The following is a 72,089-nucleotide window of genomic DNA, read 5'->3' as shown; positions in this document are numbered from 1 at the left end:
TTTATAAAAATAACCCAAAAAATAGCCAATTAGCAAAGATTAACCCCTGTTCTTTTCTTTGGTTGGTCTTTACATCAGATGGATGTAAAGAATGTTGCTTTCGTCCATGATGATTCACAAGAAGAAATATACATGATGCAACCACCAAAACAGGTTATGAGAGAGTGATGCACACCGGATTTTGTGTGTAGATTATGTAAAGCCTTATATACCTTGAAGAAATCACCCAGAGCATAGTTCAAAAAGATCAGGGAGTATCTTGTTACCATTGGATTTTAGATATCCAATACAAATTTTTCACTTTTGTGTGAAAAAGACAAACAGAGGGATCATGCTTGTAAGATCCCTGTTCCCACCGAGCAACGGATTCAGGGTACTGGCAGCGGAAGTAGCGCTTCTTGCGCGGGACAGGGGTCCCACACTCGGGGCCTCGCCCACCACGGATATCTGGATAAGAGACTAATCCGTCGGTTGTTCCAAAACCGAACCCGGAAAAACTCCCTCTACCGGAAAGCACGGGCGATTCCACCAGGATAACTTTTTACTCTAACGTAGTCAAGATCATTTCTGATCGAGATGATCCGATTACATCTATAAGATACTTAGTCAGTTCAAGGAAGAAACTTGCACTTGGATCATTGGGATCAACGCTTTTTTCCCCATTCAAGAGGCACAGCCGTTGATTCCTATCCATAGAACAGTTTCTGTCCGGGATTTATTTTTTTTTATTTTTTATTTTTTTCTATCGTAAAAACAAAAGTTTGAGTCTCGATTTACAGATCCATCAGTCCAGCCTAACCCCATCCAATCCCATGGGTTAGCCAACCGCCCAACCACTGTAGTGATGGGATCCAATTTTTAATTTGGTTAGGTTTTGTCCCGGGTACCAAGGAAAAGAGTTCCAAGGCCCCCTAGCAGGATGTTCATGCAAAATAAAACTAGTCACACCACTCACACACCCAATATGAAATTGCCTTTTTCAACCAGATTCAACCAGTTTAAAACAATCCTTTAATAAAACCATAGTATCATTGATCACCATCTTCCAATTTATCCAATTGATTCTTAATTTCCCATCATTCCTTCATCAGAGTATCTATGGCATCATTGGCAACTAGAACGCTCAGGAGCCGTTTCGATAGTTCCTAGCCCATAATACTTGGCAATATAATCACTTAACATGATGGACTCTCGTTGAAGATCAGCAAGATCAACCAACAGATCCATATAAGGAGCCATGGACTCATCCATTGAAGACCAGCAAGGTCAATCAACCAGATCCATGCTCGATTTCAGAAAACAACTCCAACTCTGTTCCAATATCTTCCTCGACGCACGTGTGGGTATCCTAGGCGACCCAGAGCCCGAGCACCGTATGGCCAGCACCCTCTAGGATCCTTCGCAGGTAACCTAGCGCTTCACGCATAGGCCGCTTCCTTGGCCCCTCATCCACCGTACCGGAAGCTCACCATTTTAATCGCACCGAGGCTGGTCAAGACCTCGGCCGACCTTGCTACGCGAGACGTCCTTCATTGACTCCCCGTCAGCAGTTGCAACTTTCTCATCACGACCTTAATCACAAGACGGTCAAAATGCTCCCCCCAGCATTCTTGACATAAAACAATCATTTACAGACAGCATTTACAAACAGCATTTACAAACAGTTTACAATACAATTTCTATTTTAACTTTCATTTTTCCACATTATCCCTCCTCAATCTACATTACTTATTCCATATTCCATTTATATGTATACTCATCCCATCACATCATTTCCATCTCATCACTTCAGATTCCCTCACATCACAATCGTATATTCACATCCATACATCCACAACTATATGCGTACATTCACATCTACATGCATACATCTGCATCCCTATGCATACATCCACATCCACATTCACATTCACCTCCATACATCTACATCTACATGCATACATCCACTCCACATTCACATCCACATCTATACATCTACATTTACATGCATACATCCACCTCTACATCCACATCTACGTCAATACACCTACATCTACATGCATACATCCCCATCCACATCCACATCTACATCTATACATCTACATCTACATGTATACATATACATCTCCATTCACAACTACATCTACATGTATACATATACATCTCCATTCACAACTACATCTACATGCATACATCCATATCTCCATTCCCATCTACATCTATACATCTACATCTACATGCATCCATCCACCTCCACATCCACATCTACATCTATACATCTACATCTACATGTATACATCCACATCTCCATTCACATCTACATCTATACCTCTACATCTACATGCATCCATCCACATCCTCATCTACACATCTATTTCTACATGCATACATCCACGTCCCATGCATACATCCACCTCCACATTCACACTCACATCCATACATCTACATCTACATGCAACATCCACATCTCCATGCATAATAAAATTCTTTTAATTAATCTAGGATGATAGTTCCTAGAATATGGTAGGAATTCCTCTTTTTATACTTTGAATGAATTTATTTTATGCGTAATTTCTATAAAAATTTTGCCATAGCTCCGCTACTATGACTGATAAATCTCAATTTTTTTCTAAGGGATAAAGCTCATTATTAAAGAAATAATTAGAATGGTCTCTAATTGGATCATCAATCCATAATGGTCTCTAATTGGATAATTAAGAAAACAATTAGAATGGTCTCTAATTGGGTCATCAATCCATAATGGATTGAATCATCAATGTGCATAAACTAAAAGAATGTGGTTCTTAGCTTCTTTGGGATGATGGGTTAGATTTTAGTTCCTAGTTTGGATTGCTAGGGAGGTTGCATGTTGTTTCATCTTTTGTTTCTCGTTGGATCACCAAGTTACTTTTTTTCTTTCCCTTATGATGCGAAAAATTTTTTTCAACTCTTGCAAAACAAGTATTACACTTGGGCTTTTTGGTTTTATTATAGTAACTTTTAAGGTGGATGCTTCAAAATTGTTTTTGGCCTTCAACTCTTTTGTCTTGAGGCCCTAACCTCATCAGTATGTGTATCCTTAGTTCTTTTGAATTTAGGAGCCTTGACCTTGTAATATGTGTATCTTTAGTTCGTTTGGAGTTGGGTCTTCCATATGCCTATTTTTCCTATCATGAAGTATCTTAATCTTGTTACTATGTGTATCTTTAGTTCTTTTGGGTTTAGCAGCATGTGAATCATTTTTGGGTTTCTATTTTAAGACATTCTCCTCCACCCATTGTGGGAAATATCTTAATCTTGTTACTATGTGTATCTTTACTTATTTTGGGTGAATCATTTTTGGGTTTCTATTTTAAGACATTCTCCTCCACTCATTGTGGGTAGTCATTCATTGTAGGCCCTAACCTCATATGTATGTGTATCTTTAGTTCTTTTGAATTCAGGAGCCTTTACCTTAATATGTGTATCTTTAGTTCGTTTGGAGTTGGGTCTTTCACATGCCTATGTTTCATATCATGAAGTATCTTAATCTTGTTACTATGTGTATCTTTAGTTCTTTTGGGTTTAGGAGCATGTGAATCATTTTTGGGTTTCTATTTTAAGACATTCTCCTCCACCCATTGTGGGTAGTCATTCATTGTAGGATTTTTGGCTTTTGTCTGCATCTTGGCTTGCAAACAAGTAACCATATTCAATGGGACCATAGACAATATCCATTCTACACAATTGAGATTGAGATAATAAGTGTTGAGTATTATGAGGTATCTTGCAATGAACTAGGTCTCCTCAGGTAGTGTCTATGAGAATGTGATCGATGGCACAATGTTCACATAAGGGTTGTAAGGTTGTTAGGAAGGTTGTTGGGAACTATAAGTTGTAAGGTTGTTAGGAATTACAAAGTGCTAAAGAACTCCAAGTAGGTAGTCTATCAAGTTGTGTGGTCTCCATGACAATAACTATAATGTTTGTCTAATTGCTTCCTTAGCAGTTTCTACCCCTTGGGTTGTTTCTGTTTGGGGAAAGGAAACCTGACTTGTATAGTTGTTGCACATGAATGGAGACATTGTGATGTGTCATGACCCATAATTTCACAATAATTATAATATAAACATATTGTCTTACGACCGGCATGAACACTGTGAGTTTTCAGTGCTAGTGTTTGCAATGTGTGCATGGGGTTCCTTGGATTTGAGACGACATTTATGTAGTTATTGCAAACAAATGGAGACACTATGATGTGTTATGGCTCATAATTTTTTCATGATTATAGTATAACATACTAGCTTAGAGCATGGACAATCTGAATTAATGCTGGCAATGTATGTAGATAATCTACACATCACACATAGGTCCAGGGTTTTAGAGATGTTGCTGCTTGATCGAATTCATTCCCTTTTAGAATTTATTTCTAAACATTTATTGTGGTTGAAATACCAAAGATCAATGTCTCTTTTGACCTTGTCAGAGATCGATTTCTCCTTAGATCTTGTTAGATATCGATTTCTCTTTAGACCTTGCCAGAGATCAATTTCTCTTGAGACCTTGTCTCTATTGGTTTAGACAAGGACCATCATGTTATCATATAAATGGATTGCCTTTCTTTGCAACCTTGATCAAAAGGATCTGGATTTAAGACTTTGATGAGGTTGTGATAAATCCATGAGGAAGCATTGTGAATTCAGGGTTTTCATACACAAGATGTAATCCCTTACAATTTTATTGGGATTTCACTCTATTATGTAGAGTTCTATTGTTGCACTCCACCTAGGGATGTCTCTAGAATCCATAGATGAAGGCTATCTTTATAGTTTTGAAATTTTACTTAATCATAAGTATCAAAGTGATGAACCATCGACTGGCCTTTCCCATTAAGCATCAATTCAATGCATACTTTGGTGGGGTAATTTTGATTTCCAAAATCTTCACCTCACTACTCAAACAATTGCATAAAAGGAATAGGATGAGTAGATCCTATTCATATTTGCCATGATCTTGGAGATCTCTATAGACACAATTCTTGATGACTTTCTTTGGCCATGTGTATCTCTTGTTGAATTTAGAGCACCGTTCATTCCTTGTGTAATCCCCATTCTTAAACAATTGAATATTGCTAAATTTTGGGCATTATTACAAGGGTTGTTGAGTGTTGAGTCCAAGCATCTATAGGAGATTGGGACTCATTATGGTGGTGGCAAAGTGGATGAATAGGAATCACCCTGGATTTGAATGTTGGGGCACACTTGAAGACACGTGATGGGTCTAATATGTGATTGGGAGTGGTACTTCAGGCATGGAACTTAAGAGTTGGTAGATTTGAACTAGAGAATCAATTCTATCTTAAGGGAACATTTAATCCCCTTGGGTTATCAATGGGTTGAATTATGTTGAATCCTCCTTGATAAGTTGTTTCATAATTCTCAAGTAGACACTATTTTGGGGTTTATTTAAAAAATGTTTGAATTTTTGTAATTATATAATTTATGTGGATGTTTTTTGGGTTTTGTAATTTGTTTTCTTTTTTTGTTCCAAAAGTTTTTGGTTTTTTTTTTTTTTTTTTGCATAAGCTTAGTAAGATAAGAGAGACTACTTTGCATGCAAATAGTCTCTTAATAAGTGAAGTGCAAATGTTTATCCAATTTAGATCTCGAAGATGCCCCTAAAAAGTAAGAATGCACACGGCTTGAATTTGAGACAATTTGTCTCTCTTTGTTTCCACACATGTATACACTCATGTGCATGCATTATGGAGTCCCTAAGTTAGGTCAAAGTGTGGCCAAGTAGTATAGCTTCCCTTGCTCAACAAATTTAGTTATGTGTCTAGCTGATCACCTTAGGCTTAGTGTCTTTAATAGCCCTTGATTTGGAACCCCTTGATCCATTTAGTCACATTGCCTTTTTAGCTTCTCTAAAGTCAAATTCATGCCCCTCTGACCATCGATGATGGCTTAATCAAGATTATGGACCATATTTAATGGCTAATGGAGACGTACTCAAGCATGTGGGCCATTGACCTCACCTTGTCGAAAATCCATGCCAAAATTAGAGTCCCATTACTTGAAAGCCAAATAAAGAAAGACATAATTATGCCCAAACCTAGAGAAAAAATACCTCAAAAAGTGCAAAAAAAAGGAAAAACAAATGTGGCACGTGACAAGATCAAAGGCTATGACATTGTAACTATCAAGGTAGCTCTAAGAAGAGTTTCAAATCATCCTCCCAAGGTGAGTTTGGTATCCCTTGTAAAAAAAAAAGAAGAAAATCCCCAATGGAACCAACTCAAGCCCCTAATGAAACCAGCTCAAGTCCCTAAGGCATTGAGAGTAATCCCAACCTTGTGCTTTCTGAAAAGGTTTAAGCCAGTGTTTGTTGGGAATTAACTTTCATTAAGCCATATGACAATCCTTTTCACCATGGATTGAAGAGAAATTGTAATTTTGAACAAGTAGTTTCTTTATAATTTAATCCAATTAAACTAATTCTTATAAATTTTGAAGAGATTTTTTTACTTTTCCCATCAATTTGAGAGGCTTTTGAAAAAATTGAACAAGTTCTAGGCCAAGCTGAACCTATCTTTTCCCAAACCCTAGTTCAAGCTAAATTAGCGTTGAACCTTGAGCAACTAGCCATTAACACCGCTTGAGCGTACCCCAGAGTGAGTGCCATGTACAGGGAAACTCCAAGTGAACCCATTGCTTAAGTTGGTGATTCCTTTAAAAGAGAATCTAGTAAGGGCCCGTGGCTTTAGCCTAGGTTTTGAGGGAAAATTTGCAGTTGGCCTTTTACGAGCTTGGGATCAGGCTAACCCTCAAATAGTCTATTCCGTAGCCTCTAATTAGTGTCTTTAACAGCGATTTGGAACCCCTTGATCCGTTTAGTCACATTACCTTTCTAGCTTCTCTAAAGTCAAATTCATGCCCCTCTGACCATCGATGATGGCTTAATCAAGATTATGGACCATATTTAATGGCTAATGGAGAGGTACTCAAGCATGTGGGCTATTGACCTGACCTTGTCAAAAATCAATGCCAAAATTAGAGTCCCATTACTTGAAAGCCAAATAAAGAAAGACATAATTATGCCTAAACCTAGAGAAAGAATACCTCAAAAAGTGCAAAAAAAAGGAAAAACAAATGTGGCACGTGACAAGTTATCAAAGGCTATGACATTGTAACTATCAAGGTAGCTCTAAGAAGAGTTTCAAATCATCCTTCCAAGGTGAGTTTGGTATCCCTTGTTAAAAAAAAAAAGAAAATCCCCATTGGAACCAACTCAAGCCCCTACTAATGGAACTAGCTCAAGTCCCTAAGGCATTGAGAGTAATCCCAACCTTGTGCTTTTTGAAAAGGTTTAAGCCAGTGTTTGGGAATTAATTTTCATTGAGCCATATGACAATCCTTTTCACCACGGATTGAAGAGAAATTGTAATTTAGAACAAGTAGTTCCTTTATAATTTAATCCAATTAAACTAATTCCTATAAATTTTGAAGAGATTTATTTACTTTTCCCATCAATTTGAGAGGCTTTTGAAAAAATTGAACAAGTTCTATCTTTTACCAAATCCTAGTTCAAGCTAAATTAGAGTTGATCATTGAGCAACTAGCCATTAACACCACTTAAGCATATTCTAGACCAAGTGCCATGTCTGTCCAAGGAAACTCCAAGTGAACCCATTGCTTAAGTTAGTGATTCCTTTAAAAGAGAATCTAGTAGAAGAATGGATCCGAGAAGAAAGGCCCTTGAGCTACAAAAATCAAACCAAGCATTACACTCCATTATAGAAGACTTTGATAGGAAGATTAGATATATTCCTAATGGAGTATCATACCTTGTTTTTTGAGGTGATTAGTGAAAACCTTATTGCTCCACCACTAGAGAAATCCCTCTAAGGGAAAAACTCGTGCACATACCATACAATTGTTGGTCCCCAACACTCATTCATGAATACATATATCATCGTAATTGTATTTCCATCTTCTAAAGTTAGAGCTTCTATAAGATCTCTCTCACAATGAAACTCGTAAATTTGGAGAGACTTATCCAACTAGATGAATGGAAACCTACGAGTCCAAGTTGAAGACCTAGGTCTAGTGAAAGCTATTTGTCTGAGCCTTAGACCAAATAAGGATTACCCAATGGCCATGGAAAAATATAGGACACTAATTTTTGAAGAGAAATGTGTGACCTATTTAGTATAAAGGAATACACGTAAACACAATCTTGGATGGTGGTGCTAGAGTCAACATAATCTCACACCAAGGGTTGCTAGGACTCTTTGGAAAGCCCTTCACTTCTAGAAACAAGCTCACTTGAGAGAAGCTAGTTAATGGAAACATAGAAAAACCTATAGGAGTCCTTAGGGGCTACATGTGTTTTTTTTAAAGCCTAGAATGTGCCTTGCTTCTCGTGCCAGAGACTACATTCCCCTAATCTTTTCTAGATTTGAGTGCCATGTCCCTTGAACTAAGCATCCATTTGGCATCCTTTCCCACATCTTTTAGGTGCCTACTTTTGGCCTTCACATGGTCTGGCCGTTCCATCATTTGGGCTCCCTTTGAGCCTTTGAACCATATTCTATGCCTTATGCAACTCTTACAAATGTTTGAGGGTCACATACCTTTACTCTACCTCTATACCTGACAAGGCAACAATTGGCTGCTTCTTGCTGCTCCAAGTAACAGCACCACTCCCCAAAGGAAAACATAAATCCACGAGTAGATCTTCTATCCAAGATTCTACCAGCCATTGTATGCGCATCAATGTATCCATACACTTGCAACTCTATACTAGCCTCATAGAAGAGACCATAATCCACTATGAACCTCATGTAGCATAGTGTGTCCCATACAAATGCAATTTCCAAGGAACCTGTATAAACTAGCTCTCCAACCCAATTGTGTAGTTCAAGTCTAGCCTAGTGATCGTCATGTAGATCAGGCTACCCACTATCTTCCTATACATAGTGGAATTCTCCAACATCTCACATGTATTTGCACCCAGCTTGCCATTCTAATCCAATGGTATAGAAATGGGCTTGCAATTAGCCATACCATATCTAGACAACATATCCAATGCATACTGTCGTTGTCAAAACCAAATGTCCTCAAGCAAATTGATGACCTCAATGCCAAGAAAGTATCTCAGGTCAGCCAATTCCTTCATGTTAAACTTCTTTTTGATGAGGAGGCACTTCACATGCTCAACTTCCTGCTCCATGTCACCCCCATCCACATAAATGGTAATGATGACAATCCCCTTATTACTCTTTCACACATAGAATGAATGATCTGCATTTGCATCTACATATGAAAGCCAATGGTGAAAGGATACTCTATGATTTTACCATGCCATGCTCTCAGTGTCTATTTTAGACTATACAAGGTTTTATGCAACCTCCACACACAACCTAGGTTACTCAAATCCTCATAAAACCAGGTTGACACCTCTAGCTAAAGTTTAAAAAATGAGAGGCAAGGATAAAGTTGCTTTATATACACCGAAAAGAGGCAAGGATACTGAAATGGATGAGGATAAGGGTGAAGATGAAGTGGTCCATCCACTCAAATAGAAGCCACCAGCATACCATCTAACCCTAGGAGAAGACCTAATCTTGGCAAGCCTAAAAATCCTATTACACAGCATGAAGTGTCTTCTCAAGAGAAACTCAAAAAAAAAAGAAGATTCTTGAAATTGGGTACCCTCTCCACCCCAAAGTTCCAATGTTAGAGAATAGGTCTTCTCCCTTCTCATCATAATAGTGATTAAGAAAATCACTATTGTCACTTATCACACTTAAGGTCTTACCCACTCCTCAAGAGCTAGGATTATCTCATCCTTGATGAAATAGATCAACTTGACACCTGACTTCATTACTCTATGCAACAAAGAATTAAAAATTGGTGGCTTGGCTCTTCTCCTCTCTATTAAGAAGAACTACCTTTGGTTTCACACTAATCACTGTGATAGAAAGGGTGGTGCTACTTTGGGCATCCACCATCTTAAAAGGAAAGATTCCCCTCAACTCAAGATTTACATCTAGAGTTGATTATTGTATGTAGAAATGGATTAGAATGAGCATCTTAGCATGCTAGAAAGCATGAAAGAGATTAACAATAAAGCTAGATTTTCATGGAGATGAGGGCATGTGCTAGGGGCTTGTGGCTCAAGGGCCTTTTCCTCACGGAGCTGAGGGCCTGTGACTTTAGCCTAGCTTTTAAGGACAGATTTGCAGCTAGCCTTTTACGAGCTTGGGACCCCAGGGTGGCCCTCCAATAAACCATTCCGGTAACCTCTAATTAGTGTATTTGACAGCCCTTGATTTGAAACCCCCTGATCTGTTTAGTTACATTGCATTTCTAGCTTCTCCACAGTCAAATGCATGCCCCTATGACCACTAGTGATGGCTTAATCAAGGGCTGTCTTTGACAGCCCTTGATTTGAAACCCCCTGATCTGTTTAGTTACATTGCATTTCTAGCTTCTCCAAAGTCAAATGCATGCCCCTATGACCACCAGTGATGGCTTAATCAAGTTTATGTACCATATTTCATGGCTAATGGAGAGGTACTCAGGCGTATGGGCCATTGACCTCACTCGGCCGAAAATCAATGCCAAAATTAGATTCCCATTACTTGAAAGCCAAAGAGAGAAAGACATAACGATGCCCAAACCTAGAGAAAAAAAACCACTAGTGATGGCTTAATCAAGTTTATGTACCATATTTCATGGCTAATGGAGAGGTACTCAGGCCTCACCTTGCCGAAAATCAATGCCAAAATTAGATTCCCATTACTTGAAAGCCAAAGAGAGAAAGACATAACAATGCCCAAACCTAGAGAAAAAAAACCACTAGTGATGGCTTAATCAAGTTTATGTACCATATTTCATGGCTAATGGTTGGAGAGGTACTCAGGCGTATGGGACATTGACATGACGATGACCACTAGTGATGGCTTAATCAAGTTTATGTACCATATTTCATGGCTAATGGAGAGGTACTCATGCGTATGGGCCATTGACCTCACCTGGCCGAAAATCCTGGCCCAAAATCAATGCCAAAATTAGATTCCCATTACTTGAAAGCCAAAGAGAGAAAGACATAACGATGCCCAAACCTAGAGAAAAAAAACCTCAAAAAGTGCAAAAAAATGTGGCACGTGGCGAGTTATCAAAAGCTATGACATTGTCACTAAGAAGATTTTCAAAGCATCCTCCCAAGGTGAGTTTGGTAGCCCTCGTAAAAAAAAGGAAAATCCCTAATGGAACCAACTTTAAGCCAGTGTTTGGGAAATAATTTTCATTGAGCTATATGAAAATACTTATCACCATGGATTGAAGAGAAATTGTAATTTTGAACAAGTAGTTTCTTTATAATTTAATCCAATTAAACTAATTCTCATAAATTTTGAAGAGTTGTTTTTCCTTCTCCTTTGAGAGAATTTTTAAAAAATTGAACAAGTTCTAGGCCAAGACAAACCTATATTTTCCCAAACCCTAGCTCAAGATAAATTAAAGTTGATCTTTGAGCAAGTGGCCACCAGTAACACCGCTTGAGTGTGTCCCAAACCGAGTGCTATTTCTAGGAAAACCTCAAAGTTAACCCATTGCTTAAGTTGGTGATTCATTTAAAGGAGAATCTAGTAGAAGAATGGATCCAAGAAGAAAAGGCCCTTGAGCTACAAAAATCAAACCGAGCATTACGCTCCATTATAGAAGACTTTGATAGGAAGATTAAATATGTTCCTAATGGAGTAGCATACCTTGTTTTTTGAGGTGATTGGTGACACCTTTATTGCTCCACCACTAGAGAAATCCCTCTGGGAATCTAGTAGAAGAATGGATCCAAGAAGAAAAGGCCCTTGAGCTACAAAAATCAAACCGAGCATTACGCTCCATTATAGAAGACTTTGATAGGAAGATTAAATATGTTCCTAATGGAGTAGCATACCTTATTTTTTGAGGTGATTGGTGACACCTTTATTGCTCCACCACTAGAGAAATCCCTCTGAGGGAAAAACTTGTGCACATACCATACAATTGTAGGTCCAAGCCCACCACCAATTGATGAATACATGTATCACCGTAATTATAGGCCTAACTACCATTCTCTCTTCTAACGTAGAGTTTCTATAAGATCTCTCTTGCAATGAAGCTCGTAAATTTGGAGAGACTTATCCAACTAGATGAATGGAAACCTAAGAGCCCAAGTTGAAGACCTAGGTGAGGAGAACCTAGTGAAAACTATTTGTCTAAGCCTTAGACCAAATAAGGATTACCCAAAGCGGCCATGGACAAAATATAAGACACTAATTTTTGGAGAGCAACATGTGACCTATTTAGTATAAAAATACAAGTAAACATGATTTTGGATGGTGGTGCTAGAATCAACATAATCTCACACCAAGAGTTGCTAGGACTCTTTGGGAAGCCCATCATTTGTAGAAACAAGCTTACTTGATGGTGAAGCTAGTTAATGGAAACATAGCAAAACCTATAGGAGTCCTTAGGGGCTACATGTGTTGTTTTTTTTGCCTAGGATGTGCCTTGCTTCTCATGCTCGGGACTCCTGCACCATGTTTCCAAGGTTGATCTCCACTAATCTTTTCTACGTTTGAGTGCCATCTCTCTTGAAGTGAGCACCCATATGGCATCCTTTCCCACGTCTTTTAGGTGCCTACTTTTGGCCTTCACATGGGCTGGCCATTCTATCCTTTGGGCTCCCTTTGAGCCTTTGAACCATATTCTATGCCGTAAACTCTTACAAATATTTGAGGGTCACATACCACTTTGAGCCTTTGAACCATAGTCTATGATGTATGCAACTCTTACAAATGTTTGAGGGTCACATACAAACTCTTCATACTTTGGGCTCCCTTTGAGCCTTTGACCCATAGTGTATGACTTACGAAACTCTTACAAATGTTTGAGGGTCACATACCACTCTCCCTTGCTCTAAACATTTACCCCAAATACAACACTCCTTCTCAAGTGGTGAAATACTACCACCATACATACACTAGACCTACACTCTTAGTCATTTGCTAGAGTGGCCTCACAAGTGCCTCATAGGCTACAATAATGGCTTATAGTTTGCAATTTTACATAATGGTAGTAATACAATGAGTAGGTATAAACACAAGGTAAGAGGGGTGCCCATCAACTAGAAGAGTATTTCCAATGATCGTCCTCCTTCTTGGGAAGCCCCTTCATTTGGCTCTTCTTTCATCGTGATATTTTCTTAATTTTTGTTCAGAGTCTTCTTCTTGCTCCAACAATCTTTTTATATGAGGTCTGGCTTGCCAAAAAAGTTGCACTCTCACATCTTATCTCATCACATCTATTCGCCTCATATTCTCATCACTTTTATTCACAGAATCTAAACATAGAATTTAAGAGGATTCTAATTTTTTATATAAAGATTCTTTACGCATCTATTTATGCATAATTCAAATTTAATGAAAATAACACTTTTGAAATAAAATTAACTCCTTTATGCATCTTTCTATGCATAAATTCAATTTTAATGAGAATGAGAATAACACTTTTGAAATAAAAATAAATCTTTTATGCATTCTTCTATGCATAAATTCAATTTTAATGAGAATAACACTTTTGAAATAAAAATAAATCTTTTATGCATCCTTCTATGCATATTCTCATCACTTCTATTCACATCACATCCATCCATCATCTACCTGATTCACATCTTATCTCATCACATCTATTAACCTCACATCTCATCACCTCTATTCACATCACACCCATCCATCCAATCATCTATTTGATTCACACCCATCCATCCAATCATCTATCTGATTCACATCTTATCTCATCACCTCTATTCACATCACACCCATCCATCCAATCATCTATCTGATTCACATCTTATCTCATCACATCTATTTGTCTCATATTCTCATCACTTTTATTCATAGAATTTAAGAGGATTCTAATTTTTGATATAAAGATTCTTTACACATCTATTTATGCATAATTCAAATTTAATGAAAATAACACTTTTGAAATAAAATTAACTCCTTTATGCATCTTTTTATGCATAAATTTAATTTTAATGAGACTAACACTTTTGAAATAAAAATAAATCTTTTATGCATCCTCCTATGCATAAATTCAATTTTAATGAGAATAACACTTTTGAAATAAAAATAAATTTTTTATGCATCCTCCTATGCAAAAATTCAATTTTAATGAGAATAACACTTTTGAAATAAAAATAAATCTTTTATGTATCTTTCTATCCATATATTCAATTTTAATGAGAATAACACTTTTGAAATAAAAATAAATCTTTTATGCATCTTTCTATCCATATATTCAATTTTATTTATGCATCCTTCTATGCATAAATTTAATTTTAATGAGAATAACACTTTTGAAATAAAAATAAATCTTTTATACATCCTCCTATGCATAAGTTCAATTTTAATGAGAATAACACTTTTGAAATAAAAATAAATCTTTTATGCATCCTCTTATGCATAAATTTAATTTTAATGAGAATAACACTTTTGAAATAAAAATAAATCTTTTATGCATCCTTCTCTTCATAAATTCAATTTTAATGAGAATAACACTTTTGAAATAAAAATAAATCTTTTATGCATCTTTCTATGCATATATTCAATTTTAATGAGAATAACACTTTTGAAATAAAAATAAATCTTTTATGCATCCTCCTATGCATAAATTCAATTTTAATGAGAATAACACTTTTGAAATAAAAATAAATCTTTTATGCATCCTTCTATACATAAATTCAATTTTAATAAAAATAACACTTTTGAAATAAAAATAAATCTTTTAGAATGCACAAACGAAAGGAATTACTCTTTTAGAATAACCTAATGATAAACTTTAGTTCCACAAAATTTAAGAAAATTTTGCACAAAATTTTAGAATGCACAAACGGAAGGAATTACTCTTTTAGAATAACCTAATGATAAACTTTAGTTCCACAAAATTTAAGAAAATTTTGCATTAACCTCCTTTGTATAGCTGACTATTTCTCAATGTTAACATTCAATTTATGACTTGAACTAATCCAATTTGAATTCTAATATCTCTAATCTACTCCATTTTCTAAAAATCAAGAGAGTAAACAATGAAAAGAGTTTAATCAATCTTTTAATTAAACCTTTTAGGATTAAGAAGGGCTGAATTGTAAAGAAGAGAAGGGGGTGGCCTTTCCATCAAGGCATAGTATCAGATTTTAATTCAAACATTTACAAAGCATAAAATTTAAGAAAACCATAGAATAGAATTTAAAAAAAATAGAATTATTAACTTACATAGAGTTTTGTGAGCTTTCCTTTGGCTTGAGGGATTGAGGGTTCTACTCTTGTTTGCAGCAAGAGTGGCCACCAAATTCACTTGGAGAGGATTAGGCCAAAAACAATTGAATTATCAAGAAATTCAATATGGCTCAGGAGGATAGGAGCAGAGTAACAGTGCATAAACACCATTAAGCTTTTGGGAAAAATGAGCCTCTAACCATAAACACCATTAAGCTTTTACAAAGGGGGAAGCTTCTATTTATAGGGAAAAATGAGCCTCTAACCAAGCAAACTGATTCTAGAATTTTCCAGATAACTTTGGTCAATTTTTGACCATTTTTAGGTCAGTTTAGCTTACTTTTTGGATCTAGTTGAAACATGAGAGAGGAGAGATGAAAATATCTCATTATTTATGAGTTTAAAACTCCTCCACACATGTGAAATAGTCCCCTTCTTCATGAGGGAAATTCCTCACACTAAGGTGTCAAAAATGCATCATTTCCTCTAAACATCTCTTCTTTTTTAACTAATAACCTTGTCCATAGTCAACTCTTCATCTTATGTGAGTATTTACTCATTTTTTGGGGGATTTTCTTTCATTCTTCAATTTATCTTCACCCTACATTTGGATTAATCTTATTGGTCCATATGATCCTTAATTGGAGCATAATTCAAATTTTTTTGAAAATTTGGACCCTTAGGCTAAGGTCCTTTTTAACTATTCCAATTGCACATTGGAAAATTCTTTTTGAATTTCAGTTTCAGGGAAAACCACTTTAGACACTAGAAGGATTTTTATATCCAAAAATATCTCAATTTTGGATTACCTCTCTCTAGACATTTTCTCTCTCTAGGCCAAAACAGGATATTTCTTTTATTTCAGAGAAGGGAATAGTTATAAGATCAAAAGGGGAGGTTCTTACACCTGCACACCTCAAAAGTTGGAGGGAGGAATCTTACATCCTATCCCACTTAAAAAATGCGAGATGTCCTCATCTCGCAAAATTAGAGGATAACTCTTTTCCTTAAGATCCAACTGATTCTGGGGCTCCTTATAGCCTGGTGAACCCAACAGAATCCTGGGATAAAGATCCTTTATATAGAACTCATCATTAGATAACTATTCACTCAGATCATAACATTCAAATCCTTATCACAATAATGGTTCATTAGACTAAACTTTCTATCTAAACAGTCCTCCATGGGAATTTTCAATTATGCAGATTTTTAATTTGACATCCCTTAACCTGATCCACTGGGTCAAGTATTAACAGCAACAATCTGTCAGCATAATCCACTAATCTCATAGTGATTTGTTGGTCATTAACGTCATTCCAGTTATGAACATCATCGCAGGGACTTGTCCCATTCATCCTCATTGAGGTTTTGCTTAGCTTATTACATTTCAACCAAAATTCAGGAATCATCATTTTTCAATCAGAATCCAAATCAACTCATCATCAGTTCTCAACCAGAATTTAAAAATCATATCAACCACATTTGAATTCATCATCTAGATAGCATTTGTGCTTATAATTTCAAGTCTTAGATTTACTCGTATATACTGCCAGTAAAGAGCTGCAGTTATACCCTCGGTATATACGGGTAGTCACGGTCCTTGGAACTATAAGGTAAATACCATCATGTCTAGGTCTCAAGCAAGTCAGGGATTCTATGCAATTGCAGTACTTCCATCTGAAGACCCAATTACTAATTTATGAATTTAAATCTAAATAACAATTTGTATGAATTTTCTCACACAATTACAACCTTTTACTGCTTCTTCATAAATTTTTGACATTTTTGGCTTCTCGATTGATCCACATTAGCTAATTTTGCTCTAATACCACAGCTGTAAGATCCCTATCCCCACCGTGCAACGAATTCAGGGGTGCTAGCAGCAAAAGTAGCACTTCTTGCATGGGCCAGGGTCCCACACTCGGGGCCTCACCCACGGATATCCGGACAAGAGACTAATCCATCAGTTCTTCCAAAACTGACCCGGAAAAAACTTCCCTTGCCCGGAAAGAACGGGCGATTCCTTCAGGATAACTTTTCTCTAACGTAGTCAAAAGCCTTAACTAACTGAACTGATCTGACCGAACCCGTAAGTCCCATAGCCAAATCAGGGAAAAGATTACACTTGGATCATAGAGACCAACGCTTTTTTCCTCATTGAGAGGCACAGTCGTTGATTCTTTTCCATAGAACAATTTTTGTCTGGAATTTACTTCATCTATTGTACCATAACAGAATTGAGTCTCAATTTAGGGATCCATCAGTCTAGCCTACAATCCCGTGGGTTAGCCAACTACCCAACCACTGTAGTGATGGAATCCAATTAAGAATTTGGTTAGGTTTTGTTCCGAGTACCAGGGAAAAGAGTTCTCAAGCCCCCTAGTCGGATATTCATGCAAACTTAAAACTAGTCACACCACTTACACACCCAATATGAAATTGCCTTTTTCACAGAATTAGCTATCTTTTAAAAAAAAAATATTTAGTGAAACCATTGTGTCACTGATCATAATCCTCAAAATCTTCGGGTGAATCCTTATTTCCAATCATTCCTTCATCGGTGTACCTATGGCATCATTGGCAACCAGAACGCTCACCACTTGTCCACTCAGGGGCCTTTTCGATAGTTCCTAGCTCATAGTAACTGGCAATACATTCACATAACACAATGGAATCTCCATTGAAGATCAGCAAGATCAACCAACAGATCCATATAAAAGAGCCATGGACTTATCCGTCGCTGAGGACCAGCAACCAGGTCAATCAGCCAGATCCATGCCCGAATTCAGAAAACAACTCTTACTCCTTGTTCTAATATCTTCCACGATGCACGTGTGGGTATTGTCGACGACCCAGAGCCCGAGCACTGTATGGTCAGCACCCTCTAGGATCCTTCGCAGGTAACCTAGCGCTTCACTCATAGGCCGCTTCCTTGGTCCCTCATCCACCGTACTGGAAGCTCACCATTTTAATCGAACCGAGGCTGGTATGCGAGATGTCCTCCAATGACTCTCCGTCATCTGTTGCAACTTTATCTCAGATTAGGTCTCCACGACCTCATTCACAAGACAGTCAAAATGCTTCTGCAATATTCTTGACATAAAATAGTCATTTAAAAACAGTTCAAAAATACAGTTTCTATAACAAACTCTCATCTTTTCACATTGCTCCACATCAAACCACATTATTTAATTCCACAATCATTTCATAAGTTTTCCTATTCTCATCCAATCTCATCATTTTTATCTCATCACATCTTTCCTCAATTTATCCTCATCAGATCTCATCCCCTTACATCTACCCATATTCACATCTCATCACATCACATCATCACCAATATATCACATCACTTCTATCCACATCATATCTCATTTATACACATCTCATCTCATTCATCCACATCCATCCAATCATTCACATGTACGACTACTCATATCTATCCATACATTCATATCTATCACTTCACATCCACATATATTCATGTCACATCACATCACATTCTTTCTCATACACATCTATATCCATTCTTTCACATACATCCACATCCATTCTTTCACATACTCATTCACATCCATTCATATACATTCACATGCATTCTTCTCATACACATCCTTATCCATTCCTCACATACTCATTCACATCCATTCCTCACATACACATTCACATCCATTCTTCTCATACACATTCTTATCCATTCTTTCACATACTCATTTACATCCATTCCTTACATACACATTCACATTCATTATCATCACATACATTCACTCACATCCCATATCATTCGTTTACATTCTGATTCACATGACATGACATGACATCTCATCTATTCGTTCATCATCTATTCACATGACATGACATGACATGACATGACATCACATCTCATCTATTCGTCTGATTCACATCTTATCTCATCTATTCACATCACATCCATCCATCCATTCTTCTCATCTATCTAATTCCCATCACATCTATTCACCTCATATTCTCATCACTTCTATTCACATATCACATCCATCCATCCATTCACATCGATCTAATTTACATCACATCCATCCATCCAATCATCATCTAGCTGATTCACATCTTATCTCATCACATCTATTCACCTCATATTCTCATCACTTCTAATCACATCACATCCATCCATCATCTATCTGATTCACATCTTATCAAATAAAAATAAATCTTTTCATCCTCAAATGCATAAATTCAATTTTAATGAGAATAACACTTTTGAAATAAAAATAAATCTTTTATGCATCCTCCTATTATGCATAAATTCAATTTTAATGAGAATAACACTTTTGAAATAAAAATAAATCTTTTATAAATCTTTTTATGTATATATTCAATTTTAATTATACATCCTCCTATGCATAAATTCAATTTTAATGAGAATAGCACTTTTGAAATTAAAATAAATCTTTTATGCATCCTTTTGTATGCATAAATTTAATTTTAATGAGACTAACACTTTTGAAATAAAAAAAAAATCTTCTATGCATCCTCCTATGCATAAATTCAATTTTAATGAATAACACTTTTGAAATAAAAATAAATCTTCTATGCATCCTCCTATGCATAAATTCAATTTTAATGAGAATAACACTTTTGAAATAAAAATAAATCTTCTATGCATCCTCCTATGCATAAATTCAATTTTAATGATAATAACACTTTTGAAATAAAACTAAATCTTTTATGCATCCTTCTATGCAAAAATTTAATTTTAATGAGAATAACACTTTTAAAATAAAGATAAATCTTTTATGCATCTTTCTATGCATATATTCAATTTTAATGAGAATAACACTTTTGAAATAAAAATAAATCTTTTACACATCCTCCTATGCATAAATTCAATTTTAATGAGAATAACACTTTTAAAATAAAAATAAATCTTTTTTTCATCCTCGTATGCATAAATATAATTTTAATAAGAGTAACACTTTTGAAAAAAAAACTTTTATGCATTCTCCTATGCATAAATTCAATTTTAACGAGAATATCAATTTTGAAATAAAAATAAATCTTTTATGCATCCTCCTATGCATAAATTTAATTTTAATGAGAATAACACTTTTAAAATAAAAATAAATCTTTTATGCATCTTTTTATGCATATATTCAATTTTAATTATGCATCCTCCCATGCATAAAATCAATTTTAATGAGAATAACACTTTTGAAATAAAAATAAATCTTTTATGCATCCTCCTATTATGCATAAATTCAGTTTTAATGAGAATAACACTTTTGAAATCAAAATAAATCTTTTATGCATCCTCCTATGCATAAATTTAGTTTTAATGAGAATAACACTTTTGAAATAAAAATAAATCTTTTATGCATCCTCCTATGCATAAATTCAATTTTAATGAGAATAACACTTTTGAAATAAAAATAAATCTTTTATGCATCCTCCTATGCATAAATTTAATTTTAATGAGAATAACACTTTTGAAATAAAAATATATCTTTTATGCATCTTTCTATGTATATATTAAATTTTAATGAGAATAACACTTTTGAAATAAAAATAAATGTTTTATGCATCCTCCTATGCATGAATTCAATTTTAATGAGAATAACACTTTTGAAATAGAAATAAATCTTTTATGCATCCTTCTATGCATAAATTTAATTTTAATGAGAATAACACTTTTGAAATAAAAACAAATTTTTTAGAATGCACAAATGGAAGAAATTGCTCTTTTAGAATAACCTAATGATAAACTTTAGTTCCACAAAATTTAAGAAAATTTTGCCATAACCTCCTTTGTATGGCTGGACCATTTCTCAATTTGAACATTCAATTTATGACTTGAACTAATCCAATTTGAATTCTACTCCATTTTTTAAATCAAGAGAGTAAACAATGTAAAGAGTTTAATTAATCTTTTTATTAAACTTTCTAGGATTAAGAAGGGGTGAATTGTAAAGAAGAGAAGGGGATGGCCTTTCCATCAAGGCATAGTATCATATTTTAATTCAAACATTTACAAAGCATAAAATTTAAGAAAACCATAGATTAAAATTTTAAAAATAGAATTATTAACTTACATAGAGTTTTGTGAGTTTCCTTTGGCTTGAGAGATTGAGGGTTCTACTCTTGTTTGCAGCAAGAGTAGCCACCAAATTTACTTGGAGAGGATTAGGCCAAAAATAATTAAATTATCCAGAAATTCAATGTTAAATGGCTCAGGACCAGAAGCAGAGTAACAGTGCATAAACACCATTAAGCTTTAACAAAGAGGGATACTTCTATTTATAGGAAAAAACGAGCTTCTAACCAAGCAAACTGATTCTAGAATTTTCTAGATCAGTTTGGTCAATTTTTGACCATTTTTAGGTCAGTTTAGCTTACTTTTTGGATCTAGTTGAAACATGAGAGAGGAGAGATGAAAATATCTCTTTATTTATGAGTTTAAAACTCCTCCACACATGTGAAATAATCATTTCCTTCATGAGGGAAATTCCCCACACTAAGGTGTCAAAAATGCATCATTTCCTCTAAATATCTCTTCTTTTTTAACTAAGAACCTTGTCCTTAGTCAACTCTTCATCTTATGTGAGTATTTACTCATTTTTGGGGGATTTTCTTTCATTCTTCAATTTATCTTCTCCCTACATTTGGATTAATCTTATTGGTCCATAGGAACCTTAATTGGAGCATAATTCAAAATTTTTTAAAAATCTGGACCCTTAGGCTAAGGTCCTTTTTAACTATTGCAGACTCAATTTACGTTAGATTTTGTAAGAACATAGAGCTTGAGAGCTTGTTGTCTAGCCTAAAACTTAACAACTCTGTCTTGGCAGAGTTTTGCTTGGGATGTGATGAAATTACCTTCTCCATTTCTAACTCTATTTCTAAGGGGATCCCTGTGGAATTCCTCTTCTCCATTTCTAACTCTGTTTCTAGGTGGATCGCTGTGGAATTCCTCTTCTCCATGAAGAGTGGAGATAGCCACAAGAAAGTAATCAAGAGAGCCTTAGCACATGTCTCCCTAGACCTCCTCACAACCTCTATTCCTACCTCCTTTTTGAAGAGAATATTTCAATAAATCTGATTGAATGGGATATTGCTCTTGCAATTTACACTCTATCAATAGATATTTAAGCAGAGCCTAAAGATGTTGACCCTACCATTGACCTCCCATGCTTGACATTCCTTGATGAAGAGCCAGTAGAGACGGATCTTGATCCTCAAGTAGAGGCTGAGAGAAGTCTAGAAATATCATGCATAGGCATTCAAGAGCCTGAACATACATAATTTAAAGGCCCACCCCTTGAATCCCTGACACCCATCATCAGAGGGTATCCCTTAGCAATCCAAAGGGAGCTTGCGGGGGAGGCAGTTTTTCTCTCATCTATCAAAGCCTCTCCTTCATCTTTTGGTGAGCCAAGTAGTAAGAGGCAGAGAACATAGCCTCTATTTTGTGATACAATCATGGATTTCTTGTACTCTTTCTAGTAATACAAATCGAGTTTTGTTTTTATCTTTGCATTATTTTCTCATTTGATTTAATCAAATTTAACTGTTTGGTTCTATATCTAAGTGTTTAAAAATTAAACTAGACAGTTTGTGGTTGACATGGTAAAATCAATTGCACACAATTAAAAAATAATAATTTCAATAAACTTACAACAAGATAGAAAATGAACAAGATAGGAAATTAACAAAAGCACAACACGAGGATCAGAGAAAAGGTCTTGATATTCATCAAATTCATCTAATTATATATTGATGGTTACATAGTTATACGATTACAAAAGACTAGTATATTTATAAACAACTATCATCTCCAGGAGTATCCCTCCATCGCCACAAGCAACGAACTAGTTGCATGTCCTTTTCGATGATGGTGATCCTCTTTCTATGTATAGCTACTATTAAGGTATCACCAAACAAATCAACTAGGTAAGCCTTTGCAGCCACCTGCAAAGCATCCATTGCTTGTGTTGTCCATCTATATGGTAGTTGGGCAATCTGCTTGCCGAGCCCAAAATTTATGGTTTCCCCTCAACCTGAAGTTGTCATGAATTTCTCATACTACTCTTGGCAAAGGTTGCCTTAGGAATTAAGTTGTGCACTATCTTTTGATAGTGCCTGATTTCCTACAAGGCCACAATACCTGGCCTCCATCTCCATTTGCGGTGTCTTGCGAGGGCTAGGGCTGATATTGAGGTTGCGGTTGGGGCTGTGGTGGGTGGGGTTGAGGTTGAGTTTGGCGCTGTGGGTGGCGATGAGGTTGAACCTCCACCCAGATTTGTGAAGCCATCCACTCATTTTGCAAAGCAGCCCCCCCAACAAGTGTGATAGAAAGATGACACAAATTAAGTCATCCAAGTTGATCGAATTTACTCTATCGTGTGGTCCTTCCAAAGAACTTCATAAAGCTAATCCTAGCCAATCAAACATCATCAAATCAATAAAGCCATCAGATGTCATTAGATTAGTGTTCATTTTACAAGAACCATCAACTCATAAAAGCACGGCGCAATATCAACAAATCATAAAAATTGAAGAATCGCGTCGTATTTCCATTTGGCCACAAGGTTCATTTCCATGTCTCTTTTTATAATTTGGACATCAAATTCTTGCCTACTTGCATATTAAGCATCAAATTCTTGCCTACTTCTATATTAAGCCCTCTAGAAGAATGACACGATTTCAAAAAAGGCTCTTCCTGAATTTTTAAATCACGCCATCTTTCTATGACATAAAATCTTCATTAACATCTAGTTTTCTTGTGTCTGGTTTGTAAATAGATGGATAGAACAAAGAAGACAACAAGGATGATTGGACCAAGTCCAGGTTTGGTAGAGAAAGCAACAACAAGTGAAAGTAAAGTATCAAGGGAAAAGTTGAAGAAGAGGATCAACATAGCATCTGAATGCCCTCAGAGAGATAAGGAAGGCCCAAAAACATGTTGATCTTCTCATCCCTAGTCTTATATTCATGAGAACTATAAGACATATTTGTGATGATTGGAAGCTTGGAATGAGATGGGACTCCAATGTCATATGTGCCATTCAAGAGGTTGCAAAAGATTTTATTATAGATTTTTTATTGACATCTATATTTATTCTACCCATGCCCATAGGTTCACACTTATGGACAAAGACATGCACACTTATAAGATATAGATTTGAAAAGCTCTTACATCCTATACCACTAAGTGACTATAGGACATTCAATATCTTAAATGTGCCACTAGTCAGGAAACCCAAGGACGCATGTATAAAGATTGAAGATGTTACACATGAGAGGGATACTAGAACTACAGATCATGCCAAGGTTGAGAAAAATAAAGATAAGATATCTTCTGAAGAAGATAAGAAAATTGAAGAAGAAAGAATAATGGAAGAGGAGCTACTGGATCTTGAGACGAAGAACCTTCAAGATTTGAAGGATGTACCTGGACAATTTGTTATTCAAGTGAAAGATTTTGTTGATGGTTGAGAGCACCTTGATATAGCACCATCAGATATATATATGTTGGCGGATAAAAACTGAGAAATAAATGATATAGTGATCCTGATATCTCTCAAGATATCTCTCAAGTATGCAAGCTATCTTTTTTGTAAATGCTATTGTAATTATTACACTTATCTATCAATGATCATTTTTTTCTCTTTATATTGTGTAGAAGCAATTAGAGTGTGTTTATAATTGATCTAAAGGAAAGAAAGAATTTTTTCTTGAATTCCATACTTAGTATACATGGAGAAGCAAAATTATAAGTGTTATTAATATGGTGGTGGTTTTTAATTACCTAAAATAAAGCCATGTTAGAATTTTAGTTTTTCATGCCTCACCACTGCCCCCATTTTGTAGATGGCCTCATGCACTTTTTGATCTCCACACCCACTAATGCATATGAGAAGAATGAACTATGTAACATAAAACATTACAGTCAATGTTACGTAATTACAATGAAAGACCATCATGAAGCTTATATAAGTAAAATTGAACATACTTGAAATATCTTACGCCAATCATGCATTTCTAGACCATAAAATTGAGTTACTCCTTTCTTCTTTGTTTTGTGAATGTCCTCTTTAAATAATTCATGACACCCATAGGGGTACGAAAGAAAGAAATTTGATCCTTCACTCTGTTCTACTCATTATTTGTCAAGATCCAAGGTGTTTTAGGTAAAGTCACCTTTCGATTCTTTTAAACTATTGGCCAAGTGGTGGGGAGGCGTTCAATCAATCTCAAGTCCTCCTGAACCACTAAATAATCTCTCTTGCCAATTATGTGGTCCCAAATATTTGATGCTATACTTTTTATGATGTGCATCATATCTAGAAGATGATTGATTCTTAGCTTTATCCAATATTGGAGATGAAAGAATATTGAGTACCTTGTCATTCTCGATAGTGGCGTATGGGATGATCCTCTCCATAATACTTCCCAATATCCTACTCTTAGAGGATGTGGAGAGACTTATTTTGTAGATGGAACAAACTTCTCATGATTAAATGGAAAAAATTGGTGATGGTCTTTATACACGACCTTCTTGAGATGCATAGGCCATGATGTGACAAGCAAGGGTCGACAAATCAAACAAGCATTGTGACCAGATGTTGTGAGTCCTAAATATGCATAATGCACAAATAAAATATATTTAGAGAAAACTCATATTTGATAATTTAAATCAAATGAAAGGTGATTGAGAATTTAAAATATACTGGAGCACTCTCCATATCCTGTAAAGTCATTCATTGTCCACATTAAAATTTCCTTCACCTCCGTGCTATGTTGTGTAAGTGGTCGGGGCACATCATGCACTTGGATGCCATGCCATAGTGTCTCAATCTCCTTGATCAAAGGTTCAAGATACACATCCATGCTCTTTACCTTGTGCTTATACTAAGCACAAGGTAAGAGCTAGTATCACATGACCCTTCTTTATTGACTTCCAAGTAGGGAGACTGTAGTTCACTCCTAGCATGCGCCCTTGTTCTTGGCATCTTGTTGTTGGAAGGAAGCCTCTTCTTCATGAGCCTACAAAGGGTTTGAGAGGATTTCAATAAAGGGTATGGTATGTAAAAATTGTAAATTGCTATCCACACAAATGCTAAGGACTCATCAAAAGAGACTTGTAACACTAGCATTTATCCAACCATACATGGTTTACAAGTTTAGTAACTCCAAGGTTGCACAAAGGGTGGAGTATGCACACCCCTCATATAGTGGTGTGCAAGCCGCTTCATCAAGTGTGGCTTCAAGCCCTCCTCTCTTTCTTTCTCAAAAAATTCAGTCATCATCTCATCCATGCCCAAATCTTCATTGACTTCATGTGCCATTGATGGAGGAATTTCTTCCTCATGTCGAGCACGCGGGCTCACCCCAATTGAATCATGAAGGTCTCTAAAGCCTTTATGTAGTTGTCCACTAAACATAGAGTAATGAGGCATACACTCCCTCATTCTACAACATGTCTCCTTCTGGTCCTCATCCTAAAAAACATGGACTACCTTATGAATACCTAAATCATGTGCATAAGAACTTGTGATAGTGAATATATACACTCACTGAACTCTCCAGACGTCGTACATCTTTGAATCTGTCGTAATCTTGCACATGCTTTATTGAGATTTGTCTAAATGCATGATTGCTCCCTTGAATCTCTTGCATGGACATGGAATCTTCTAATGTAATCACTTATGTTGATTTCGCATGGGTGCCTCATCATCATCAAAAGAAGAAGGCATCGGTGATCATCTATGCATGGTGGGCACTTAAAAAGCAATGTCCAGAATACAAGTGTGAACACTCCATTCCATTTCATCAAACACAAAATCAGCTCTCTGGAATCTACCAAAAATATCTCTGGATTTTTTCCTAGTACGTGGCTCTGGGCGCGGCTAAACTCGTGCCCACAGCCACATACTAGGAAAAAAAATAGATACGTGCCTCCCGCATGTTGTGCCATGTGATTTTGTATTCTTGAATTTACTACTCTTCATTTAGATGCTTTTATGGTGATATGCTATGGCTATTTCTACCTAATCTCTTCTCCTCCCTTGCCCTTCACAAGTCCTTCTCCCTTGTTCTTCACGATACCTCCCTTGCCATTCACAAGCCCATCTTCTCTCTTCTCCCTTCGCAAGCCCTCCCTCACCTTCACAAGGAAACCCCTTCTTACCTTCACAAGCCCTTATAACAAGCAAACCCTTTACCTTCACAACCCTAAACCCTTCACAACAAATCCTCTTCTCCATTCACAACAAGGAATGAATTCCCCATCTCCACAAGCATCACAAGTAAGCCATATCAAGGTATGTACCATATACTTACCTTCTTTGTTTTCTTTATCATTTGTTTTTTGAAAGTGCACTAATTGCTAGGGTCTTACATCAAGGATATTGCTTGTTCTCTTGTATGCTTGCTTGCTCTCTTGTATGCTTGTATGTTCTCTTGAATGCTTAACTATTTGTATTTAGTTTTTTATTATTAAAAACTTTACTCATCTTTTTCTTTTTGTGGCTAGGTCAAAGAAGATCTTATCCAAAGAAGATTAACTACGTACAAGTTTCTAAAAGGCATAAGAGGTAACCTGCACATTCTCTTTTGGTAATTATTTTTATTGGTGTGCACCCATACACATATGCAAATCCTTGTGCTTATATACACACTTAGCTAAAAACCTCTCTCTCATTTATTGAAAATTTTGGGCACCTACATGCCCACATCACTTTGTAAAATCGACACTTGAAGGATCATCATTCACTCACCATTGACATTAATATCCGTGAGTGATTGGCATCCACATGTTTTTTTCTCTAATCTACGCATTACCCATTGCCCATTTTCTTGATTAGTGGCTAACCACCCATGAAAAAAATGTGGATTTGATGGTGATTTGGTGTAGAATAGCTCTCTTTTTGTTTTTGTAAAGAATGCTTTTGTTTGATTTTTAGCTTAAATTGTTGTTTTTGGTTGTTGTTAATGTCGTTTTTAATGTTCCTAGGGCTTGCACATAGAGCGTGTTAATGTCATTTTTAATGTTCCTAGGGCTTGCACATAGAGCGTGTTAGGCTTAGTTTGTATCTATTGCATCAAACAATGTAATAGAATGTAATTTTTAGTGAATTTTAGCTTACTTTAGAGTTAAACATAGAGCTAGAATCATTAATTTTTGCTTAAATTGTGTGTTATTTGTTTGAATTGTATGCATTAGAGTGTTAGCAAGAAATAGTAGCTTAATCATTGAAAAATTTTCTCAAAACCATAATCCTTGAAATCGATTAATCTTTCTTAATTGACTACTTTTTGTCATCATTAAGGGTGATTAATCCAATTCAAGAGTCAAAAATTTTAGAAAATGTGTTTTTTGGAGTCTGAGTTGGTCATGTAAGAGGTCAAAGTTAATGTTTTGAGAGCATCTAAATGCATCAAAACACTTAATTATATCAATTGGATGAATTTCTCTCTTTTGCTTAATTTTTCTTAAAGAGAAGAGATAATAATTAAGAGTTTAGTTAATCTCTAATTATATATTAATTTACACATTTTGTTGATGCATATAGCTTAGCAATTTCATGCTCTATCCAATGATCTGCTCAATGGTGTGAATTAATTAGTGATTAGTGGTTAATTAGAGCTCTTAATTAGTCTAAAAGGGGTTCAAAGGATTGTGGAAGGAATCTTTGATTATTTCCTAAACACTTTTTTTACATAACTCATTAAGACTAACGAGTATTGAATGAGAAGATGTCAATGAACTGTCAAATTGTCCATTTTAAGGGTCATTTATGAAGGGTGTAAGGGAGTGTCATAAAAAAGGTTGACTTTTTTGATTCCCACTTGTCTTTTTGGGAAAATACCCATATCTCCCCAATTTAAAATTCAAAAAACATCCCCCTCAAACAAGGATACTTGAATTTCCCTCTAGATGGCCAAAAAAAAAGCGTTTCATGCCTTAAGGCCTCACGCGAAAAAAAAACAAATTTTAAGGGATCATGGCCTGAAACCCGTAAGTGTCTCACAACGTGAAACAGTCCCTACACAAAATTATTATTTTTTGATAAAATTCGTGAAGTTCATTTCACATCTTAAGGGTTCACGGCGAGAAACAATCCCCGTGCAAAAAAAATAATAATCAAATTTGATGAAATCCGTGAAGTTGGTTTCACGCCTTAAGGGTTCACGGCATGAAACTCTTAAGTGTCTCACGACGTGAAACAATCACTGTGCCCAAAAATAAATAAAATTAATTCTTTTCGTGAAGTCCATTTCACGACATAAACTGTACCCTATTGTTTCACGACAATTGCGGACCATATTTGGGTTACTTTTTGAGGATCTTAATGATAAAATCACGAAAAACTCAGAGAGACAAAGTTGTAGTACTCCAAAAATACCACAACTCTCTTATAAAGAGTTTTTCCAAATTCCTTTTGGAACACCTTAAAAAGTGAGCTACGAAATAGGAAAATTCTTCCCAAGAAACAAATTCGTCTTCAAATGGTGATGGGAAAAAGGTTTAGAGACCTCTTCCATCTAGAATGCTACCATCGTGCACTTTTAACGGAAGAGGTCGTTCACATGCGTGTAGTGTTTAAGCTAATTTGGGCAAACGGACACTCGTTTGGCCCAACGAAAGGTATACCAGGCCTCCTGAGGGTTTAACGGGTTGTAACAAGCTGTCATAAATCCTAAAAAGCAAAAATAAAAGAGTGTACTTGCTCTCATTAAGGATCAATCGACAGCGTCAGACATGGCAACGATAGAGGGACTATGTGGGTCGACACCCTCACTGAACCCAATGGCTGACATCTTCAAGCCATTGAGATCAATGCCCCAAATGCATCTCCCAATACCATTCGCCATGCCTACAACAAGTGTGTCATCGGGTTTTACACCCCCTGTCACTTCAATCCCACCAGGCTTTGGTCCTTTACCTAACATTCCCACAAATCCTATAGGCACCAACCCTTTGCAACCCCTAGATGCCCACTCCTTGGATATATTAACTAATCTAGGAAGGGGGTTTCCCAAGGACTAAGTGAGTACCTACCCACAAGAGCACTCACATATGGCCTCAATGGCTGATACAAAAACACGGCTGTATAGATTTCAAAAATCATGGGCAAATATGATGGAACAATTGATCCTGTTCAATTCATTCAAATGTTTGAACAGAGATGTGAAGCCTTTGGAAATCCAAACTGTCCCACCAAGGTAAATGCGTTGAAGATATGCTTAGTGGGAAAGGCTAGTCGATGGTTTATCACATTGATGCCGACGAATCAAGACAAACTTCAGGACCTTGAAAAAAGCCTTTACCTACGGCTTTTCAAGATAAGGTGATTGGTGGAGTGCAGCGATAGAAATCTATTCAATTGAGCCGAAACAGAACGAAACCATTTTGGATTTTATCCTTCGGATAAAACTCTTGGGCTCATATGAGATGCTTAGTTTTCAATGTGTTGTGACCTTAGAGAGTCTCCTTGAAATTGGGCCTTTGGCTCACACATTATAACCAAATATTCTCCGATTGTGTCCAAACTTTGCAAGAGTGCAAGTGGTGTCCACATATACACACATTGCACCAAAATGTCCTCTGATGGTGATCAAACTTTGGAAGACTGCGGGTGGTGTCCACATATTCACACTTGCAAATTTTGGTCACCATATCAAAGCACATTCAGTTACAATGTGTGTGCTAGATGCTTGGTTTTCAGTGTGTCGTAGCCTTATAGAATCCCCTCAAAATTGGGACTTTGGCTCACACATTGCAACCAACTGTGCTCTGATGGTGACCAAACTTTTCAAGAGTGAGGGTGGTATATCCACATATATACTTGTGAAGTGTGGTAACCATCGGAACACATTTAGTTGTAATGTGCATTGCAGATGCCAAGTTTTCAATGTGTCGTGGGCGTTAGACATGGTGTTAGAGAGCCCCCTCCCACATTGCAACCAAATGTGTGATGGTTTATCAAACTTTGTAAGAGTGAGGATGGATCCACATATATACACTTGTAAAGTTTGGCTACCATCTCGAAGTATATTTAGTTGCAATAATGTGCATTCCAAATGCTTAGTTTTTAATTTGTCATGGCCTTAGAGATCCCCCTCAAAATTGGGCCTTTGGCTCGCATATTGCAAAACCAAATGTGCTTTTATGGTGAGAAAAAATTGTGCTCTGATGGTGGTGAGAAAACTTTGCAAGTGTTTATATGGGGTCCATATATGCACACTTAATCGAAGCACGTTTGGTTGCAATATGCATGCCATTTGCTCAGTTTTCAATGTGTTGTGGCCTTGGAAAGCCCCCTCAAATTAGTCCTTTAGCTTGCACATTTGGTTGCAATGTGCATACCATTTGCTTGGTTTTCAATGTGTCATGTCCTTGGAAAGCCCCCTCAAATTAGTCCGTTAGCTTGCACATTTGGTTGCAATGTGCATACCATTTGCTTGGTTTTCAATGCGCATACCATTTGCTTGGTTTTCAAATTAGCCCTTTAGCTCGCACATTGCAACCAGACTGTGAAAAAACTTTGTAAGAGTGAGAGTGAGGTTCACATATACATACTTGCAAAGTTTGGTTCGCACCACCATCGAAGCACATGAAATTTTGAGGGACTCTCTAAGGCCATGACACATTTAAAACCATGCATCTGACACATGTTAGAATTTATGTGATCTAGCATCCATCCTTAGTGCAAACCATAGTGGAAAATACTTTGTGGTACCTTAGGACAATTATTAAAAGGTTATAAGTCTCCATTCACTAGAGCTACTAGGAGTAATGTCTAGGTGGAATCTCCTTGATCCAAGGCGCTCACCCTAATGTAGGGGAGGTGGAGAAGATTGAGGGGAGGTGGAAGATTTCTAGGATCTAGGCACCTCCTCCTTGGAGACCTATAAATCAAGGTTATCACACTCACTTGGGATTGTATAGAGCATACTTTGTGTATTTTCTTAGTGCATTAATATACTAAGTGGTCGTTTGTGGAAATACTCTCTTCATTAGCACTTCTTGAGCACTTACTTATGATCTCATTGAGTGGGCTGATTCTTGAGCACATTCTAGTACTCTTGAGTCTCATCCATTTATACTTGTGTAGCTTATTTATGTGTTTAGCACATTGATGATATCTTGTAGTAGTGTTAATTATTCATAATTGATTGCACATTGATGATATCTTGTAGTAGTGTTAATTATTCATAATTGATTGCACATTGATGATATCTTGTAGTAGTGTTAATTATTCATAATTGATTGCACGTCATCCCTAAGGCTTTGTGATTACGCTCTCATCATGTCTTTTAACAACACGCACATCCCAACCAAATGTGCTCCGATGGTGACCAAACTTTGCAAGTGTGTATATGTGGACCCCATATACACACTTACAAATTTTGGTCTCACCATTGGAGCACATTTGGTTGAAATGTGTGGGCCAAAGGCCCAATGACCAAACTTTACAAGTGTGTATATATGGACCCTATATACACACTTGCAAAGTTTGGTCACCATCAAAGCACATTTGGTTGCAATGTGTGGGCCAAAGTTGTAATTTCGAGGGGGCTCTCTAAGGCCATGACACATTGAAAACTAGGCAAATGGGTTTCACATTTGCAACCAATATTTCTCTGATAATAATGAGCCCATTCTCTCTAAAATGTTGTGAAGACTAGACAACAAGCTATGATTGAATGAAATGAGGATAGAAGTCTCTATATTTGTAGGAAACAACATTCTCTTGTCTTATATTTTATTAGATAAATACATTTGCTTGAGAGTGTGAGACGTCATGCAAGTGGGAGAGATTTGATCCATTTTAGTGTTGTACTGCATGTTCTTTTTCTTCTTTATGTATTCAGCCATCATTTCACATTGATTCTTACACATACCTATGTGATCCACCCTGGTCATGTTTTCCTTGCACCCACACTAAACTCACACTTAATCTACTAGGTATCGAGTAAGAGATTATGACATCAACTATCTTGAAGGTAACCTTAGATTGTTTATTCATACAAATATGGAATCATGAAAAACATTACTACATTAGAGTGGTATATTATAGTGGTACATTAGAGTTGTCCAAAATTTCTCTATGTAGACTAGCCTAACAATTATGTACATTGTAACCAAGGGCACAAAAATACTCTCCTTAAGGATCTTCTACTAACTAACGATAAAGAATTGGTTTTCATCATGAGTGATGTTTTCTCGGGAGATTCATGTTAGAAAGCATGGATCTAGGGTGGCTTATACTAAGTGATTAAACTCATGTTTAAGGACTAATGAGATAATTAATAACATGGTTAAGATATTAGCAACACAATGGCAATGCTCATAAGAAAATCACACAATATCATTCCATAGAGTTAATCCAAACACATCATTATATAGTCCATATGGAGCTCTCATCTCACAATATGTGTGCACCCTAGTGCCAACCATGTGTCCATAAATGCTCACACCACATGTGCTCCCTTGTACTTTCCATGTGCCACCTTTTTTACCTTTGACTTCACCTTTACAAATGACCATACAAATAAGCCTTTGACGTTAGACCCTTAAGTCTATTCCTTTTTCTAATGTGCATGGTTATCTTCTTGCTCATGTGACTCACTCCCTACCTTCCTTGTGCTCCATGGCACCACATTTCTCAACACCCCCCCTTGGTGCCATATTTCTAGGCTATTGCAAGGTGGACGGATGCGAGGTTACAACAGTCACATCACCCCCCTCATTTTTAACTTGGCTGGGTAACTGAGAGGCTCTTTTGGCTTGGTTACTCTCTAGCTCAGAGGTTACTTTTAGAGATGGTTGGGTTAATTTTCACTCCCCCACGGTGCTACTTTGGCTACTCCCTGGTGGTCGAGTGTTACAAGATTTTAAATGATTTATGGTCTTCTCATTTAGTGGCCTTTACAATGTTGGCTTGGGTAGTGAGGTTTGTTAATGTAGCTTGGCTTGGTCTTGTTCTTTACCTTGGACTCAGAGGCTTTATCTAGCTTGGTCCTTTTATTTGTGGCTCAATGGTCTTTGCCCACTAACGCTTTCTACTTAAGAGAAATATTTTGACTCTCATACACATTTGCATGCTCCGATTTGGTTTCATTTTACATCCACTTTTGACTTATGGTCACTAACATATGCCTGCCCCATTTGGCGGAACAATTATAATGGTTACATAAAAATAATTTGTCAATCATGATAATGTCATTGGGGCGAGCCATTTTGGTGTCGTTGTCGTTCTTGGTGAAGCCCAATGTTGTTGTGGAAGCCCATGTTGCCCAAGGTGCAGATGATGAGATGACGATCTCATTAAAGGCCATTTTTATGATTTTTAATGCATGTGAACACCTCTTAGATAAAGCATTTTTACACCATAACTTAGAGAGGCTAAGGATAACCCTTAGGCTTTCAAAACAAGCTTTTTCGTTTTCATGTGATGGCCGGGTCTCTTCTCTGCAGCGGCCCTCTCGTTGGGAGCTCCATAAATGTTCGTCTTCTTCATGACTGCTGAGTAGCTTCCGCTCGTAGTCGTTCTTTGAAGACTATGGCTCTCGATTGTTGACACCTGGTTGCTGTTATGCACTTCTTGGAGAGATGCTACTTTTTCTTTTTGTTGACTGCAGCTCCTCTCATGTACTATAGAGCAGTGAGCCCTGCTAGGACTATGGCGGGTTGAGATCTGATCAAACCCCCCCATTCTTGTGAGCTCACCTGCGTCTGTAGTTCGATTAAGGGCTTCAGAAGGGGAATTGATGCTGCTGCTCACGATAGTCGGCCTCCTGCAGCCATGGCATTGCTATGGTGGGGCCTAGACCCTAGCTCTACCTATAGCTGCTCAAACTATAACGCTTGTGAGCCTCTGCTTTGGCTCAGGTACCTGCGTGGCGTTGACCTCATGATGGTGGCCGCCACTCTCTTTGTTATTGCAAAAAATTTGTCATGACGTGCCAGTCTGGTACTTTGTGATTAGTCGACTTTCTTCTCAGATGGTGTGTCACTTTGCTATGCTACTAAACATACTGTTGTGATGATCGAGAGCTTCACACACACAACATTTGTGTTGTGGAACATTAAGGGTGTTTACACACTTGGGTGGAAGCCAGCGAAAAAATTTACCCAACCAATCAGATCAGCATAATCACCCACTCGTCTGACATTTCTTTACAGACTGTGACTATGCCCATGCACCCTCAACGTTGATGTGTTTGCTGACTAGAGCCCAACAACCACCGTTCCAGTTTCGGGTGGAATAGCTTGCCCACAACTCTCAGTTGTTGCAAGACGCCTTTTCCGTGGGTATGCCTGCGGTCTGTACAGGGTATTGTCGTCCATCAATTGTTTATCAAAAAGGTGCCTACCCATAGCTCTCAACCTTTTTCATGGGTAGGCCCTTAGTTTTGTAAACACCCTAAGATTACTCAGAGCTGCTGCACTACTAGCATCTACTTAATCACCAATTTGTGAGACTGATAAAAAAATAATTACTTGCTAATGAGCTAGCCCAACGAGGCTCTGATACCATGTTAGAAAGCATGGATCTAGGGTGGCTCTTAGCAAGTGATTACACTCATGTTTAAGGACTAATGAGATAATTAAGAAGATGGTCAAGATATTAGCAACACATTGGCAATGCTCATAAGAAAATCACACAATATCATTCCATAGAGTTAGTCTAAATACATCATTATAGGGCCCTCGTGGAGCTCTCTTCTCACAAGATGTGTGCATCCTTAAATGCTCAAACTACATGTGCTCCCTTGCACTTTCCATGTGCTATCTTTTTTATCTTTGACTTCACCTTTTATAGATGACCATACAAAATCAACCTTTGACATTAGATCCTTAGTCCATTCCTTTTTCTAATGTGCATGGTTCTTCTCTTGCTCATGTGACTCACTCCCTACCTTCCTTGTGCTCCATGGCACCACATTTCTTAACAATTCACAAGCCATATCTTATGGCATCACGTGAGTGTAAGGGAGGGGGTTTTAGTAGGAAGGTGGGACTTAAGCTTATAAGTTAGGGGTCTAGGGGGTTTCACGGAGGGGGACTTTGCAGAGGGGGAGAATGGAAGCAAGGGAATAATTTCTAAGCTGACCACCCATACATGCAATTTTAGGAGAATACATATAAGCCTTTTTGCTTAAGTAGAATATGCATTTCTAATGTACATATGTGCTACTAAAATGGGTTGCAGCTTGCCACATGTATCACACCTTAAATTGGGGGTACATTAGTTTTATAAGTGGGACTCATAAGCTTAAAAAGAGGTATAGTTTATTTTTAAGAGAAACTTAAATAGGGGGTTTTGATGAGTCTCATGCACGCATATGACGTCCCCTTTGTACAAGAAGTATATCCCTTGGGGATGTGTTAGATGGACATATTGCAAGCTATAGTTACTCTAAACATTATAAAGATTGAACCAATGTGTGCTTTGTTTATTCACCTAGCCCTCCAAGGTATGAACGACCCACACATGAAATGAGCCAAGAAGAATTTAGCTATAGTATTCAGGTAATATCAAGATTAGAGATGAAATTTTGGTAGATTATGAATTTATAATGTAACAAGCTATGTATTTGCAATCTTGCATAATTATGTGGGCTCATAAAACAATGTTTTTCAATAATGCCCTACAAAATCAAAAAAACATTAACACTCAACATTTTAAAAGCTTTATCCAAACCTTCATCCAATATGAATACTAGAGAGGAAATTTTGGTAGACCATGAATTTATAATGTAACAAGATATGTATTACAATCTTGCATAACTATGCGAACTGAATTTCTTGGGTGAAAAAATCAAAAGCCATTTTTTAACACTCAATAAAATCAAAAATTCTTTTTTAACACTCAACATTTTAAGAGCTACCAAACCTTGAAATTGTGGATTATTTTGGTCTTTTTTATTACATGATGATGATGTATGATTTTATGTGATTTATGGTGTTATACCTTACATTGTAGGTGACATCATGTAAGGTGGGTGCTTTGTTGAATATCTTAATAATTTTTAACATTGTAAAGAGAAAAATGATGTGTGACTCTCTTTCCACATCTACTTGTTTGGGATCATATGACTCTCCAAAAACCAGTAAGCAATGAAAAATGTACTTTTCCAAATTGAAGCGCAAGTAGTATATTAAACATCAAATATCTACAAGGTGCTATTTGCAAACTATGCATTTATGAAGTGATAGTATGCTTGGACTTGAAAAGGATAGAAAATGCATTGAAATTTTAGACTTATTCTACTTATGTAAGGTGGTTTTTTTTGGAAATAGTAATTATATATATTCATATTAACAAAGACAACCCTTTACAAAAAGTTATCCTACAACCCTTCTCTTAGATACATCAAATTTTAAAGCCAGTAAAGATCCTCAGCCATACAAAGATCCTCCAATTTACAATTAAGTAATCTACATATAAGGTCCCACCTTTCATCTTCCCAAACAAAAGAACATTATCCCTAAGAAATGTGATATCCTAGTTGCATAATAGGCAATCATCATGACTTTAGAAGTGTAGCTCTTGGGAGATTGCTTCTCCAAGACCTCTCCACTTGACCAGATCTTTACAACTAGTCTGCTTCCTAGGGGGTTCTCAATAAAAGCCACAAAAGTGTACAGAGGCTGCTTCTCCTTCAGGTACCATCTTCTTATCTTTGGCCCAAACTAGTCTTTACAACTAGTCTGCTTCCTAGGGGGTTCTCAATAAAAGCCACAAAAGTGTACACAGGCTGCTTCTCCTTCAGGTACCATCTTCTTATCTTTGGCCCAAACTTAGGCTACTTTACTCCCACATCCCACCCTGAATATCTGTGCATGATACCAACAATTAGAATGACCTAGTATGTATAAGAGTCTGCCAATCTGGAGAGAAGATTATTTAATCCCATCCTATAGGGCTTGAATTAATTGTACCACATCAGCATCATTCAATTTATTAACATAATATACTGACCAACACATACGAATATATTTATACATTAGCTCTAGGACATCTATCCCCATACTAATCTCTTTCTGATGAGAAACTATATTGTTTCTAGAATTCCAAAGCTTCTAATAATGTTAAATACTAAATCTACAGCTCTCTCAGCTGCTAGTTTTCCTAGGACCCAATCTCCCTAAAATCCATGGACCTCTATGTTGTTTCAGATCCATTTCTGAATTCTACCCCATACCCCTCTAATAGTTGGACATTCCTAGAAGGCATGCCTCCCATCCTCTAGAGTAGTTCTACACCTAGGACAACAGCCAAAGGTGAAGTTTCTTTGTAATAGCTTAAGCCCTATAGGTAGGGCCCATATTAAAAGTAGCACAATGTTTTAACCTTAAAATTATTAAAACATGTATGGAGACTAAGTTTCCACTTCATTGTGAAGATAAGACTATTCATGTATTAAAAATATAACTATTCAAGAAAAGACAAAGTCAAAATTCATTCATATTTATTGTATCATCTACTCATTTATATCAAAATTTAATGTGTATTGCATCAAAAAATGACCACTTTCACATGGCCATTTTTTCTTACTTTCTTATATAGATAGGATTATAAGTGGTTTGGTATCTTGGGTTTAAGAGGCTTTATTGTTTGGCAACTAGTTAACTAGATTAAAAGTAGCACAATGTGTAACCTTAGGATTATTAAAAGTAACACAATGTTTAACCTTAAGATTATAAAAAAATGTACGGAGACTAAATCACCACTTCATGTGAAGATAAGACTATTCATGTATTAAAAATATAACTATTCAAGAAAAGGCAAAGTCGAAAATTCATTGATATTTTTCAATTATATATAGGAAGAATACAACAATTATTATATGCCTTTGATTTCTTGTAAAAAGTAATAATAGTAACCTTTTCCATTTGTAACTTTTTTATCATGCTTTTAGGCATGTCCTCCTCTAATAGGCTTTGTGTTGGGTTCATTTTGGAGTATTTTGTCAAACTTACTATTGAATTCCTAAATTAGCACTTTTGATGGGAAAAATAAGTGCTATTTCTATCTTAGAGTAATGCCTACACATAGGTGATATTTAATGTTGTTGACAACTTTTAGTGCATTTAGGGGTCCGCTAAAGTGTCCCCTCTCCTTCCTTTAGAATTTCTCTCATGATTGTGTTTACCCGTTTCACCTCTTCATGATCTCTCCTTGATATCTCCTTTTACAATTGTACGTCTCTATCTCTATGCATGGAGAGCGTAGGGCTAAAAAGCGTTCATTTGTTCCATTTTATATAGTAAGGATGTACGTTGACACATCCATACCTTGCTCATCACCTACCACTGCCAAAATTGCTTGCAAATAGTAGATCAGTGCTCGAAAAAAAGTATTTCTAGAAAAAGTAGAAAACCCATGATCTAAAATATGGAAAATTATTACTAGAGAAAAATTTGAAAATTAAAAGTTTTTTACTACTAGAGCCCTTGAAAATTTGAAAGTATTCATACCTTCAACTCAAATTTCAAAAGGTAATTTGTAAAATTTAAAGTTGGATTTACACTAAACCCCAGTTTTTTTTTGGTAGAAACTTTGATTTAAATTAGAAGAAAGGAAAAGTTACAGCTCTACAGCAGAGATAAAGGCTCTGCGAGGGGCACAACTGCTTACATAGTCCTGCATAGGAACATCTGAGGGCTTTCTAACAAAATAACAAGATTCTTGTACTATGAGGAAAGGATTCCATCAATCATTGACAGTCGATCTCTTGAGTAGATCTTCATGAGCCTAGACTTCCAAGTCTGCCATCTTCCAAGCTTGACTTCTTGGAAAGTCTTTTGAAAATCTTCCACTGCATCCTTCATCTCCCCCATAACCTGCACAGCAACTTTAGAAATGTGAGATTTTAAAGCCCAGATATGGTTCCTCCCTCCATTAGAGAAGACAATCATTTCTTTCTTTCGAGATTTCATGGAGGAACAGACATCTGATCATATGCCACAATGGGGGATCAAGGTGCATACATTCACCCAAAAGAACCTCTTTAGGAGAAAATGGGTTGGGGTGAATACTCTTAAAACAGGTATACAGAAGGTTTAGAAACTTAGCATTGTACCTGCAATGAAAAAACATGTGGGGAATGTCTTCAATGTCAGCATTACACCGGGGGCACAAACCATTACCTTTACCAATCTTGGCAGCACGAGCACCTGTCCAGATCCCCTTATGGAGGATGAGCCAGAGAAAGCAAGAATGCTTAACAGAAGGGGAGAAGGCCCAAATAGACTTAAACCTATAGCTCCATTGGCTAGTACTCCACTTAAGGTTCCACTTATCATTGAGCAAGAGGATAAGTTTAGAGTTATCTCTGCACAGGTTCGGGACAGGCAGGAGAGGGCTACTGTTGTTCCAGCAGACCAATTGGGTAATAGGCTGAGGAGGGGTAGGGATCAACAAAGGGAAGATGGAAGACATAAGTGTTAACCTTTCCATTAAAAGATTAAGACAAGCAGGAGAGACAGTAGCAATGCTAAGGATGTCATACTGGTCAGCCCAGTGATTAGATACCCAGAGGTCCTTCCAACTACAAAAGCCAAGTTTGTACAACTTGTGACCTCTGCGTAGCTGAGAATCAGAGATAGGCTGCACAAATTTACTGAACCATATAGAATCATAGGGCAGGTAGAGGAGCTCTTTCTTGTCCTTTAAGCTCACCAAACTCTTATACTTAAACCAAGCATTCCAATACTGGTTAGCAAGAGTAGTACCCTTAGCCTTAAATGGAGCATTGGACATAAATATCTCATTGGGGGAAAATTTGTCCCAGGCCTTAAGATTCCTATGATGAAACCGCCCACAGTTTCTGTGAATGAAAAAAGTCCAAAAGTCTTTGGTGGAGACACTTCTAACTATCCATTTACAAGCCAGTTTATCAGCCATGGTTCTGATGTCTAGAAGCCCAAGACCTCCTTGATCTTTAGGCAGGGTACACTTCTCTAATGCCACCTTATGGTTCTGATGTCTAGAAGCCCAAGACCTCCTTGATCTTTAGGCAGGGTACACTTCTCTAATGCCACCTTATGGATTTTATTATTGGTGGCACTGTTACCCCTAAGAAAGTCAGCAGTGAGCCTGTCAAGCTCTCTAAGGTGTGTCTCAGGACAACAAGCAAGGAAGTATATGACAGTAGGAAGGATATAGTGGTTTAAAACAAAGAGTCTAGAGGCTAGGGTAGAGTTATAATCATTCCAATGCTTGAACTTGGCTTTGACTTTTTCCATAACCCAGGACCATCTACTCTTGATGGAGCAGCCAAAACCCATAGGAATCCCTAGTAACCTGAAAATGGTCCCAGAGAGGACTTGGGTACAACCAGCATTAGAGATAGAGTCAAGAATGTTACCTTTAGAGGCCCATACTCCAGTCTTGGAGTGATTAATAATAGAACCACTGGCTTCACAGAAGATGTCAAGGCAGTTCTAAAATTTTTTAACACTTAAGTCATCATTGGCAATAAAGGAATTAGAGTCATCAACAAACTGTTGCAGACATAGATCATGATTAAAACCAGGGACAGGAATACCTTTGATCTCACCTTTATCAAGAGAATCCTTTACCAGCCAACCTAAAGCATCAGCCACAATAACAAACAAAAGAGGAGCAATGGGGCAGCCCTGCCTGATAGATCTCCTAAGAGTGATAGGCTCTGTAAGAGATCCATTAAGAGAGACAATAGCTTTAGCATTACCAAGTAGCACATGAACATATTTAATAAAATTTTTCCCAAAGCCAATGTCAGACAAGGATTGTAGAACAAAGTCCCATTCAACTCTATCATATGCTTTATCAAAATCAATTTTGAAGAAAAGAAAATTAAGCCCAATGTCTTGGGCAAACTCACACCCTTCCCAAATGTTGATAATGGCATCAAGGATATATCTGCCCTTAATAAGGCCTTTTTGCTCCTGTAGAATGATATCATCCATTAAAGGGCTGAGCCTCCTAGCAAGGGTTAGGGCAAAAACCTTATAGGTAGAGGTAAGACAGGTAATGGGTCTCCAGTTATCAAGCAAGTCCTTTCTCCCCCTTTTATGAATGAGCTTAATGACCCCAATGTTAACAGAGATAGGGAGGGCACCATAGCTGAGAGTCTCAAACCAAACTTTCAAAAGATAGGGAGCAATCCATTCCTTATATGCCTGAAAGAATTCATTGGGCAAACCATCCATCCCAAGAGTTTTACCTTTAGCCATGTGCTCTATACTTTCTTTCACCTCATCTTCGGTCAGAGGGGCTTCAAGCTGAGACTTCATGAAAGGGGTGACAGTCTTTTTCCTGCACATAGCTATATTAGCTCTAGCATTAGTGGTCCCCTCTGACCTGATGGGCATCTCAGAAAAAATTTTAGCATAAAAATTAGCAACAAAGTTAAGGTTATCCTCCTGGGAGTGGAGAATTTGCCCACTTGAATCCTGCAAGGGAGGCACAAGATCTTGAATTTTCTTTTTTTAAAGCAGATTAAACATATGTTTATTGGGTTTATCAAATTTCCCTGCCCAGACCTGTCTAGTAAAAACAAGCGCTCTTTCATCTCTTCTTGCCTCATTACATCCCTGAGACCATTAAGCTCATCAATATGGGAGGAGGTAGGACTGCAATGCATTTCTAGTTGCTGGATTCTGTCAGAAATGGTCTGTCTCCTATTCTTACGTATCTGAGTAGCCTTACTCTTGTAGATGCTCAAAGTTTTCTGAGTAAGCTTAACAGCATGCATCCAGGCTTTAGCAGGAGAAACATACAGATCAAAAGCAGAGTCAAAGTGATCTTTAATAAGTTTAGAGATAACCTTTGAGGAAAAGAGAGTAGCATCTGCATGAAACCAACCACTTTTCTTTTGATTCACCTGGTTGTTGGCCTCTAGAAGGACTGGTTTATGATCAGAGACACAAATGGAGCCAACAGCTCTACACTGGATATTATAGAAGTCATTAAGAATAGGAGTAGAAACATAGTACCTGTCCAGTCTGGCTAACCTGAAATGCTCCTTTTTCTGAGCATTATCCCAAGTGAAACCAGACTCACCTGACACATCCTGAAGGTTGAAGTGATTGACCAGCTTTTCCCAAAGATTTTTTTCCCTGTCACAAAGAATTTTCCCTTTCTTCTTCCATCTGTCTCTAAGAGAAGTCACCATATTGAAATCCCCAAATAAAATGACATTACCTGTGATTTGGAGCAGCTCAGACCACACCTGCATTCTTAGATTAACATCACAGGGGGCATACACAGCAATGAGGGTTAGATTGAAAGGGCCCCCAATTTGGGCACTCACCCAGCTCAGGTTACTAGTATACTGTGTCATCTCCTTAGAAAGGGAATCATTGATACCAAGAGCCAGTCCCCCTTTACCATTAGGATGAGTAGAAGTAAGCCAAGTAAAGTTTTTACTAACTCTGGCCAAATTAGTTTGGAGAAAAAAATCAGTACACTTAACTTCATTAACACACATAAAATCAAAGCTGAGCTTACAGTCATTAATCCAAGTCTGGATAGCCTTAGCTTTAACTGGATCAGTTAACCCCTTGCAATTATAGGTACATCCTTTCAGATTATGAGCACTCATCATTTTCTAGAGTTTTTGGGGGGTTTAGTTAGGACAACAGAAGCTCTGTTAACATCATTGGTTTTTTCTTTTTTCCTTTTGTATTTAGGGACCCTAGGGGAGGAACTAGAGATAGGGCCAGCTTTGGTTTTCTGAGGGGAAGTTTCAAGAGAACCAATAAGGGTGTCTTGAGAGTCAACCTCATTAATTTCCATCTCAAATTCCTTATCTATGGGAAGGGAGGAATCTATAAACTCCTCATCAGAGTCTTCCTAAGAGGTGGGGACATTATGGGAAGAGTTGCCTGGATTATCCACCCTAGCCTTATCTTCCTCAAGACTAGGAGGGGTAACCTACTCTTTATCAGGGGACAAAGTTGGGCAGAACTTCATCAGACCCACCAAGAAGGGGACCCTCAACATCAACAAGCAAAGGAGCAAACTTATTAATGTTTTTGTTACTAGTTTTAGCAATCTTAGGTTTAAAATTATTCTTTTTTCCCACAGCAGTGAAGCCCTCTATGTCAGTTTCAGCTCCCTTCACCTTGATATTGTCTGGGCAATCCTTTATTAAGTGCCCTTGTTTGTGGCATTTAAAACAAGCATTAGGGAGATTCTTGTATACAATAGCCTGTGTGTGTATGACACAACCTTCCTGGTCATGAATATCTATGCTATACTTGAGCTCTTGGGAGATGTCCACTTCAATCAGGATCTGAGGGTCCCATTTAGGGTTAATCTTTGGTTGGGGCCTTTGCCCAATAACCTTCCCTAGTTTATTACCCATCACTTTAATCCACGGGTAAAAGCAGAGCGGAAGGTCAGGAAGGTCAACCCAGACAGGGGTAATATGTGTCTTTTGCTTGGGATCAAATCGTATGTTCCATTTAGTAAAGACTAGAGGAGTGTTCCTAATCAGCCAAGTACCCTGGGCTAAGATGTCTAGGGCATGCTCAGGGCTTTCAAAAAAGAACAGATAATGACTGTTGGGGAGATACTGGACATAGGGAATCTTAATATTTCTAGGCCCCCAATTTTGTCTCATCCAGGCTTTAAGGGTGTCCATGGGAGGTCTGGGCCCATGACAAGTACCAACCAAAGTCTTGCTCTCAAGATTAGCACACCACGAATGAAGCTCCTGAATGTTACACACAATGTGGTCAGAGACAGGACCATGATTTTTAGGTTGCTCAGTATTAGTAGGGGTCGACTGAAAACTCTCAGAGAAAATAGGGTTAGAGTTAACCCTAATAGTATTTTGTTGAGGCTGTTTAGCCCCCCCACTAGAGCCAACTAGATTATTACCAGACGATACTCCAAGGTAGGGTAGACCTGTAGAGAATCCTGTAACAGAGCTAGGCAAAGGGCAGGAGAATCCATGCAAGAAAGGTCTAATCTCAGACTCAGAACCTGAAAACATATTATACTCCTGAGGGTAATAGGGTCTTGGGTGGTCAGGCCCTACATGCAGGGGATTCCTCATGAAATCAGCAGAAAAGGAGGGAGGAACCATACCTGAACTGAAGTACTGGTCCAACTGGGGTGGGACAAATCCTCTATGGGGGTGGAAGAGAGGCGGTTGAAGGTTGAGAGCGGCTCCCATCAAGGTACTCCTCCCGGGCTGCAGATGTTCAGCTTCTTTGCCAGAGCCGGAGTCGAGGACTGCAGCATAGGAGGTGGTAATGGTTGTAGCTGATGGTCCATTCCCTTGTACAGAAGCAGCAGGGGTTGGGTCTTTGAGGAGAGGACTCACAGCAGAGCTGCAACTTCCTGCCATACTGGCGGAAGCCCCAGAGGGGCGACGTGGCGAGACCCTCACGGGGCTGAAGCGCGCAAAGAGTGGCGAGAATAGGTTTGGTGCAGAGCACTGGGGCATGCAGTGAGTTGAGCAGACGAAGAAAGGGCTATGGCGACCACACAGAACGGTCACATCATCCTTCGATCTCGTCTCTCTTTTTTCAACCCCAGTTTTTTTCGAGCACTGTAGTGGATGTAAAGTGGTAGTGGGAATTCCAATACACATCGTGACACTTCTAGCGCACCCACAACTACAATCCTAGCCAGGAAAAAAAAAAGGATTTGATACAACGTTCAACCCAAGGTGAAAGGGATTGATCTACGCAAAGATAGTATTAAAAAAAAAGGATTTGATGTAACGCTCAAAATTGCCATTCCCGAAACACAAGGACGAGGTGTGGAAACAGCTAATCTCAGGCCTCACCTTGCATCTCGCGTCTTGGGCGGGCGGGCGGTTGGGCGGGCGGCCGGGGCGTGTGAACACACGGATGCGTTCACGAGCTCATCGTGCATGCAGCAGAAGGAACACGCCTTTGTTTCCATGAATGCCGATCGGAACCTCGTTTGCCTCCAGAGATGCTTCTCAGACTACACGAGTGGTGTCCAAGTGCAGGACACGTCAACACGGTGGTGTAATATGCACGGCATAGATGATAGGCGGTGCCTGCAAAGTCGTGTAACGTGCGTAGCGAGCACGAGACTGCATATAATATACGGAGCCTCTTCCGCTTCCATGATCATGAACTTCATGCAATCTGTGCCTCGCAGCCAGCAAATAGGAGAAGCGTTTGCCGCATCGAAGCAAGTAATCCGCTTTACTCTTACGCCTTAGGTTAATCCGATCTATTGAGTGAGATAGAATGCCGGGGCCTGGAGGACCGGGCGGGCCTGGAGGTGGTAATCCTTTGATAGACTGCCTGTGCTGCCCCTTCTTCTTACTGCAAGGCTGCCTCGGCTGCCTCTGCTATCCCTTCCGCGGCGGTGGCCCGGGTGGTGGTCCTGGCGGCCCAGGAGGTGGTTTTGGAGGCCCTGGAGGTGGTTTCGGCGGCGGAGGCGGTCCCGGAGGAGGAGGAGGTGGAGGTGGAGGTGGAGGTGGAGGGCCACGTTTCTGAGCTCTAAGTGGACTTGTCTTGCCCTAATTATGTAAATGTAAGGCGAATGTAATGAAAAGGGTTTTCGTTGTTCACCTCAGAAATACAGTTTAGTCTACCATCCCGAGAGAGAGAGAGAGAGAGAGAGAGAGAGAATATGTCTAGGTTTGGGTGTTCTACCTTCTCAGGAAGAACTTGGCTTCAAGCCCTGATTGCTAAGCAACCATGAGTTGCTTAATAAAAATTGATGGATGTTCTTAACTTTATGTTAGTGTTAGAAAACCATCTTTCACAGTGCTTTTGGATGTTTTCTTCTAGAAGTTGAAGGTAAAGAATATTTTGTAGCTATAGACATCAAGTTCTGGATGTATGATTACGTGAATAAAAACGACATGTTTGTCTTAAAATATTGAAGTGGAGGGGTTTTAGTGCAAATTTCAATTATTTAAAGTCGCAACGAAATTGAATGTGAGGTGCAAACTATTCAAGATGTTGATCCCATATCTACAATCTCACCTCAATCTCACAAGGTGTAGATCTGTGCCTCTAAATCCACATGGCTGTACTTGTTACACTTCCTGTCATTGCAAGCTAAAAGTTTTGAAAGAGCTACTAGTTTTTGGAAATGTGTATCATAATTTAGAGGAGAAGTTGAATGTTAACATGAGGGAAATATCAGTGATTACTATGGAGAAACTATCAAAAAAGTGATTTGCTAACACTTCATATTTGTGATGGTTTTTAGGGAGAATATGGGTAGCTAACACTTCATATTTGTGATGGTTTTGAGTGAGAATATGGGTACCATATTAATTAATAATAAGTGACAAGGGCTCCAACCTTTTGAGGAGCAAACTTGATTAATTATTTTTTTAAAACCTTACAATGCTTTCGACATCTTGCGGGATTTTTACAGAGTTCGTAGCTTCACCGCCTCTCTCTCCCTCTCTTGGCATATCATGCACACAGCTTTTATAAGTCGTTAGACAGCTTCCTAGATGATGCTTCCTTTTTCCACTTGTTCGTTGAACTTGGGAAGCTAGTTAAAGTCAAACGGGAATTAACTTGAGAGTTGGGTGGAGAATTATTATATTAAACCTCTAGAATTAGGATTAAAAACATCGAATATGCTCTCAAGAATCTATAATTTAAGTTGTGAAATGAATTGCATGTAAAACTTGCCGATGATTAATCTAGGACATGTTCTCTGTTCATGATAATCATAAATATCTTATCATTGTTGCAGTAACAATGTGTCATGTGATAGATAAGATCACTCCTTCGTAGAGAACTACACAATTAAGATTCCAAGTTGTTATCTATGAAAGACAATGTGTCATGTGATGGATAAGATCACTACTTAATTAATATTGCAAGTTGTTATCTATGGGGAGATGCGAAATCTATGCTTAGAACTCCCTAAAATAGTAAGATCTTCCAACTAAAATTTATGTGTGGGGTTTGGAAGACCACCACCACCAAAAACCATGTCCCCATGTTGGGTTATCCATACTCATGTGAAGTTTATGTGTGGGACTTGAAGACCACCACCACCAAAAAGTTCCCATGTTGGGTTCTTTCAACTAAAGTTTGTGTGGGACTTGGTAGACTACCACCAAAATTGCAAGTCCCATGTTGAGTTCTCCACACTAATGTGAAAATTTCACCCAAACTTCTTTGCACATAATTGAAAAACATCCATGTTAAAATCTCTACAAAAAACGAACAGTACATATGAAAATATCTATGGGAAACCAAGTTCTCCATATATTGTTTTCTATGAAACAAGTAAGCCTAATTTTTTAATGGAAAAAATTGGCACTTATGGGGAGAGTGGAGTTATCTTTGAATAAATTATAGATCATCCCCTCTTTTCTTATCTAAATGCATGAGCCCCTAATCGCTCATGAAAACGCAATTATATGCTGAAAATGATGATTGAAGGAAAATGCCACACAGCTAGAAAAACTTTGTTGAATGTAAGCTTCCAAGGCTTAATCACTCTTGGCCAGGCTTGGGTAAGGGTATATAAGCCTTAAGCGATATTGCTCATGAGAAGGAAGGCCGATTTATGCAAAAAAATGGAATTGTTAAGAAACGCATAATCATCCACGACATTTGCATGGAGTACAAGCTTGATGGTGCTCCATGTGAAGAGAAAGACTAGCACAATTAAAACCCTAAAGTTTGGGCAACAAAAATTGAAAGATGAAGGTAGGATTAGCTCCAAGAATCAAGCAAGGGAAAGGGAGAAGGAAAAAAAATGTTTTGATTAACTACGGTAATCTTGATTAGTGGATTAATTATGTTCTTCCCCAAATTTGGTTCCGAATTTCATATTTGATGAAAACATCCCCAAATTTGGTCCACCATAATCCATAGCCCCCAAAATCTCATGAAAATGTGAATCAAAAAGATAAAATGAAGTCAAGCATAATCACCATATCCCCATTTCTTGATCAAGAAACTCAAGAAAATCAAGAAACTCAAGATCTCTCTCCTAATTTTTGGGTGTGACTAGGTTGAGTTTTCTAGTTAGAGAGAACTTCTTTGTAGGTTTTGGGATCATGTGAAATATCACACTCATGCACTATTGATATAAAATTTTATAAGCAAAACCGTGACTCTAAGAATCTCTCAAGCACATTTATGGATGAGGGCACTATAGTGCAAGAATGGATATATGTTGAAGGTAAGCTACTTTCAAGTGGGGGGATATATGTTGCCCATAGAGATAAAGCCTATTATGCAATGGTACCATTAGTGTTGTCACCTAATTTTGGAAGATGTAGAATCCATTTGGCTACTTCAAAAGGTGGGTCTCCTAGACTTCTTTAGGCTAATTTTACCTAATCTTGGAAGATGTGGATGTTAGTTGAGTGGGACACCTAGACTTCTTTAGACTAGTGCCACACCTAATCTTGGAAGATATAGATGTGATTTGACTAGGCCTCCTAGACTTCTTTAGATTAGTGCGGTGGGGTATGGATTACCCTTAAGGTGATGAATTATCAAATTACCAATATATTTGTTCATGCTTGTATGAAACACAATGTATGAGAGGTAGATAGAACATCTATGTTTGGCCAAACTAAAGTCATCAAGGCCCATTGGTGGACATATGTGAGACTAAAGTACCTCATCAAGCTTAGCAAGGCAATATATACTGACTTTTATTTCTATAAGCCTAACAAGTTCACCAAAGTTGATCGTGAGGTGCTACTAAAGCTCTACAGAGTAGGATGTTGAAGTTACAATTCATAGTTTTATTGAGCATATTTAGAGGGAGATTGAGAAGATCTTGACATTGGGAAGCCAACACTTTGGTGTAGGACTTTACTTATAAGAGTCATCCATTTCAATCTCAAAGTGTCCCCAACAATTACAAAATCCCATGGAGAGGCTAGTAAACCAAGATTCCAATTAAACTTCCAAGAACTCTAATTAAAAAGAGGCACTAAACAAGCACCACTCTACCATGTCCAAAGATGCCAAGAGTGGAAGAGACTCCCGATCCACTATAAAAAGGCCCACTAGAGCTAAACGCTAGAAGCAAAAGTGGGTACTCATTGGAATTCTCCTAGTGATGACCTCAAAATCAGACACTAACTCAAACCAAACACTATCTCAAGAGCCACCATGATAAGGGAAGGGCAAGGAGTAAGACCAAGAAGAGGAGGTTGTACAGATGATTAGCCCTAGTAGCCGTAGCCCCATTACAAGAAAGAAGCCAATGCTAAATAGAAATACAAAGGGGCACAATACCATTGCCTCCACTGCCACACTTGATGTTGGGACCATTGTCCCTAAATGAGCAAATAACCCAATGGATGGCTAGAGATGTATGTGCTAGTAAGGTTGCTCTTGAGAGCTAACGCTTAATTACCCATGAAAAACCTGACATCTAAGAATTAGGGTGTATCAAGTTGATTCAACACTATGTTTCATAACTCTGTAAAGTGCAAAAGGATTCAAAGTGCATGTAAAAACAAGTGTGGAAGGAATGCCCAACAGTGCCAATTCTATAGACTTGCTCACTACCAATCAGAGGCTGTGGCTCACCAGATGCATAAAAAAAATGAGGATCGGATTCCATGAATTCATTTGGTAAATCCTTGAGAGCTGTCACTCTTTACTCGATAAATTTTACCTAGAGTGGATCACATTCCACTGCAAGCACATTTCTACCTCTTTTCAATGCACTGACAGTTGTGGTACAAGTCCCCGAGATCCATCAACCACTCTCCTTTCATAGAAAGTAAATCAATTAAATCCCTCATCAAAAGCTGAGGTTTTTGATATGGATTTATGACTCCTTGTAGACCCGCACTTGTGTGCTTAAACTTCTTACAAACTCCTGGTCATTCAAAAACATTTGTGTGATTTGGTTTCACAGCAAAATTGTATGATCCTCTACTTTGCACACCCAAAGATGAATAAAAACCAAATGTAGCAGACTCACAAGCCCAAGAGAGATGATCAAGTTTATAACCATGGATGTTTGGCTTTGTCCTACAAAAAAAAAAATTTACATGTAAGAAAAGAGCAACACATAATAACACCTTAATGCTAGTATCAAAATACTCAAAGGTTTTACTTACCATGTCATCATTTGACATGTCATGTTTGAGTAGGTGAAGGCTTTTTGCGCTGCTGTAATTTGATCATGGGCATGAAAAAATACTAGTGCCCAAGAGTCACAAGTAGTGACTTTGCTAAAAGCCTCTATGAATTTTTTGTAGGCAGATACTCCGTACTTCACATCGTCATTGACTGAGTTCGGAGCACAAAAACCATAAGGAGCATCTGCAATGGCCAAAGTGTAAGGACGTGCTGTGATAAAAGTGTCCATGTCTTCAACTCGTCCTTCATGAACACACCAATGAGTTGAAGACTCCTCTATATCATCAGGAATGAAAAGTGTGAGACCAGGAGTGATTGCAAAGCTTTGGGGTTGTTGTCTCCTCCTCATCTCTAGATGACAAGGAGAAAGAAATTGCTCAAAGAAGTCAAGAGGGATTTGCTTGATGGAAACCCGCGGATATTTGTTCTAAAAAAACCAACAAGAAAGATGTGAGACTCTGAAAAAAAAGGTTTGTTAAACAAAGTTGAAAGCAAGATGAGCAACTCACTTGTTACTAAATAACAACATGTACTTCTCCAACTCTTGAGGTTTGCTTGAGTCTAGATGGTAGAGCTTTACCTCATCCCAATTAGAACAATTCAACTTTTCAATTATTATTCTTTGCATTTGAAGCTTGGTTTTTTGCCTCATAGACAACCAAAGAAATTAGAGCCGATGAAACAAGTAAAACTTCAAAAAAAACAAAAGAGTCAATTTATCAAACAAACCTTTCAAATTCTTCTCCCATTTGTTGTAAAGAGATGATTCTACCCTTCACGCATGAGAGAAATGCAATGATCATTGATTTCTCACGAATTCCTTGCAAATGTCTCCACACAATATTCTTCATTTCTTCGGGAATGGGAATTGGTGCTTCTTCACTTGAGGCACATTTGCCTTTGGAAGCTGCAGAGGCGACTTACTGAACTTTTGACCTTTTAACTTTCCCTGCTCATGTAGCTTAAAAATATCATCTGTATATCCCAAATTTCTCCATCACGAAAGGCAAGTTGAAAATACTTATCATATTGTTTCACATTGGGCTTCTGACTTGCTCCACGACCACCTTTCTTTCTTAATTCAAGACCACACTTTTCACAAAGTGTAGCTCGAAACTTGTCATCAATTTTCTCACCACGCTTCAAGGAATCAATCCACTCATTATGAAATAACCTTACCTTCTAAATGAAAGTCATTTCCACCATTAGAAAGTCTGAGTCAATATTATGGTCAAGGGCAAGTACCTTTGCCTCCTCATTTGTTAAACCAGCATACACCCAACACATTGCCGTTTTTTGTACATGCTCATATTCAGCACACCCAAAGAACCCAATATCTGTAAGACTCAGCATTGACCTTAACCCAAGATTCCTTATTAGGACACTGTTGTCTATCCACTAAAACAAGCAAGGGTAACACAATGATATTCGGCTTATTTTTCATTTTGTACTTTAGATTATGAGCATGATGTTCAACAACAGCACGAACCTCTAAGGGTCTTCTTCCTGTTTGGGGATCCATTGGTGGACGCTCAATCGCACTTATGGGAAAAAATCTAGGTAAAGTATCCATCATGTTATTTTTCTTGACCCTCTCTCTCAAAACATTGAAAGAGCTTGAATCTCTTGTGTCAGGTAAGGGGCACCAGAACCAGATGGAAAAATATTTGATTCATGAAGAAACTTAAAGTCCTTTGATTTAGCTGACTTTTTGCTTCATTTCTTGCGAGTAATAGGGGTTTGCATCAATGGAGAGGGGGGGCATTCTTCCTTAACCTCCTCATCACTTGAAGAAATTGAATCTTCTTCTTCCCCTTCGATGTACTCACTTGAAGAGTTCTTATGTGAGCCAAAAAAAACCCTCTAGCACCTCACTATAGGCTCTCCCAAATGTCTACAACCAAAAAAATGAAATCAATGATATGTTTCAAAACAAAAGACACAAAAGTTCAAAAGAGACTTACATTGCATCGATCATCAAGTTTTTTGTGCTCAAAGGATTGATTTCATCCATCTCAAAGTCCTTCAATAAAACAAGAACGGCAAAACGAGTGGAGTCATCACGCTCAACAAGAAAATATACCCTATTTTTACATTTGTGCTCTTGCACTTTCTCGATGCGTCCAACAAAAGAGTACTTGTTAGAAACACTTGAAGGTCCTTTGTGTTTTTTTGTAACAATTAAAAAAGGGGGTTGTTGAATCAATTAATTGCTTACGCTCCCCATGACACCCAAAGCTAAGTGTCTAAGCATGTTCGTACTTGCTTTTGGCAGGAACTTTATCCCATATGCCTTTTGCTTGAGAGCTTTGAAGGGTATCTGCCTCTCTCACAAGCGTTAGGTCTTGCCTTTTTACCTTTCTAACCTTTTGGCGATGCTCTTTGGTGCGCTGAGTCACTGACTCGTGAGGGAATTGTTCAGCGCAAGAAGCTCTCGATGAGAATAACGAGATGGACTTTCAAAACCTGGACTCCATGGTGCAAGAACTAACTGAGAAGACATCACTGCTCCTGAGTGTCCCCTCCTTTGAATCAGGGTTGAGGTTGCACAGAAGCTTGCCTTGAAGTTTTAGACTTCTTTAGAGCAGCTAATAGTGTGGATGAAACCAATCTTTGCATCCCTCAAGCCCCAAGCACAGTTAAGAACATCAATCAACTCTAAAGCTTCAAATATTCAACAAAAAAGCTTCAACATGGGTAGTCCCCTCCTATTCGCAGCATGTGCATCAACAAGAGAAAACAAGTAATCTGTGTAACTTCACCGCTAGACTCCCACCACCCATATTCCTTTTCATCCCTTTGACTCTAGTGAAGCCACTAACATGCCTTCTCTACCATCCCTGAATCCCTTTCCTTGGCATCAATTTCGCTTGCCTTTGACATTGTCTCCCTTACACAACCACCTTTTCATGCCTTGTGCAACCCTTTGCCTTTGCCTCCCTTTTGCTTGCCTTTGCAAACCTACCTTGCGCAAGCTACCTTCTTGGTCATGCCTTACCTTGTGCAGCCACTCCCTCCCGTTTTAAAGCCTCATGGTTTCTAAATTTAGAATTATTTATTTAATTAATATTAAAATTATTTTCCATTGAAAAGAGAATAACCCTACTAAGGCACCCCTTCAGAAGTCCAAGTTAATTCATTTTGATTGTCACACTCTTGCAAAGAGAACTCCGAAGTAGTCCTAGCAATTCACAACCCTTTTGCCCTTCTATCTCGCTACCATCTTCTGTAAACACAAATTTGAATGCTAATGAAAAAACTCCTTGTTCTAGATGATGCTTAAGAAGAGTTTCTTTTGATGTGGTTGAACAAGAACTGCAACAACTTAATGGGAATGTAGCAAATAATGAGAGATAGCGTGAGCAACAATGACCTTGAAGGGCAAGAGGTGAGAGAAAGCAGCGTCTTCTTTCCAATTGCACATTGGAAAGTTCTTTTTGAATTTTTGTTTTAGGGGAAATCATTTTAGACACTAGGAAGATTTTTATATCCAAAAATATCTCAATTTGGAATTACCTCCCTCTAGATATTTCTCTCTCCATGACAAAACAATGTAAAATAGGATCTTCACATACACATCCATATCCATTCTTCACATATACATTCACATCCATTCTTCATATACACATTCACATCCATTCTTCACATATACATTCACATCCATTCTTCACATACACATTCACATCCATTTTCATCACATATCATCCACTCACATCCCATATCATTCATTTACATCTTGATTCACATAACATCTCATCACATTTATTCACATTGTTGAGAGATGTAATCGCGGTGTTGTGTGTATGTGGGAAAGCACCCTAGAGGTGCAAGATATTGTGTGTATGTGTGTATGTGGGAAAGCACCCTAGAGGTGCAAGATATTGTGGTGAGATAGGAATGCCACATGTAATATTGCATGGTGTGTGAGAGTTGACCAAAAGAAGTGGAAAAGGAGTTGCCACATGGATGATGATGTGTAAAGTGGGATAAGGCTAGAGAGCCTATATCATTGTATGGTTCATTGTTATATGCAATACAAGGGAATAGTATTGAGTGTGCAATCTCTCTCTCTCTCTAGTCATGGAGTTTTTAGTGTGGTTTAATCCACCTTAATCTTATACTTAATCTATATCCTTCACCATGATCAATCCCATTTCTAGAATCTTAACATGGTATCAGAGCCAAATGGGCTCTTGGTCATGGGTGATTATTATGTATATTAGTTTGGTTGTGTGTTTCTTTGATTAAGCATTATTTTCAGCTTATTATGAAAAAAATTATGCACACTCATATTATCATTTGGATTTGCATTTGTGAGGATTTGAGAGGAGATTCGCAATAAGGAGGTTGCATAGAAGCTGCCCACCAAGAGAGTTGCAAATGGGAGTTTGCAACATGGAGAGCTTGCTCATCATCAAAGAAGCTGAAAATGGAAATTTCAGCAAGTATAAAGACCATGGAGTCTTTGGTATCAACAAGGAAGCTACCAAGGAGACAAAGATGTCTCAAGAAGGTTGGTTTTGTGAGTTTTTGTCTCTAATTTGGTGTTTGAGCATGGGAGGATGCTAAATGTTCAATGAAGGGTTGCTTAGTCATGGGATTTGTGAATCGCATGGTTCTTTGCTTGTGGGAAAAGAGTGTGAAGGTGCATGCTTGTCGGTGTCAATGGCAAGTGGTGATGGGCTGGTTGCAGTCCATATTGGAGCATGTTAGTTGAGGCATGGCTCATGGTTTTGCTCATTTAAGGTGAGCAAGTTTGGGTGAAAGATTTGGAAGCTTTCACCATATTTAGCACGTAGAGTATCTTGAAAGAAACCAGTATATAGAAGCACCTTAAAGATAATGCATACAATAAAAAAAGGCAAGCATATTGTTGGAGCTCACAATGGCCATCTTAATGGCTATGTAAACCTCAAGAGTAAGGTTAAATGGAAAGACAAGATTGCATCCTAGAAGGGGGGATGCAAGGGGAGCTCAATATAACCATGTTAATACAAAAGAACCTCAAGAAAGAGGCTGTGAAGGCAAAGAGACTTGCAACAAATGAAATGCTAGGGGAACAATTGGATGCTCAGTAAGCCCAATGCAGAGCACTTGAGGATGACTTGAACTGTGTGAGGATTGAGGCAGTCAGGCATGGATTGGTCTGTGCGTAGCTTGTAAAGGGTGTCAGTGGTTTTGCCCATGGCCAACCGGAGGAGGCAGCCTGTTATGTAGCATAGCTAGGAAATCATTCAGGCCACACATGAGGCAAGCATAAAGGTGCAGCTGGGCACCTGCTGTCTAGTCCTCCAGACTAGACAGCAGCACCACCTACAAGCTCTGAGCACTGCAGCAAAGATAGCAAGAAGCTTGCAGGAGCAGGAAACAAAGTGTTCAAGGTCGCCCCATGAAAGCTCAGGAGGCAGGAGCTATGGCAGTTCAACAAAAAAATGCAAGCCGTTGAGGAATAGGCAGAGGAACTACCATCAAGGATCTGGGTTGGAAGCGCTCCGACATTGTCACCTCCACTGAGCTCGTGCTGCGCAAAGCACATCAGATGGCTTTGTGAACTGCAACAGCAGCAGCAGGAACAAGGTCGCCATAGCTTGGCGAGGCAAGGTCAGAAGGAGCCTGTGGAGAAAAAGACCACAGTGGGTCCAAAGTTGCAAGTGAAGCAAGTGTTGACAGCTGTAGGTGCAGATGCCGCGTGGGTGGATGAGACAGAAATCTAGCTCAGCACGCATATCGTTTTCATTCATAGCATAATGCCGTAATTCCAGTGGATGATTCTTTTTTTTTTAAATGTTTTCCTTCAATTTAAACACCTTAATGGAGCTAAGGGTTCATTCACATGGTATAGCCACATAAAGATGGTTTAAAACTTGTAAAGATGGATTCACCCACACCAAACTTGTGAAGTTTGAAGCCTTGTTTGTATGATATTTCTTCTTGAGATGTAGCTGGTGCCCTGCCCATTCGGCCAAAAATGATTGTATTTTTTTTTTCACCCATGATTATGAGATGGGTAACCGTACCCGAGCTTGAAGCTCAAAATGAGATGTGTATTCATCCATGGTATGAGGGTCGCCCTGCCCAAGCTCACCTAGAAGCTCGAAATGGTTGTTGTGTGATGTGTGCAAGAGCGATGCACGTGTGAGGTGCATGCGCATGGGTTGGTTCCCACCCAAACTTCCATGTTCAAATCGGACTCAGGGGTTCCGCTGTGAGCGAGTCGGCTCAAAATGGACTAGGTGTCTAAGATGGTAGACACGTGCACATATGTTTGGTTGATGGACACTCCAATGTATCATTGAGGGGGAGTGTTGAGAGGTAGCGATTGCGTTTGTGCAATGCTACATTGATATGGGTGATGGATGATGGATGGGTGAGTTGTGGAACACCTCGATTAAGAGGGGGTGTTGAGAGATGTAATCGCGGTGTTGTGTGTATGTGGGAAAGCACCCTAGAGGTGCAAGATATTGTGTGTATGTGTGTATGTGGGAAAGCACCCTAGAGGTGCAAGATATTGTGGTGAGATAGGAATGCCACATGTAATATTGCATGGTGTGTGAGAGTTGACCAAAAGAAGTGGAAAAGGAGTTGCCACATGGATGATGATGTGTAAAGTGGGATAAGGCTAGAGAGCCTATATCATTGTATGGTTCATTGTTATATGCAATACAAGGGAATAGTATTGAGTGTGCAATCTCTCTCTCTCTCTCTAGTCATGGAGTTTTTAGTGTGGTTTAATCCACCTTAATCTTATGCTTAATCTATATCCTTCACCATGATCAATCCCATTTCTAGAATCTTAACAACATCACATCTCATCTCATCCCTCCATTCTGGCATAAGACGGTCTTTTACGAAAATAGAGTTTCTAAGCAAGTTTTCAGTTTGATTTTCTTTTGAACACAAGAGTATTTCTTGAATCAGCATCCCCAAAACTCCTTGATCAGAATTTTGAATTTTATACCAGAATTCCTCGAATTCTATAACCTTGATCCACAGATCAATTTGAAGGGTCTCAAACTTAGTTTCAGATTTGGTAGAGTTTTGAGTGTATTTTTCTAAACTGGTCACACCTTCTTTCCTCGAAACTGATGAAAGAGTTTAGTCTTGGTCATAGTCTGATTCAAGGTTTGAGTTGGATAAGATTTTTCCTGAACTATCTTTCTTGAAAAGGTTTGATAATTCAGTTACTATTTTATTGAATTTCTTTCTTTGAATATTCACTTAAGTGATTTCTAAATTAATTACAAATTCCAATGAGGAATAAATTAATCATTTATCCGAATATTTCGATCTCTATAGATTTCTTGAATTTTCTTTTTACAATCCTGGTGAATATAAAACGATAGAAGTTTCTCTCTTAGAGTATTTAATTATTCATTTATCAAATACTCATAGAATTTAAACATAGAATTTAAGAGAATTATAATTTTGAAATAAAAATTCTTTATGCATCTATTTATGCATGAAAATCAACTTCAATGGGAATAACACTTTTATTAAAAAAATTCCTTTTATGCATGTATTTATGCATAAAACCGAATTTAATAGGAATAACACTTTTAAAATAAAAAGAATTTCTTTATGCATCTATTTATGCATAAAAATCAATTTTTATAAGAATAACGCTTTTTTTATTAAAAAATTTCCTTTATGCATCTTTCTATGCATAAAATCAAATTTAATGAGAATAACACTTTTAAAATAAAAAAAATACTTTCCTTTGCATTTTTGACATAAAACACGTCATAAATACAATTTCTATAATGAATTCTCGTCTTTCCACATTGTTCCACATCAATCCTCATTTATTTCATATGTATTCCCATTCACATCACATCTTTTTCCATCTCATCACATCTTTTCTCATTTATCCACATCAGTTGTCATCACTCGCATCTACCCATATCCACATCTCATCACATCATATTCATTCACATCACATATCACATCTATCCCAATTTACATCACATCTCATTCACTCACATCCCGATTCACATGACATCACATCTCATTCATTTACATCCCGATTCACATGACATCACATCTCATTCATTTACATCCCGATTCACATCACATCACATCTATTCACATCCATCACATTCATTTACATCACATCCATCACATCACATTCATTAATCTTATTGGTCCATAGGAACCTTAATTGGACTATAATCCAAAAATTTCTAAAAATCTGGACCCTTAGGCTAAGGTCCTTTTTACCTATATTCAATTAATTCCAATTGCACATTGGAAAGTTCTTTTGAATTTCTGTTTCAAGGGAAATCATTTTAGACACTAGGAGGATTTTTATATCCAAAAATATCTCAATTTTGAATTACCTCCCTCTAGACATTTTCTCTCTCCAGGCCAAAACAGTGTAAAACAGGATCTTTCTTTTATTTCTGAGAGGGGAATAATTAAAAGATAAAAAGGAGAGGTTCTTACACCTCCATACCTCAAAAGCTGGAGGGAGGAATCTTACAACCTACCCCACCTAAAAAACGCGAGATATCCTCATCTCGCAACTGGAGGACAACTCTTTCCCTTAAGATCCAACTGATTTTGGGGTTCCTTATAGTCTGGTGAACCCAATAGAATCCTGGGATAAAGATCCCTTATATAGAACTCATCATCAGATAACAATTCTTTTAGATCATATCATTCATATCCTTAACACAATAATGGTCCATTAGATCGAAATTTTCATCTGAACATTCCTCCATGGGAATTTCAATTATACAGGTTTTTAATTTGTCATCCCTTAACTTGATCCATTGGGTCAAGTGTTAACAGTAGCAATCTGTCAGCACAATCCACTAATCTCATAGTGATTTGCTGAAGTCATTATCGTCATACCAATTACGAACATCATCACAGGGACTCATCCTATTCATCCTCATTGTGGTTTTGCTCAGCTTATCGCTTTTCAACCAAAATTCAGGAATCATCATTTTTCAATCAGAATCCAATTCAATTCATCAGTTCTCAACCAGAATTTTAAAATCATATCAACCACATTCGAATTCATCATCATGATAGCATTTTTGCTTATAATTTCAAGGTCTTAGATTTACTCATATATACTGCCAGTAAAGAGCTACAGTTATACCCTCGGTATATACGGGTAGTCACGGTCCTTGGAATTATAAGGTAAATACCATCATGTCTAGGCCTTAAGCAAGTCACGGATTCCATGCAATTGCGGTACTTCCATCAGAAGACCCAATTACTAATTTATGAATCTCAGTCTGAATATCAATTTGTATGAATTTCATCACACAATTACAACCTTTTACTGCTACTTCATAAATTTTTGACATTTTTGGCTTCTCGGTTGATCCACTTTAGCCAATTCGCTCTGATACCAGCTGAAAGATCCCTGTCCCCACTGTGCAACGAATTCTAGGATGCTAGCAGCAGAAGTAGCACTTCTTGCACGGGGCAGGGTCCCTCACTCGGGGCCTTACCCATGTATATCCAAACAAGAGACTAATCCCTCGGTTATTCCAAAACCGAACCCAAAAAAACTTCCCTCACCCGAAAAACACGGGCAATTCCTCCAGGATAGTTTTACTCTAACGTAGTCAAAAACCTTAACTAACTGAACTGATCCGACCAAACCCGTAAGTCCCATTGTCAGATCAAGGAAAAGATCGCACTTGGATCATAGAGACCAACACTTTTTTCCTCATTGAGAGGCACAGCCGTTGATTCTTTTCCATAGAATAATTTTTATCCGAATTTACTTCATCTATCGTACCATAACAGAATTTAGTCTCATTTTAGGGATCCATCAGTGCACCCTAACCCCATCCAGTCCCGTGGGTTAGCCAACTGCCCAACCGACATTCATGAAAACTTAAAACTAGACACACCACTTACACACCCAATATGAAATTGCCTTTTTCACAGATTTAGTTGACTTTAAAACAATCTTTTAATGAAACTATAGTATCACTGATCTTAATCCTCCAAAATATCCGATTGAAACCTAATTTTCAATTTTTCCTTCATCGGTGTACCTATGACATCATTGGCAACCAGAACGCTCACCACTTGTCCACTCAGAGGCCTTTTCGATAGTTCCTAGCTCATAGTACCCGGCAATATATTCACTTATAAAAAAAATCAAAATAGAATCTCCATTGAAGATCAGCAAGATCAACCAGCAGATCCATATAAAAGAGCCATGGACTCATCCGTTGAGGACCAGCAAGGTCAATCAACTAGATCCATGCCCGAATTCAAAAAACAACTCTTACTCCTTGTTCCAATATCTTCCCCGACGCACGTGTGGATATCTTCGGCGACCCAGAGCCCGAGCACCATATGGTCAGCACCCTCTAGGATCCTTCACAGGTTACCTAGCGCTTCACTCATAGGCCGCTTCCTTGGTCCCTCATCCACCATACTAGAAGCTCACCACTGGTCAAGACCTCGGTTGACCTTACTACATGAGACGTCCTCCGTTGACTCTCCGTCAGCTGTTGCAACTTTATTAGATAGGTCTCCCCACAACCTCATTCACAAGACGGTCAAAATGTTTTCCTTTGTATTTTTGACAAAACAGGTCATAAATACAATTTCTATAATGAATTCTCATCTTTCCACATTGTTCCACATCAATCCTCATTTATTTCATATGTATTCCCATTCACATCACATCACATCATATGTATTCCCATTCCCATTCCCATTCACATCACATCTTTTTCCATCTCATCACATCTTTTCTCATTTATCCGCATCAGTTCTCATCACTCGCTTCTATCCATATCCACATCTCATCACATCATATTCATTCACATCACATATCACATCTATCCCAATTTACATCACATCTCATTCACTCACATCCCAATTCACATGACATCACATCTCATTCATTCACATCCCGATTCACATCACATCACATCTATTCACATCCATCACATCCATTTACATCCATCACATCACATTCATTCATTCATATACACCATTCTTCACATACACATCCATATCCAATCTTCACATATACATTCACATGCATTCTTCATATGCACATTCACATCCATTCTTCACATATACATACACATTCACATCCATTTTCATCACATATCATCCACTCACATCCCATATCATTCATTTACATCTTGATTCACATGACATCTCATCACATTTATTCACATCACATCTCATCCCTCCATTCTGGTGTAAGACGATCTTTTAAGAAAACAGGGTTTCTAAACAAGTTTTCAGTTTGATTTTCTTTTGAATACAAGAGTATTTCTTGAATCAGCATCCCCAAAACTCCTTGATCGGAATTGTGAATTTCATACCAGAATTTCTCGAATTCTATAACCTTGATCCACATGTCAATTCGAAGGGTCTCAAATCATAGGTGGAAAAATGGGCATAGATTTGGCGAAGTTTTGAGTGTATTTTTTTAAACTGGTCACACCTTTTTTTCTCGAAACTGACAAAAGAGTTTGGTCTTGGTCATAGTCTGATTCAAGGTTTGAGTCGGATTAGATTTTTCGTGAACTATCTTTCTCGAAAAGGTTTGATAATTCAGTTACTATTTTACTGAATTTCTTTCTTTGAATATTCACTTAATTGATTTCTAAATTAATTATGAATTCCAATGAGGAATAAATTAATCATTTATCTGAATATTTCGATCTCGATAGATTTTTTAAATTTTCTTTTTACAGTCTCCGTGAATATAAAACGATAGAAATTTCTCTCTTAGAGTATTTAATTATTCATTTTTCAAATACTCATAGAATTTCAACATAGAATTTAAGAGAATTCTAATTTTGGTATAAAAATTCTTTATGCATCTATTTGTACATAAAAATCAACTTCAATGGGAATAACACTTTTAAAAAAAATCCTTTTATGCATAAAATCAAATTTAATAAGAATAACACTTTTTAATAAAAAGAATTTCTTTATGCATCTTTTTATGCATAAAAATCAATTTTTATAAGAATAACACTTTTTAATAAAAAAATTTTCTTTATGCATCTTTCTATGCATAAAAATCAATTTCAATGAGAATAACACTTTTGAAATAAAAATAAATGCTTTATGCATCTGTCTATGCATAAAAATCAATTTTAATGAGAATAACGCTTTTGAACTAAAAATAATTGCTTTATGCATCTTTCTATGCATGCAAAATCAATTTTAATGAGAATAACACTTTTGAATTAAAAATAAATGCTTTTTGCATCTTTCTATGCATAAAAATTAATTTTAATGAGAATAACATTTTTGAAATAAAAATAAATCCTTTATGCACCTTTCTATGCCTAAAAATCAATTTTAATGAGAATAACACTTTTGAAATAAAAATAAATCCTTTATGCACCTTTCTATGCATTAAAATAAATTTTAATGAGAATAACACTTTTGAAATAAATATAAATCCTTTATGCATCTTTCTATGCATAAAAATCAATTTTAATAATTAATATAAGTGATATCCATGCATATTCATAGGTGAATATGTACATGGAGTAATTAGAATATTTCTTTTAGATGCAAAAATGGTGGGAATTATTCTTTTGGAATAACATAAAAACAAACTTTCTTTTCCACAAAATTGTGGAAAATTTTACGATAACCTCCTTTGTATGGCTGACCATTTCTCATTTTTATCATTCTTTATTTAACTTAAATTAACCCAAATTAGATTTGTAGAACTCTAATCTACATAAATTTCTAAATTCAAGAGAGTAAACAATAAAAAGAGTTTAATTAATCCTTTAGTTAATCTTTCTAAGATTAAGAAAGGGTGGAATGTAAAGAAGAGAAGGGGTGGCCTTTTCCTTAAAGGCATAGCATTTGAATTTAATTCAATCAACTGTAAAACATGAAAATCAAGAAAACCATAGATTTAAAATTAAACAAGTAAGAAAATTAACTTACATAGAGCTTGTAAGCTCTCCTTTGGCTTGAGGGATTGAGGGTTCTACTCTTGTTTGAAGCAAGAGTGGCACCAATTCACTTTGGAGAGGATTAGGCCAAAAACAATTGAATTATTAAGAAATTCAATGTAGATGGCTCAGGACGACACAGGAGCAGAGTAACAGTGCATAAACACCATTAAGCTTTTACAAAGGGGGAGGCTTCTATTTATAGAAAAAAGTGAGCCTCTACCCAAGCAAACTAATTTTAGAATTTCTAGATCAGTTTGGTCAATTTTTGACCATTTTTGGGTCAGTTCAGCTTACTTTTTGGATCTAGTTTTGAAATAGGAGAGAGGAGAGATGAAACATCTCATTTTATTGATTAAAAATTGGGAGTATTGATGAGAAAAAGGTGCCTACTTCATGAGGGGAGATCCCCACACACTGAGGTGTCAAAATTTAGTTTTTTAATTGTTTTCTTTGGTCCTTAGTCCACTCTTCATCTTATGTGAGCATTCTCATTTTTGGGGTTTTTTTTTAATTCTTCAATTTATCTCCTCCCTAAATTTGGATTAATCTTATTGGTCCATAGGAACCTTAATTGGACCATAATCTAATTGGTCCATAGGAACCTTAATTGGACCATTGGACCATAATCTAAAAATTTGTAAAAATCTGGACCCTTAGGCTATGGTCCTTTTTTCTATTTTCAATTAATTCCAATTGCACATTGGAAAGTTCCTTTTGAATTTCTATTTCAAGGGAAATCATTTTAGACACTAGGAGGATTTTTATATTCAAAAATATCTCAATTTTGAATTACCTCCCTCTAGACATTTTCTCTCTCCAAGCCAAAACAGGATCTTTCTTTTATTTCCAAGAGGGGAATAACTATAAGATCAGAAGGGGAGGTTCTTACACCTGCTGACCTCAAAAGCTAGAGGAAGGAATCTTACATAAGGGCCTTTGGCACCTTATTGAGGATGAACAAGTAGAGGTTAAGCCACTTTAAAACAACAAAGCATTAGGCCTTATCGCTCAAAATCTTGATGATGATGTGATTAGTCACATTGCTAGCATCAAGGATGCTAAGGCATGGCAGGAACTCAACAAGATTTTCAGCACGACTCAAAGAGCTCAAAGATCAACCTTCTCATGTATTTTTACAAGCTCGACAACAAGGAGACCGAGACCATAGCACAACACATCAGTAAATTCAAAGGTATCAAGCAACAACTTAGTGCATTAAAGAAAGTCATCAAGGAAGATGAGTCTATTGATGTATTGTTAAAAAGTGTTGACAAAGGACCTTATGACTCACTTGTTGCTACACTTAAAAATGCACCCAACACTAAACTTCAAGATGTAGAATCATTTCTACTTGAACAAGAATCAAAATTCAAGGATAAAGAACCATTCAAGTGGGCAAGCACTTTTTACAAAGGATGGGAGATTCCAAAGAGAAAATCAATTAACATCTCAAAGATGTAATCAATGTGGCAAGCTTGGTCACATATTTCCAAATTGTCGTTTAAAAAATAAACAAAAAAGAATTTGTGATGCATGTGAAAAGATTGGTCACTTGGAAGAACATTGCTACTCCAAACAGAAACAAGAAAATAACTATATGGAAGAAGGTCAATTTGTGGCAGAAAATGATGCCTCTAGCTCCAATCATCTTTTCTAAAAGATTTGTATGTCCTACCCTCTGGCACTGATCATGTAGCCAAGGTAGAAGAAATAGCCAAAATTTGTAACCCTACTCTTGAAGAGACCTCTAGACCTCAAAGGTAGATTAAGTCTCTATCAAGGAGGGGACCTAACTCTTAGAGATGACCTCTAGACCTCAAATATAGGTCAAGTCACCATCAAGGGGGGGTGTTGAGATTTGAGGTGACCTGTAAGCTAGAGAGAAAAGTGGAGACTTATCTCACATTGATGTACAAGCCCAAGAGTGTACCTCCTCATATAAAAGGGGACCATTTTAAGCAATGAAAAATGTAGTGTTAATATATCGAGATCAACTAGTGCTACGATGGACATTGATGACCCACTTGGGTGATAGCTTCCACATCTACACCACTGGCCTGGTTGGTGAGATTATGGGTGATATGTGGCCAGTGGGATGATAGGCTCTGTGACAGCCATTTTAGATTACTAGAGACTGGCATAGTTATAGCGCCAGCTCATTTAGTCGGGTTCACATTATGGATCGACCTGAGAGATAAGGAGGCAAGTAAGAGGCAAGAACAAGTAAGGAAGGAAGCGGCACTACACGGGTAAGAGCACCATCATCTCTTTCCCCTTCTTGGTTTAGGTACAACACCCCCTCATCAGTAGCTCTGGGAGCTACACATCTTCGATTGAGGAGATGTCTTCGCGGGAGCAGAGCTACAAGGCATGTATTATGTTCTAAGTGGACTAAGGATTTTCAGCCATATTTGCGTTTCGGGTGCATTTCGGGCCCCGTTTCGTTCATTGTTGTAGGGTATTTTCGATAATTTTCTGGAAGTTCTAGTAGAGAACTGTTTCTGCTCAAAATCTAGTTATTGCAGTGCAGTAGTGCATTTTGGAAGTGCAAACAGGCTTTGCACATGTATTGTTGATATTCGGAGTATGTACATGTCCTCTGGTCACATTTGGTGACACACAGGCTGCACTGAAGTACCGCCGCTAGTTAGAGGAGATATTGCTGTATTACAAGTTGCATACAGAGGTTGTCTATTTGTAGGTTATTTGATTGTTTTGCATGTCTGACGGAATTAATCAGATTATTAGTGAGAAGCTGGATAAGAATAACTTCCATGCCTGGAAGTTCAGAATGATCAATTTTCTAATGGGTAGTAAAGGATTTTGGGATTATGTAGAAGGAGACAATGAGGAGCCTCCAAAGTTATATGAGGAGAATGCCACTCCTGCAGATATAAAAGGCATTCAAGGATTGGAATCGGGGTGCAAGAAAAGTCATGTATTAGCTTTCATTTAGTGTCACAGACACTATGATAGGACACATAAGGATGCAAATACTCCAACAGTTGCATGGCAGAATCTGGTTCGGATGTTCCAGACTAACACAAAGGTAAGGAAGTTGCAATTAAAGCAGCAAAGGATTGCTATAAAAAGCAAAATGATATTAAAATTACACAGCATATAGTGTTATTACTATGGAAAAACATGGCACATGGTGAAAAATGACTGCTACTATAAAAAGTAAAATGATATTAAAAGTGGAAAGTTGGCAAGGCAACTATGCATCATCAAGTAAACAGGGTGGTGTGAGTGATTAATAGAAGTGATCAAGATGGAAGTGTGAGCAGCTATTTGTGGTGCAACATATGCTCAATTCCACAATAAAAAATGTGTCAAATCTAGAGATATTTGGTATGCGAATTCTTACACCTCTAACTACATGACCAATAATGGAATGGTTTAGAGATATACAAAAAATGAAAAAAACTAGGTTATGTAGAAACAAGTGATGATACTATTGCACATGTTGGTAAAGTGCTATTGTCTATGCAAGATGGCAAAATGAAGTACTTGGAAGATGTACTTCATGTTCTCAATATCACAAAGAACCTGGTTTCAATTGGATAGATGGGTTTAAGTGGGTTTTCAAGTGAGGTTTAATCCTCAAGGATGTTTTGTGGAAGACTGTAAAAATCTGTGTCTCTTGGTTACAAAGAGTAACAAAAATAGCAAGATGCTTACATTGGATATGTGAACATGTCTGAGGTGAAGGTAGCCATGTTTGTGCATATGACATGTGTCATTATTGATATTGATATATGGCAAAAGCACATATATTCATATTGATCATGTGAATATATAGTGGTTGAAGTGTATACATGCCCAAAGTATTATCACGCAAGTTTGCCAAAGTTTAAGGTTGGTGGTATGCATAAAGTACGTGAAGCATGCCAACTTGGTAAAAATAGGCCAACACATGCTTTCCTACATGAAAATCATATCAATGCAAGGCCATTGGGGATGTTATATATTGGATCTATGGGGACCAACCAAGACTACATGTTGCAGGCATTATGTTACATTCATTGATGATCACACACAAGAGAAGTGTGGATTTATTTTATGGAGAAAAGTGAGGTGTTTTCTCACTTTCAGAGATTTAAAGTCTTGGTTGAGAAGAAAAGAGACATGAAAATAAAATGCCTAAGATCATATGGTGGGGGAGAGTATTTCTACAATAAGTTCAATGATCCCTTAAGAAAGCAAGGAATCAAGAGACAATTTACATGCAAATACACTCCACAACAGAATGGTGTTGTAGGAAGGAAAAATAGGCACATTGTAGAAGTGGCATGTGCCTCGCTATGTGAAAATAATATGCCAAATTATTTTTAGGCAGAAGAAGTATAGCAATTGCTTGTACATTATGAACAAATAGGTCACTCATATGTGGATGGTGGCTCTACAAGTAGAGCCTTAATGATGAGGACCTTGGTATTTGGTGGTTACTCCTAGTGAAAGGCGAGGACACCTGGCATAGTGGTCTAGGTGTACACACATCTACAAGGTTTAGATACCTTGTTAAGCTTACATGGAGCCCACTTGTTTTGAGCAAGCACTTGGAAATAAAAAATGGGAAGATTCCATGAATGAAGAGATGGTTGTTGGCTTTCATGGTAGATTCCAAGTGATGATTAGTCTCATGGTGAAGGTACCATTAAGACTAAGCAAAAGAGATTAAGACTAATCACATAAGATTAGTGTTAATGATAGAATATGATAATGTGGGAGAGAGAACAAGAGTGTTGTACACTTCCATTAGACATGAGCCTCTTAAATAGGCTTGAGTAAAAGAGAATAGAAATGAGATTAATCCATAATCTCTCCTACAATCTCTTAACCATTCTCCCTTGATTCGAGCATCCATTGCCTAGTTTTGAGGGAAAGCAAGGTCCCCCTCCACATGTAATAGGCACCTAGAATATGTTGATTTGGATCCTCCTTTGACCATAGTGTACCATTTCAATTGTGTCTATAAGACCTTTGAGCCACATGCCCATATCCCCAGTGTCACATGTATGATATTTTGGTGTATCACCCTCCCTCAACAAAATATCCATGGCTAATATGATGTCAATGCTAGCGCTAGTTACTATTTACAATGCTGGTTATGACCATCTAAGTGCTAGGTCTTACTCATTGAGGTTTTGCCAGTTATGATGATAGATGCTAGACATCTAGTTATGATTATTTTACATTTCACTTAGGATAGAGGGATGACCATAGGTAGGTAGGTAGGTAGGTTCTAGAGTAGGTTGCCCCATATGAGGCTTCTTCTTCCTTATTTGAGTATGCTTCCTTCTTGGTCTTGATCTTGATGATGATGATGACCATCCCTTTCAAAAGATAATGCAATAAAAAATATGCTTAAGGGGGTCTTAGCCTATCCACCATGACCAGTGTCGTGCCTTTGTATAACTCATTAACGAGTATGATCAATGATTTACATAATGCATACAAGCTCATAAATTCCTTTGTGAACACCTTTTGTGTTGAATACTTGGTGTAAACAAGCATGGATGCATGATGGAAGACCTTACATATTTCAAGGTATTCAAGAAATTGATTTTTGGTCCAATATGCGAAGGCAATGATGATAATGATGAACACGCATTTTTTTATGACGACACCACCGATAACAAACGATGGCAGTGATGTGTCGCGGGCAGTCTGCCTCTATAGCTCATCCGAACACACCACCATAGGGAGGGCTCTATAAACTAACACCACAACACCAACACAACATAAATCTAGAGTACCAATCCACTCAATCCTCAGTTGACATAAGAAAGCTCTCAAACCTCCTCTAACTAATTCAACTGACTCCTCCATTTGTCCTCCCATGTCAGATCCGACCTCCAATAGCTCTGATCTTCACTCCTACGTCCTCAGCAGCAGCTGACCTTTTCTGAGACCATCAACTAACCAAAAACACTCCTAGTAGTAGCTGACACTCAACTGATCAACTTCTGAGACTTTAAACTGAATCGGATAATTCTGTTGACCCCAGTCAAATATGTGTCTGCCAAGCGTCCAAAAAAGTCCTCCCATAACAGCAAACTTCAAATTCCTTACTTCAAAATTTTAGTGATTCTATCAGCTCTCCCTTGCTGACTTCCTTGCTGAAATCTCGCTTAGCTACCTTAGCTGACTCAGCCCTGAGTAAGATCTCACCACTCCAGTGCCCTCTAGAACTTCCACTCCCTCAAAAACCTTAAAGCTCACCAAGACTCAAGTCCACAGACTTACGCCTGACAGTAGCTATGGCTGGGCATTATATATCCCTTCATGTTTCAAGTCCGCCACCCAGTACTAGTTTTCTCCATGACGTGTTTTCCAGCATTTTATGCTTTTAATACCCCATTTCAAACTACGGAGACTCACCGCTTGCTTTTGCTATTTTGCTAAGCCCTGGCCACCTTGTGGACTACCCTGTCTTCTGCAGGCAACCACCATGGCATGGCCGATTGGCTCGTCATGTGGCCAACAAGCTCAAAAGGCAGCCCAGGCCCCCTAGGCTTGGCCGCCTAGCACATGGGCTATTCCTTGGGCCTCTTAGAGTTGGCCAATAGCACATGGGCTATTCCTTGGGCCTCCTAGCCCTCTCTAGGGTGGCCTCAAAGCCCTCCCATGAGATATGCAAGGAATTTTACCTCTTTTCCTGGGGGAGCCAAAAGGGCTGCCCCCTCTTCTATATGCAACCTAAATGCACCTACAGATGTTCGACCTGGTTGAAACTAGATACTCAGATCATCTGACATCATTCCAGAGGGAGACTCACAGTACAGACTGGCACTACTTCATGTGCAGTATAATGCACACCTGACCTCGGACGCGTAGAGTGGAACCCTGGCTGACTCTCCCAGGCTGGGCTCACATGGGACCACTTACCACTCTAGGTCTTGCACCTTCTTGTTTAGATATGTCTATGTGGCATCCAAGTGTGGGATGCACATGACATCTCCTTCTGCTTAACTTGATGGAAGCTGCATAGCTACCAAATAGTCTGTCTCAATACAGCTGGATACGAAGAACTCTTTGTTAAGCCATACTGCTTCGTGGGTCCCTATATGTCTCTATTCTAGAGATATCCCACTTTAGAATTGCAGGCAGACTCTTCGCAGCAGACATCACTACTTGAAAAATCCTACTAGTAGGATTGTGGTGGCCCACTCTATTTGGAGACGATGGGGAATACATCAAACGATGCGATGAATGCCAACGAGTGGCAATTCCACGAATTAAGGACAGAATGCCCTTGAACTCGGTCATGTCCTTACCATTTGAGAAGTGGGGCATTGATTTGGTAGGACCCATTAGTCCGGTGGCTCGACATACTCAGGTGCGATACATCATGGAGTGGCCACAGACTATTGCACGAAATGGGTCGAAGCTAGGGCTACCTGCAAGGCTGATGCAAGATCCATGATGAAATTCCTTTATGATTGATAGTTCTTGGGATTTGCATCTTTTCTTCTTTGAGGACCATTTTGGGTTGCCAGCAAGATGTGGTTGAGCATGAATGGTTGCCATAGCAGGATGTAGTTGAGCAACATGAATGCTCTAACCAAAGGGGGTTGGGCAAATAATGATAGTTTTTTTTGTGTCAAGACCTTAGTGCTGCCCAATAGATGTGTCTGCCCCAACCCCAGAACTGAAAATAAAAAGTCAGGTATATTTGAAACCTTACGAAAAAAGGGGCTGTTGCATGGCCACCTACTACTAGTGAACCTGTTATTATCAGCTATTTTGTTAAGTGGAGGGAGAACTATTGCATGGGTGGAGGAGTTAGGGGTAGTTGACAGGGATGATC

General features: G+C 37.8%; 1 long non-coding RNA gene and 1 pseudogene across 1 annotated transcript; both read right to left on the bottom strand.

Annotated features, from left to right (window-relative positions):
* Positions 1 to 39,877: 39,877 nt before the first annotated feature.
* Positions 39,878 to 43,319, bottom strand: LOC147630965 (uncharacterized). Its single transcript, XR_015267453.1, has 3 exons — positions 43,257 to 43,319; positions 43,088 to 43,110; positions 39,878 to 40,118 (listed from the first exon to the last, which is right to left on the bottom strand). It is a non-coding gene; the product is annotated as an uncharacterized LOC147630965 (long non-coding RNA).
* Positions 43,320 to 52,200: 8,881 nt separating this feature from the next.
* On the bottom strand, positions 52,201 to 52,797 carry LOC147630964 (uncharacterized; annotated as a pseudogene).
* Between the last annotated feature and the right edge of the window lie 19,292 nt (positions 52,798 to 72,089).

The sequence above is a fragment of the Cibotium barometz genome, chromosome 15 (assembly GCF_041138505.1).
Source record: "Cibotium barometz isolate CiBa-2024 chromosome 15, ASM4113850v1, whole genome shotgun sequence".
Taxonomy (NCBI): domain Eukaryota; kingdom Viridiplantae; phylum Streptophyta; class Polypodiopsida; order Cyatheales; family Cibotiaceae; genus Cibotium; species Cibotium barometz.
Note: the sequence above shows the minus strand (reverse complement) of the source record. Positions and strands in the feature narration are given on the sequence as shown.